Raw genomic sequence first — 72,089 nt, 5'->3', positions numbered from 1 at the left:
CCCAATATTAAATTCTCTTTTGATAATCCTTCTATCATGCCATTTTTTAACTTTTTCTTTAAAGAGTTTAGCATTTTCATAAGCTTCACTTCTCCATTCATCTAGAGAACTTAATTGCAACAACCTCTTATCACCGGCAAGTTTAGGATCTTTATTTAATTCTCTAACTGCCCAATAAGCTTTGTGCTCTAGTTCTAAAGGTAAATAACAAGCTTTCCCATAAACCATTTTATAAGGTGACATTCCCATGGGATTTTTATAAGCAGTTCTATAAGCCCATAGTGCATCCTTCAATTTACTAGCCCAATTCTTTCTAGTTTTATTAACAGTCTTTTGCAAGATAGATTTAATCTCTCTATTTGATAATTCTACTCGCCCACTAGTTTGAGGATGATAAGCGGAAGCAATTCTATGATTAATACCATACCTAGCAAGAGTTTTTCTAAAACCTCCATGAATAAAATGAGAACCTCCATCAGTCATAATATATCTAGGCACTCCAAATCTAGGAAAAATAATGTCTAAAAGCATTCTTAAAAAGGTCTCACCATCAACACTTTTTGTAGGTATTGCTTCCACCCATTTAGTAACATAATCAACAGCAACAAGTATATGAGTGTTACCTTCTGAAGAGGGAAAAGGTCCCATGAAGTCAAATCCCCAACAATCAAACGGTTCAATAACAAGAGTATAATTCATAGGCATTTCATTACGTCTAGAGATATTACCAACCCTTTGGCATTCATCACAAGATAAAATAAACTTTCTCGCATCCTTGAAGAGAGTTGGCCAATAAAAACCTGATTGTAGAACCTTTTGCGCGGTTCTTTCTCCGGCGTGATGTCTGATACGTCTCCGACGTATCGATAATTTCTTGTGTTCCATGCCACATTATTGATGTTATCTACATGTTTTATGCACACTTTATGTCATATTCGTGCATTTTCTGGAACTAACCTATTAACAAGATGCCGAAGTGCCGATTCTTTGTCATTCTGCTGTTTTTGGTTTCAGAAATCCTAGTAAAGAAATATTCTCGGAATTGGACGAAATCAACGCCCAGGGTCCTATTTTGCCACGAAGCTTCCAGAAGACCGAAGAGGAGACGAAGTGGGGCCACGAGGCGGCCAGACTACAGGGCGGCGCGGCCTAGGTCTTGGTCGCGCGGCCCTGTCATCTGGGCCCCTCGTGTGGCCCCCTGACCTGCCCTTCCGCCTACTTAAAGCCTCCGTCGCGAAACCCCCAGTACCGAGAGCCACGATACGGAAAACCTTGCGAGACGCCGCCGCCGCCAATCCCATCTCGGGGGATTCAGGAGATCGCCTCCGGCACCCTGCCGGAGAGGGGAATCATCTCCCGGAGGACTCTACGCCGCCATGGTCGCCTCCGGAGTGATGTGTGAGTAGTCTACCCCTGGACTATGGGTCCATAGCAGTAGCTAGATGGTTGTCTTCTCCCCATTGTGCTTAATTGTTGGATCTTGTGAGCTGCCTAACATGATCAAGATCATCTATCTGTAATTCTATATGTTGCGTTTGTTGGGATCCGATGAATAGAGAATACTTGTTATGTTGATTATCAAAGTTATGTCTATGTGTTGTTTATGATCTTGCATGCTCTCCGTTACTAGTAGATGCTCTGGCCAAGTAGATGCTTGTAACTCCAAGAGGGAGTATTTATGCTCGATAGTGGGTTCATGTCTCCGTGAATGCGGGAAGTGACAGAAATCTCTAAGATTATGGATGTGCTGTTGCCACTAGGGATAAAACATTGGTGCTATGTTCGAGGACGTAGTTACTGATTACATTACGCGCAATACTTAATGCAATTGTCTGTTGTTAGCAACTTAATACTGGAGGGGGTTCGGATGATAACCTGAAGGTGGACTTTTTAGGCATAGATGCATGCTGGATAGCGGTCTATGTACTTTGTCGTAATGCCCAATTAAATCTCACTATACTCATCATAATATGTATGTGCATGGTCATGCCCTCTTTATTTGTCAATTGCCCAACTGTAATTTGTTCACCCAACATGCTGTTTATCTTATGGGAGAGACACCTCTAGTGAACTGTGGACCCCGGTCCAATTCTCTATACTGAAATACAATCTCATTGCACATCGTTTCTACTGTTTTTCTGCAAACAATCATCATCCACACTATACATCTAATCCTTTATTACAGCAAGCCGGTGAGATTGACAACCTCGCTGTTTCGTTGGGGCAAAGTACTTTGGTTGTGTTGTGCAGGTTCCACGTTGGCACCGGAATCTCTGGTGTTGCGCCGCACTACATCCCGCCGCCATCAACCTTCAACGTGCTTCTTGGCTCCTACTGGTTCGATAAACCTTGGTTTCATACTGAGGAAAAACTTGCCGCTGTACGCATCACACCTTCCTCTTGGGGTTCCCAACGGACGCGTGTTGTACGCGTATCAATGTCCTCCATAAGCACTACCATGGCATTTACTCAATATCTCCTGTTGTTCATATTTGGGAACACATCTTCGCATAATACCATCCACTCCTTCTTTATATAAGTGTGGGTCATCCCAGAAATAATGCCTCAAGTCATAAAAGAATTTCCTCCTTTGCTGAGCTGAAAAGGTTGGAGGCAAGTACTTGGAAACAATAAAGTTAGCATAATCAGCATACCAAGGACTGTCTCGCGAGCTCACCTTTATTACAGCCAATTGTTCATTTGGAAAACTATCATTAACAGGAACAGGATCATAAGCAATATTTTCCAATCTAGACAAATTATCAGTGACAGGATTATCAGCACCTTTCCTATCTACAATATGTAAATCAAATTCTTGCAAAAGAAGTACCCATCTAATAAGCCTCGGCTTAGCATCTTTCTTTGTCATAAGGTATCTAATTGCAGCATGATCAGTATGAATCGTAACTTTTGAATCAACAATATAAGATCTAAATTTATCACAAGCAAAGACTACAGCTAATAATTCTTTTTCAGTTGTAGCATAATTTCTTTGAGCAGCATCAAGAGTTTTACTAGCATAATGAATAACATTCAGTTTTTTATTTACCCGCTGTCCAAGAACAGCGCCTACAGCAAAATCACTAGCATCACACATAATTTCAAATGGTAAGTTCCAATCAGGAGGTTCAACTACAGGAGCAGTTGTTAAGGCTTTCTTTAGAGTTTCAAAAGCTTCCTTACAATCATCATCAAAAACAAAAGGTACGTCTTTTTGAAGAAGATTAGTAAGAGGCTTTGAAATCTTGGAGAAATCTTTAATAAATCTCCTATAAAACCCAGCATGACCAAGAACACTACGAATACCTTTAACATCCCTCGGATAGGGCATCTTCTCAATTGCTTCAACTTTAGCTCTATCAACTTCAATACCTTTCTCAGAAATTTTATGTCCCAATACAATTCCTTCATTAACCATAAAGTGGCATTTCTCCCAATTAAGAACAAGGTTAGTTTGTTCACATCTCTGCAAAACTTTATCAAGGTTTCGCAAGCAACTATCAAAAGAATTCCCATAGACGGAAAAATCATCCATGAATACTTCCACAATACTCTCGCAAAAGCCATGAAAAATAGCAGACATGCATCTTTGAAAAGTAGCAGGAGCATTACATAAACCAAAAGGCATACGCCTATAAGCATAAGTTCCATAGGGACAAGTAAAGGTGGTTTTCTCTTGATCTTTAGTTTTAACAGCAATTTGTGAAAACCCAGAATAATCATCAAGAAAGCAAAAATGAGTATTTTTAGACAATCTTTCTAGCATTTGATCAATAAATGGTAAAGGGTAATGATCTTTCTTAGTAACTTTATTAACTTTTCGAAAATCAATGCACATTCTATACCCTACAACTACTCTTTGAGGGATGAGCTCATCATTATCATTAGGCACAACAGTCATTCCTCCTTTCTTGGGAACGCAATGCACAGGACTAACCCATCTACTATCAGCAATAGGATATATAATACCAGCTTCAAGAAGTTTTAATACCTCATTCCTTACCACCTCCTTCATCTTGGAATTAGACGACGTTGATGTTCAACAACAGGCTTTGCATCATCTTCCATATTAATAGCATGTTGGCAAATAGAAGGAGAAATCCCCTTCAAATCATCAAGAGTGTAGCCAATAGCGCCTCGGTGTTTCTTCAATATTTCCAATAGCCTTTCTTCTTCAAACTCTGTAAGCTTAGAACTAATAATAACAGGATATATTTTCTTATCATCAATATGAGCATATTTAAGATTATCAGGCAATGGTTTTAAATCAAAGACAGGATCTTCCTTTGGTGGCGGTGTTGTACCCAGATCTTCCACCGGTAAATCATGCTTAAGAATAGGTTGGCGAAGAAAAATTTCCTCAAGCTCATCTCTTTCTTTCCTAAAAACTTCACTCTCGCTATCCTCCAAATGTTGCTGCAAAGGATTATTAGGAACAAGAACAATAGATGCACACTGTTCCATTTTAAAATCATTATTAGTCAAATTAGCTTTATAAGGAGCTTTGGTAAATTTAGAGAAGTTAAACTCATATGATTCACCAGCAAATTTAGTCAAAATTTTCTCTTTCTTGCAATCTATAATAGCTCCACAAGTATTTAGAAAAGGTCTACCAAAAATAATAGGACAATAATCACTAGCAGCAGAACCAAGTACCAAAAAGTCAGCAGGATATTTAATCTTACCACATAGAACTTCCACATCTCGAACAATACCAATTGGAGAAATAGTTTCTCTATTAGCCAGCTGAATAACCACATCAATATCTTCAAGTTCACAAGAACCAATTTCGTGCATAATCTCCGTATAAAGCTCATAAGGAATAGCACTAACACTTGCACCAATATCACATAAACCATAATAGCAATGATCACCAATTCTAACAGATAGCATAGGAACACTAACTTGTTTGGGTTTATTAGGATGTGAAACAATATTAGAAGCATCTTCACAGAAAATAATATGACCATCCTCCACATTTTCAGTCACAAGATCTTTAACTATTGCAACAGCAGGTTCAACTTTTATTTGTTCTTCAGGTTCTACAGGTTTCTTCTCACTTTTATGAACCGCACTATTTATAACAGAGTACTCCTTCATTTTAGCAGGGAAAGGAGTTTTTTCAATATAAGCTTCAGGAATAACATGATCAGCAGTTTCAACTACAACGCATTTATTAATAGATGAATCAATTTTATCTTTATACGGTTCATGATACTTATCAAAATTCTTCTTAGGCAATTCATAATGAGAGGCAAAAGCTTTATAAAGATTTGCAAAAGAACTTGAGAATCAAGACCATATGTAGCACTCATATTACGAAATTTATCAGTATCCATAAAAGCTTCAATGCATTTATAATCATAAATTATACCTGATTCTCTATCCTTGTCGTTCTCCCAACCTTCAGTATTTTCTTGGATCCGATCAAGAAGGTCCCTTTTAAACTCTTCTTTGTTGCGTGTAAATGATCCAGAACAAGAAGTATCCAGCAAGGTCTTGTCTTGAAAAGAAAGTCTTGCATAGAAATTATCAATAATAACATTACCAGGAAGCTCATGAATGGGGCATTTGAGCATTAAAGACTTCAATCTCCCCCAAGCTTGGGCAATACTTTCTCCATCATGAGGCCAGAAATTATATATGCGGTTACGATCTTTGTGAATTTCACTTGGAGGATAGAATTTAGAATAAAATAAAGGCACAATGTCCTCCCAATCAAGAGAATCACCATTCTTCAGCAATTTATACCAATGCGCCGCTTTACCAGACAGCGATATAGAGAATAGTTTCTTTCTAACTTCATCCATGGCAATACCTGCACATTTGAATAACCCGCATAATTCATGCAAAAACAGTAAATGATCACCGGGATGGACAGTTCCATCCCCTTCATAGCGGTTATCCATAACACGTTCAATAATTTTCATAGGTATTTTATATGGTATCACTTCCTCACCTGGCGCCTCATCCACTACCGTTGCAGTAGTAGTAGATTTCCCAAATAGAAATTGAAGAGAAGATCTCTCCATAATGACTTATAGAAGAAGGCAGAAATAAAATCAGCACAAACAGTAAAGGTTTTCCTTACCAATTCCACTTACCAATAGCGCTTCACTCCCGGCAACGGCGCCTTTAAAATAGTCTTGATGACCCACAAGTATAGGGGGTGTATCGTAGTATTTTCGATAAGTAAGAATGTCGATCCCAACGAGGAGCAGAAGGTGTTGACAAGCAGTTTCGATGAAGGATTCCCTGTAAATGCTCACAGACAAGTATTCAGGGGGTTTTGATGTAACAGTTGAATAAAGTACGAGTAAGTAAAGTGCGAGAGTAACAATTGCAGCGAGTGGCCCAATCCTTTTTAGCACAAAGGACAAGCCGGGTTGTTTACTTATAATGACCAAACGTTCTCGAGGACACACGGGATTTTAGTCTAGTGCTTTCGCTACATACGGCTAAATAATCTTCATTGTTTTGATAAGTGTTGTGTGGGTGAACCTATGCTAATGTACCGCCCTTCCTAGGACTAATACATACTTGTGATTATACCCCTTGCAAGCATCCGCAACTACAAGAAAGTAATTAAGAATAAATCTAACCACAGCCTTAAACTCTGAGATCCTGCTATCCCTCCTGCATCGATATACCAACGGGGGTTTAGGTTTCTGTCACTCCGGCAACCCCGCAATCGGCAAACGAGTACAAGATGCATTCCCCTAGGCCCATAAAGGTGAAGTGTCGTGTAGTCGACGTTCACACGACACCACTAGAAGAATGACACCACAACTTAAATATCATAACATTGAATATTACTCAACCATAATTCACTACTAACATTTAGACTTCACCCATGTCCTCAAGAACTAAACGAACTACTCACGAGACATCATATGGAACATGATCAGAGGTGATATGATGATGAATAACAATCTGAACATAAACCTTGGTTCAATGGTTTCACTCAATAGCATCAACAACAAGTAGAAATCGATACCGGGAGAGTTTCCCCTATCAAACAATCAAGATCAAATCCAAATTGCTACGGCGGTGACGGTGTCCAGCGGTGGAGACGGCGGTGATGATGGTGGAGATGATGATGATGGTGATGGAGATGATGTCCAGCTCGATGACGGTGACGATGGCGTCGATTTCCCCCTCCGGGAGGGAATTTCCCCGGCGGATTCCTGCCCGCCGGAGAGCTCTTTTCTCTCTGGTGCTCTCCGCCCCGCAGAGGCGGCTGTAACTCTTCGCGAGGTATCCTCTGTGGCTTAGGTCTTCGGGACGAAGGGTTTCGCGAAGAAAAGGAGGCGAAAGGGGCTGTGGGGCCCCCACACCACAAGGTGGTGCGGCCAGGCCATGGGCCGCGCCGGCCTGTGGTCTGGCCCCACCTTGGGCCTTCTCAGCTCCCCCTTCTGGCTTCCTTCGTCATCTGGAAAAATAGGATTTTTGGTATAATTTCCTTCCACAGTTGATCTTCCGAAATATTGCGTTCTGACGGTGCTTTTTCCAGCAGAATCCTGGCTCCGGTGCTTGATCCTCCAATAATGATGAAACATGCAAAATAGATGAAATAACATAAGTATTGTATCCAAATATGAAATATATCAATGAATAACAGCAAATTATGATACAAAATAGTGATGCAAATTGGACGTATCATTCTACAACTCACATTTCTTGGAGTATCGTAGTGATGATGTAGTATCCGAGAGATGTATCCAAACCTTGTTGGATTAATGATGAGATAAAATGACGCCATTATATTTTGTGGATTATGCTTTAGAGACTATCGCTTTTACACTGAATAGAGCAGCATGATGATCCGTTGAAATGACACCATACGAGTTATGGCATGGGTATAAACCCTAATAGTCCTTTCTTTAAATTTTGGTCTAAGAGTTTACAACCAAAATCGGATGAATGTCTTTGTTGTTTATCCCAAAGAATTGATTGGGAATTCTTTCCACTATGAAGTAAAAGACAAAAGTGTTTGTTAATGTTACTTGCTTATTTCCAAGAAATTGTTTTCTAGCGAAGTATTTGAGTGGGAGGACAATAGAACTTGATAAGGTTTATGAATCTGAGCATAATGATCAGAGTAGCGCATCATCGGAATTGGTTCCGGAAGCGACCACGACGATCATGGCTCCCATGACTACAAAATGTTTTAGCCATGGAGATCGAAGTACCTATTGAACCTTGTAGGTACGGTTTACTTTGTGATCAAATAAATGATTTGTGGACAAAGGATTGATTTTGAACAAAGATAAACCAACTACAAACAAAGAAGTTATGATGGGCCCTGACTCCGTTAAAATGGCTATGCGCTATGAAATCCAAGATAGATGAATACTTTTTGAAAGTAAATGGATCTATAAAATTGATGGACTTGGATGGAATATCCTTGAAGAAGCTCGGCTTGTCGAAAAGTTGTTTACGACAAAGTTCAAAGAGTTGACTACGATAAGATTAGATCTTCCGTAGCGATGCTTGTAGTCTATGTGGATTATTCTAGTAATCACTACATATTTCTTTTATGAGATATGATAGTAGGATGGCAGAAATACATTCCTTACTAGAAGTGTGTATGAAGGATGTATACTAGATACAAACTAAAGAATTTTGCTAGTCCGTGGAATACTAGATAAGTATACAAACAATTGTATGAAGTGAGTATCGCGGAGTTGGAATCTTCACCGGATGAAATAGTCAAATAGTTTTTGATTTCATCAGAAATGATGAAGATGCTTGCATTTGCAAGAAATTAAGTGGGAGCGCTGAGACATATTTATAATACTTTATGTGGGATGACATATAGTTGGTTATAAATGATGTAATTATATACTTTATTATAAAAGGTTTCATTGAGAATTAACTTCAATGAAAGGATATGGACTGAAACATATTTAGTGTCAAGATCTATGAAAATAGATTGAAACACATAATAAGTTTAAGTCAAAGTACATAGAATGGATATTGAAGTAGTTCAATATAGAAATATTAAGAAGGTGTTCTTTTCATGTGAAGGTTTAGCAAGACTTGAGTGTATCTGACACTCAATGAGTAAAAACACATGAATGATTATAGATCACGAATAATATATACACAATCAGATGTCATGTGCTCTAAAGTGTTATGAGCATGTACCAGAATGATTCATGTGATGATCATTGGACGACAGTAAGAATATCCTTGAGTACTTTAGAAGAACCAAGGATATATATATAGTTTTGTATGGAGAAATGACAAACAAATCGCTGTAAGATGTTGCACCGATATTGGTTTTGTCACATATAAAAATAAAAATTTCAATCTCAAATTAGGCTAAGTGTTGTTTAAAAGGTAGCACAATAAGCTAGAAGTTGTCTATGCTAGATTTAGATGAGTTATAAATATTGTGATGGATTCTACAAACGAAGGCAGAGTATGTCATTGTTTTGACAATGACTGAGGATGTTTAAGTCGAAGAGTTCTTTGAGAACTTGGTGTAGTTCCGATAGTGTCAGAACTTTGAAGCTATATTGTGTATGACAATATTAGTGACATATTTCATACCGCGGAATTAAGGTTCCACCAGAAGACTGAACATATATGAATAATGCCGACTCATTTCAAAAATGAGTGATGCGTTGAGACGCAAATGAATTGCAAAATACATACGATTTCTGAGCGTGTCAGGTCCGCTGACTAAAACCTCTCCCGTGAGCAAAACATGATAAAGCACCGGAAGGCCAAGGTGTTATATCTTTACAAATGTAAACTAGATTATTGACTCTAGTGCAAGTGGGAGACTGTTGGAGATATGCCCAAGAGGCAATAATAAAATGGATATTATAATATATCTTTGTGTTTATGATAATGTTTGCATACCATGCTATAATTGTATTAACCGAAACATTGATACATGTGTGTTATGTAAACAACAAGGAGTCCCTAGTAAGCCTCTTGAATAACTAGCTTGTTTATTAATAGATGATCATGGTTTCGTGATCATGAACATTGGATGTTATTAATAACAAGGTTATGTCACTGATGAATGATGTAATGGACACACCCAACTAAGCGTAGCATAAGATCACGTCATTAAGTTCATTTGCTATAAGCTTTCGATACATAGTTACCTAGTCCTTCGACCATGAGATCATGTATATCACTTATGCCGGAAGGGTACTTTGATTACATCAAACGCCACTGCGTAAATGGGTGGTTATAAAGGTGGGATTAAGTATTTGGAAAGTATGAGTTGAGGCATATGGATCAAGAGTGGGATATTGTCCATCCCGATGACGGATAGATATACTCTGGGCCCTCTCGGTGGAATGTCGTCTAATTAGCTTGCAAGCATATGAATGGTTCATAAGAGATGACATACCATGGTACGAGTAAAGAGTACTTGTCGGAGACGAGGTTGAACGAGGTATAGAGATACCGATGATCAAACCTCGGACAAGTAAAATATCGCGAGACAAAGGGAATCAGTATCGTATGTTAATGGTTCAATCGATCGCTAAGTCATCATTGAATATGTGGGAGCCATTATGGATCTCCAGATCCCGCTATTGGTTACTTGTCGGAAAGAAGTCTCAACCATGTCTGCATAGTTCGCGAACCATAGGGTGACACACTTAAGGTTTGATGTCGTTTAAGTAGATATGGAATATGGAACGGAGTTCGAAGTTTTATTCGGAGTCTCGGATGGGATCCAGGACATCACGAGGAGGTCCGGAATAGTCCGGGGAATAAGATTCATATATAGGAAGTCACTTTCCAAGTTTGGAAATGATCCGGTGCATTTATGGAAGGTTCTAGAAGGTTCTAGAAAAGTCCGGAAGAAATCACCATGGAAAGTGGAGTCCTGGAGGGACTCCACCTTGCATGGCCGGCCAACCCTGAAGGGGAGGAGTCCCAGGTGGACTCCACCAAGGTGGCCGGCCACACCCCCCCAAGGAAGGGTGGGAGTCCCACCTTGAGTAGTAGTGCCACCTTGGGTAGGTTTCGTCCCTTTGGCAGGTTTTGGTTTCGGGTCTTATTCGAAGACTTAGATACCAACTCTTGGGGATTTCCACCTATATAATGAGGAGCAAGGGGAGGGGGCTGGCCACACCAAGCCCTAGTTGGCTGCACCCCCTAGTTGGCCGGCGCCCAACACCCCCCTCTCCCCAAACCCTAGCCTCTCCTCCTCCACATAATACCCCCGCAGCGCATAGGCAAAGCCCTGCCGGAGTTCTCCACCACCACCGCCACCACGCCGTCGTGCTGCCGGGATTCCAAGGAGGATCTACTACTTCCGCTGCCCGCTGGATTGGGGAGAAGGATGTCGTCTTCATCAACACCGAACGTGTGACCGAGTACGGAGGTGCTGCCCGACTGTGGCACCGAGATGACCCACAAGTATAGGGGATCACAACAGTCTTTGAGGGAAGTAAAACCCAATTTATTGATTTGACACAAGGGGAGCCAAAGAATATTTGTAAGCCTTAACAGCGGAGTTGTCAATTCAGCTGCACCTGGAAACAGACTTTCTCGCAAGAGTTTATCAGTAGCAACAGTTTTATAGCAGCAGCAGTAGTGAAATATCAGCAGCAGTGTAACAAAGACAGCAGTAGTGATTATAGTAAACAGCAGGATTCAAATACTGTAGGCACATGGATGGATGAACGGGCGCTGCATGGATGAGAGAACTCATGTAACAATCAAGGTAGGGCATTTGCAGATAGTAATAAAACAGTATCCAAGTACTAAACAACCATAGGCATGTGTTCCGTATATAGTCGTACGTGATCGCAATGAGAAACTTGCACAACATCTTTTGTCCTACCAGCCGGTGGCAACCGGGCCTGTAGGGAATCTACTGGTAATTAAGGTACTCCTTTTAATAGAGCACCGAAGCAAAGCATTAACACTCCGTGAACACATGTGATCCTCATATCACCGCCTTCCCCTCCGGTTGTCCCAATTTCTGTCACTTTGGGGCCTCGGGTTCCGGACAGCAATATGTGTATACAACTTGCAGGTAAGATCATAAAGCAATGAATATCATCATGAATTGATAAGATGTTCAGATCTGAGATCATGGCACTCGGGCCCTAGTGACAAGCATTAAGCATAACAAGTTGCAACAATATCATAAAAGTACCAATTACGGATACTAGGCACTATGCCCTAACAATCGTATGCTATTACATGACCAATCTCATCCAATCCCTACCATCCCCTTCAGCCTACAGCGGGGGAATTACTCACACATGGATGGGGGAAGCATGGCTGGTTGATGGAGAGGCGTCGGTGGTGATGATGGCGATGATCTCCTCCAATTCCCCGTCCCGGCGGAGTGCCAGAACAGAGTTTCTGGTTCCGAGACGGAGTTTCGCGATGGCGGCGGAGTTCTGGATGTCTTCTGGCAATTTCGCCGAACCCCCTCGCGTTTTTAGGTCAGAGGGCTTAAGTAGTCGAAAGGGGAGCGGCGGGGGGTGGCCGAGGCGCCGCCACCATAGGCCGGCGCGGCCCAGGGGCCCACCGCGCCGCCTTGTGGTGGGGGAGCCTCGTGGCCCCCCTCCGTCTCATCTTCTGGCTCCGTCAATCTTCTGTGAAAATAGGCCCATTGCGATTATTTCCGGGGATTTTCCTGAAAGTTGAGTTTCTGCACAAAAATATGACACCAGGGCAATTCTGCTGAAAACAACGTTAGTCCGTGTTAGTTGTATCCAAAATACACAAATTAGAGGCAAAACAATAGCAAAAGTGTTCGGGAAAGTAGATACGTTTTGGACGTATCAACTCCCCCCAAGCTTAGCTTATTGCTTGTCCTCAAGCAATTCAGTTAACAACTGAGTGCGATAAAAGAACTTTCACGAACACATTTGTTCATATGATGTAAATATTCTCATGATATGGACAAGTACTTAGGCAATTCATAATAAGATACATGCAAATAATGTCATCTAATAACTATGTCAATCATGGAAAAGGTACCAACAAATTAATAATAAGCATCATGAATCATTTCTATCAGCAAGATTGCAATGTTCATAAAAGGATATGATAAAGTGGTATCTCGCTTGCCCGTATTTGTACATCAAAACATAAATGCCCGGGCACCTTTGAAGTTCATGGAAAGACTGGAAGTAGAGATTATCAAAGATAAAAGCATCAAAGTTATACCACAGTTAATCATATTTTGGGACAACCATATTATACTAAGAATGACAGCTGTGCTCTCAAGAAGGTGCTCAAAGGAAGGATGGTGACTCAACGTAAAAGTAAAAGATTGGCCCTTCACAGAGGGAAGCAGGGATTAACATGCGCTAGAGCTTTTCATTTTTTAAACAGAAGTAAAATTATTTTGAGAGGTGTTTGTTGTTGTCAACGAATGGTAGTGGCCACTCCAACTACCTCGTCAACCAGACTTTCAAGAGCGGCTCCCATGAAGGACGTTATCTCTACCAACAAGGTAAATCATCCCTCTTCTCTTTTATTTACACACGTACTTTAGTTTCATTATGGATGACACTCCCCCAAACCTTTGCTTACACAAGCCATGGCTAACCGAATCCTCGGGTGCCTTCCAACATTCACATACCATGGAGGAGTATCTATTTGCAAATTAAGTTGCTTACTGATAAATCAGAGCAAAACATGTGAAGAGAATTATTGATGAAAGTTAATTAATTGGGGTTGTGAACCCCGTTGATAGCTCTTTTTGCAAAATTATTGGATAAGCGGATGTGCTACTAGTCCATTGATGAAAGTCTGTCAGGAATAAATGACAAGGTTGAAAGATAAAACTCCACATACTTCTTCATGAGCTATAAAGCATCGACATAAATTGAGAAGTATTTTGAAGGATTAAAGGTAGCACATGAGAATTTACTTGGAATGGTTTGAAATGCCATGCGTAGGTATTTATAGTGGACACTTTGGAATAACTTGGTTTTCAGGGGTTTGGAAGCACGAGCAGCATTCCCGCTCAGTACAAGTGAAGGCTAGCAATAGACTGGTAAGCGACAATCAAGAGAGCAGTAACCGTCATAATCATGCTTGCGACAAAATAAATTAACGGAGGCATAAAAGTGATACAAGAACTCTGAGGCAAAGTAAATCATCGAGGCTTAATTGACTTTTGTTCAGTCATATGCATGCGTGAGCATGTGCCAAGTCGATTCAAGTGAATTATTCAGAGGAGGATACCACAATGTCATACCTATCTATGAATAAAATAATGCAAGCAAATATTTATGACATGCTACTCATATTAATAGATTGGAGCTAAACATGAGAGATCATGAACTACTAGACTTTCTTAAATGACATATACCTCACATGAACCAACTAAGCATGCTCACATGGATGAGTATATGTAAAAAAATGAAAACAAATAGAGTTCATACCAGCCTCTCACCACAGTCGAGTTGTCGTAGATCGTCATTATTGCCTTTCACTTGTGTAGCTTGAATAATATGGAATGAGAACCAAGCTCCAGCCACCGGAGACCGCTGAACTCCATAATAAACTTTACAAAACCAAAGAAGAACAACAGATATTTTTGGTGTTTTCGAATTGGAAACAAGAACAAAAGGAAACAGACAAACAAAGCAAAATCTTTTTGGATTTTCTCATAGCAAACTAGCAATAGTAAATAAAGCAAAATATGAACAAGAAACCAAAATAAACAAATGGTAAAAAGAAACAACAGAAATATTTTTGGTCTTTTTGTGTTTTAGGAAAGAAACAAAGCAAAACCAAAAGAATGAAAACTAAAAGAGTCACAATAACACAAAGTAGCAGAAATCCGTCAAACTTGACAGCAGTACAGTAATCAATTTTTACGAAAATCTTCCACTGCTCAACTCGAAAAGTGCTCAACTAATGAAAGTTAGATAATAACCTGGGGAACATGCACAAAAATTGGCTTCGCAAAATAACATTCTGGCTGTTTTTAGGAATTTTTTTTAGTGTCAGTCCAGAATCTGTTTTTAGACAGCACTTCGCCAAATATCATCTCCCTCTTATTAGAAGCCATTTTAAGAAGCGAAACAAGTATGAACAAGTATCCGGCAATTGTAATATGCAATGAATGAGTGATGCCGGCATACCTCCCCCCAAGCTTAGGCTTTTGGCCTAAGTGGAGATCAACCCCAGCGAGGGTCAGGGTTCCACGCCGGTGGATCATACATGGCGTGGTCATAATAAGGTCCCTGTGCAGAAGAAAAGGGTGAAGGCTCCACATGCCCAAAATGTTGATGTGAAGAACTCGCTGCATCGGATGACAAGTTGAGGGGTTCCTCGGCCTCCTCCGTGCCATCCCCTACATGATGGCCACCCCTCTCTATGTATGCATCAAGTTCATCTTCTGTGACCGACCAATTTTTCCTGGAATCAAGGTTAAACAAAGCAGGTGCAGGCAATCCTACTAGCCTTTCAGTTTTTTTAGTTGTTCTCCACTTTTTCTTGTAAAGGTTATCTCATAAGACAGGTTACTCAAATTAGACCAATCAGAAACAAAGTCATGTTTTATCATGGAAACAATATCAAGTTTCTCTATGGAGAGCTGAACATCAAGAGGGTGAGGTTCTACACCATGCATAGCTAGCAAACGAGAGGCGATGAGACCTCCACAAATTCCTCCTTTATCGCGGTTAGTAGCAAGTCTAAAGGCTATCAAAGCACCCAAATTATAAGTCCTATCACGTTGCAATGCAGCAGCTAGGAAAACCAAATCCTGGATAGATAACTTATTTGCATTCTTTCTAGCAAGTACGCACTTAGTGATAAAGTAAGCAAAATAGCGAATAGCTGGGAGTTGAATACTACGAATTTTACCACTCTCATCTGAGAAGCTTCTCCCTTGACAGATCATCTTGTATAGACTCAAGAGCTCCTACGGCAGTCCCCTAACCTTCTCACATAATCCCCATTGTGGCACTCTAATAGCTGCACAAAAATCATCAAAGGGCAAGTTGATAGTATTATTATAGATTTTGTATCGAACCATGGGGTTAGGTTGGGACCAATGGAATTCAAAATCCCGCACCACTAACATGGTTAGTTTTGCATATTGGTAAGGTTCACAAACAACAGAACCTTCCAACCCTGCATTGGAAATCATATTTTGAACATCTTGCAAGATTCCTGCACTCCTCATGAAATAGGTGCATGGGTAGTAGGAGGGGTATACTCCCTCTTCGCGGTGAACTCTCATAACTTCATGCACCTCCAATTCATGTTGGTTGAGTTGGTGCCTATTCCACTCCATTTTCTGAAATTTTTCAACAAACATTATAAAAGTTGATTTTGAGACATATAAATGAGGGAAACTACTATAGGAACTTGGTAGAGTACTAATCATGCATCAAAACTAATTTTTACAACTTAGAACAAGCATGCAAGCTCACTTAACATGTTACCTACATCAACAAAATACTCAAGATATACTCAACCAAACAAAATTCTGTTTGGATAATCGGAGGAGTCACATACCCGAGAGCAAATGTGCCAAATTTCAGACAGAAATCTGGGCTGAGCAAAGAGATCGAAAATTCTTGAGCTCTTGAGCAAAAACGCGAGTGAGAGAAAGTTGGTACGAGTTTTTTCGGGAGAGAGAGTAGAATGGGAGGAAGGGATGACTAAGTGGGGCAAGGAGGGGCTCACACCACAGGGTGGCGCGCACCCTCCTTGGCCGCGCTGGCACATGGGGGCAGCCCTGGGGTGCCCCACTGGTCAGCCCCAGGCACTCCCAGGTTGCTTTTCGAAAAATAAGACCAACGGTATAATTTTGTAAATTTTTGAAAACTTTGAAAAATGCACATTTCTGGGTGTTAAAATTATTATTACAGGGCAGAAAAAGATTTTCAAACCTCTAAACAACTAAAGCTCCTTGCAAAACAATTGGTACTACAGCAAGTAAAGCAAATGGAGGAAGAAAGAAATGTTGTTTAGCTCTTCTATGCATATAAAATGTACTTGTTAACAAGGTTGATCAAGTCTTGCCACCAAATAAATTTTACATGACATAAGAAGAAATAAACCTCAAATCAATCATGTTACCTTGTATTGTATTGATATGGATCCAATCATAATATTTTGATATCCTTGTTTAGGCTCATATATAGGACAATCAATAACTCCCACTTTGATAGTTCTCAAATTAGAAATTGTATTAACTCCACATACTTTATCAATCCTCTTGGGAAAATAAACAGTATGCTCCTTGTCATCAACATTGAAAGTAACTTTTTCTTTATTGCAATCAATAACAGCCCCTGCAGTGTTAAGAAAAGGTCTTCCAAGAATAATAGACATATTATCATCTTCAGGCATTTCCAACACAACAAAATCAGTTAATATTAAGCAATTATTAGTAACTTGAACACGAACATCCTCACATATACCAACAGGAATAGCAGTAGATTTATCAGCCATTTGCAAAGATATATCAGTTGGTATCAACTTATATAAATAAAGTCTCTTGAAAAGAGAAAAAGGCATAACACTAACACCTGCTCCCAAATCACATAGAGCAGTTCTAACATAATTATTCTTGATGGAACAAGGAATAGTCGGTATACCTGGGTCGCCCAGCTTCTTTGGAACTTTGCCATTGAAAGAGTAATTAGCAAGCATAGTGGAAATCTCCTCATTAGGAATTTTCCTTTTGTTAGAGACAATATCTTTCATATACTTTGAATAAGGAGGCAATTTAATAGCATCAGTCAAAGGGATTTGCAGGAACAAAGGTTTCATCCAATCACAAAATTTATTATAGTGTTCTTCTTCTTTTGATTTTAGTTTCTTAGCAGGAAAAGGCATTTGCTTTTGAACCCAAGGTTCTCTTTCATTACCATGTTTCTTAGCAAAAAAATATTGTTTAGTATACTTTTTATTTTTAGCATGCTTTTCAGGTTCATCTTCAACCTCTTCTTTATTAGAAGCATCATTCTTATCATTATCTTTATCATGTTCATTACCACTTTTCAGTTTCAGCATCAGAAATAGAAATACTATTAGGATCATTAACAGGCTCAGAGGATTCTACAACAATTTTATGTTTCTTCTTCTTTTTCTTAGAAGGAGCACTAGTTTCAGTTCGTTGAGAATCTTGTTCAACTCTTTTGGGATTCCCCTCAGGATATAGAGAATCCTGAGTAGAAACACCGCCTCTAGTTGTTACTTCATAAGCATGTTTTTCTTTAGAACTATTTTTTAATAAGTCATTTTGCACTTTAGTGAGTTGATCAATTTGAGTTTGAACCATATGAAAATGTTTAACAAGCATCTTAACATCATTGGAGGTTCTCTCCACAATATCATGAAATTTGCTAATAGCTTGAGAATTTTCCATTAAATGATTCTCTACTCTCATATTAAAATTATCTTGCTTAACAATATAATTATCAAACTCATCTAAACATTGATCAGGAGGTTTTGAATAATGAATATCTTCCCTACTAAAGCGTTGAAGAGAATGTACCTCAATCATGGATGAAGGGGGAGTTATCTTACATAAATCTTGCATGGGAGGTAAATTCTTCACATCTTCAGATTTAATACCTTTCTCCTTAAGAGATTTCTTGGCTTCCCTCATATCTTCATAATTTAATTTAATCATACCCCTCTTCTTCAATATTGGTGTTGGGGTTGGTTCAGGTGTATTCCAATCATCATGATTTCGGCCTATTCTAGCCAATAATTCTTTAGCTTCGTCTGGAGTTCTTTTCCTGAAAACACAACCAGCACAACTATCCAGGTATGCCCTAGACTCAATGGTTAGTCCACTATAAAATATATCAAGTAAGTCATGCTTTTCCAGATCATGTCCAGGTCAAGCTCTGATAAGAGAGCAAAACCTTTCCCAAGCTTCAGGCAATTTCTCTCCATCTTCCTGGTCAAAAACTATAAATTTTCTGCAAAGCAATATATTGAGCACTAGCAGGAAAGTATTTTCGAAAGAAAACATCAAGCAAACCACTTGGACTATCAATAGAATCATGAGGCAAACTATTATACCAAGTTTTAGCATCATCCTTTATTGAGAAAGGAAAAAATTTAGCAACAAAATAAGTACGCTTCTTGATATCATCAGAAAACAAGATACTCAAAGTAGAAAGCTCATTCATGTGTTCTACAGCACTTTGTTTTTCAGTACCACAAAAAGGTGTTTTCTCAACAATAGATATATGAGATAAATCAAGAGAAAAATCATAATCCTTATCCTTAATGATTATAGGAGATGTAGCAAATTTAGGATCAGGAGACAGTTTATATCTAACAGTATGTTGTGCAAGAAGCTTTTTAATATTACTTGTACCGGTAGTAGCATTGCATTTATCAATAAAATCATCATCAAGTTCCACATAATCTTCATCAAGATCATCACTAGAGTATTCAACAGACTCAGGTGAATTAACAGGTGTAATAGTATTTTCATTAGGAATTTCAGTATTTTCAATTTGTCTAGACCTAGCAATTGTAGCATCTAGAAAAGGACCTAATGAACCATTATCATCAAGCGCAGTAGAAGCATCATCAAAATTATAAGAGGAATTTTCAGATTCAGCAGAAGTACCAGCATGTGAAGCTTGTGGTGGTGAAACAAGTTGACTTATCACAGATGGTGAATCAAGAGCAGCAGAGGTACTCAGAGTTGTACCTTTTCTTGTAGTGGATGGTAATATGGCGACTTTAGTATCGCGAGGTTTACCCATGATGGAGAATTTGCAGCGACCAATATCAATCCAAGTGAACTTGCAAATAAAGCTATGCTCCCCGGCAACGGCGCCAGAAAATAGTCTTGATGACCCACAAGTATAGGGGATCGCAACAGTCTTCGAGAGAAGTAAAACCCAATTTATTGATTCGACACAAGGGGAGCCAAAGAATATTTGTAAGCCTTAACAGCGGAGTTGTCAATTCAGCTGCACCTGGAAACAGACTTGCTCGCAAGAGTTTATCAGTAGCAACAGTTTTATAGCAGTAGCAGTAGTGAAATATCAGCAGCGGTGTAACAAAGACAACAGTAGTGATTATAGTAAACAACAGGATTAAAATACTGTAGGCACAGGGATGGATGAACGGGCGCTGCATGGATGAGAGAACTCATGTAACAATCAAGGTAGGGCATTTGCAGATAGTAATAAAACAGTATCCAAGTACTAAACAACCATAGGCATGTGTTCCGTATATAGTCGTACGTGCTCGCAATGAGAAACTTGCACAACATCTTTTGTCCTACCAGCCGGTGGCAGCCGGGCCTATAGGGAATCTACTGGTAATTAAGGTACTCCTTTTAATAGAGCACCGAAGCAAAGCATTAACACTCCGTGAACACATGTGATCCTCATATCACCGCCTTCCCCTCCGGTTGTCCCAATTTCTGTCACTTTGGGGCCTCGGGTTCCGGACAGCAATATGTGTATACAACTTGCAGGTAAGATCATAAAGCAATGAATATCATCATGAATTGATAAGATGTTCAGATCTGAGATCATGGCACTCGGGCCCTAGTGACAAGCATTAAGCATAACAAGTTGCAACAATATCATAAAAGTACCAATTACGGATACTAGGCACTATGCCCTAACAATCGTATGCTATTACATGACCAATCTCATCCAATCCCTACCATCCCCTTCAGCCTACAGCGGGGGAATTACTCACACATGGATGGGGGAAGCATGGCTGGTTGATGGAGAGGCGTCGGTGGTGATGATGGCGATGATCTCCTCCAATTCCCCGTCCCGGCGGAGTGCCAGAACGGAGTTTCTGGTCCCGAGACGGAGTTTCGCGATGGCGGCGGAGTTTTGGATGTATTCTGGCAATTTCGTCGAACCCCCTCGCGTTTTTAGGTCAGAGGGCTTAAGTAGTCGAAAGGGGAGCGTCGGGGGGTGGCCGAGGTGCCGCCACCATAGGCCGGCGCGGCCCAGGGGCCCACCGCGCCGCCTTGTGGTGGGGGAGCCTCGTGGCCCCCCTCCGTCTCATCTTCTGGCACCGTCAATCTTCTGTAAAAATAGGCCCATTGCGATTATTTCCGGGGATTTTCCTGAAAGTTGAGTTTCTGCACAAAAATAGGACACCAGGGCAATTCTGCTGAAAACAGCGTTAGTCCGTGTTAGTTGTATCCAAAATACACAAATTAGAGGCAAAACAATAGCAAAAGTGTTCGGGAAAGTAGATACGTTTTGGACGTATCACACCGTCAAGATCTTCTACGCGCTTTTGAAAGCGGCAAGTGATCATCTTCTGCAACAACGAGATCTAATATCGTAGGCTTTGGAAATCTTAAAGGGTTAGTCTCGTGATCCCCTCGTTGCTACCATCTTCTAGATTGCATCTTGGCTTGGTTTTCGTTCTTGCGGTAGGAAATTTTTTGTTTTCTTTGCTACGAATCCCATCAGCGTAGAACGCCGCTACATCCGTCGCGTGCGCCGCCTCACACTGCTGGCGAGCCTGCTGCTCGAGTGCCTCCCGCTGCTCCTGACGATGTGCACGCCAATTCTCCATCCCTCGCCGCCGCCACTCTTCCCGGGCGGCGACGTCGATGCCAAACTGCGAATCCGGTGGTGGAGGTGGTGCTTGAGGAGACGACGGTGAAGGGAACTGGCCATCGCCGGTGCGGTTCATCATTGCGCACTGGTGGTGGAGGAGACGGCGGTGGAGCGACGAGGGCTATGCTTGTGGCGGAGAAAGGGGTGCCGGCGGCTGTGGTGGCTGCCATTGAGCCGAGAGGGCCTTTTACAGACGCCGGCGTCGGGAAGAAAGCGCGGGAAGAGGCGGAAAGAAAGTGTGGGAACACGCGGTGGCGTGCGAACGCCGGCGCCGCGTGGAGGCTGCGCAGCACCGACGAGACGTCTCGCCGCCCCTCCGTCGCCATTAAGGCAAAGATGCAGTCGTGTGTCACTGAGCGTGAATAACTTCATTCACGAGGTAGGCGACGGTTAGGTTAAAATTCAATGTGCCGCTGACGGGTCGGACCCGTGTCGCTTCGCCTCGCTTTTCGTTGTGTCCGGCGTGCCCGGAGCGTCCCCTGTGGGGCGGGGATGGGCTCGGGCGCCAGACAAAAAGCGGCTTTAGGGAACACGGCTAGGAATGTTTTTTTGTCCGACGTGCTCCAAATCACTTTGGGGGACACGACTGGAGATGCTCTGAGACATTCTCACCGCACCAGGCAGCAGGCATACGTATTGGAACCACAAGGGTACGTGACTCTTAGAATCGTCTAACGAAACACCAACAACAGAGAACCAATGCAACAATGTGGATCATCATGCACTTACACCATCTTTGAGAATCAAACCGAAGAACTACTCACAAAAGATACGCCAAAGCATGTCCAATACATCTCGCTTGGAAGGATGCTCTTATGATAAAGATATGATGATAAACTAATACTGCTAATAGCTAAGCAACTTGCTTGTCGATTGTTTCGGTTGCATAAACTTTCAGGTTTCTTCACTGTTATTTCTGCCGCTTCAATTCAGGTGTTACATTTCACATCCCCCTAGGCCCTAGCATGCACATATAGAGTTTTTTTTTTCCGATGGCTTCGTTTTCACCATAATTTTGCCACCACCCAAGCTGCTAAGCAAGGAAGCGCAGCTCGGCTCACTAGTTGATCGAGGCCTTCCTGATCTTCACTTGCCACCACTGTCCCAGCCAAAATACAATTAATGGTCAGGTTGGAAGATAATTAAGCATTGGACGATCTAGAGAACCAAATATAAACATCTACTTTTACATCAAAATTCAAAGGATGGAAGTCAAAATGCTACAGCCGTTACAGTCTACCCAGTAGAGCATACAAACTGGTCACAAGAAAGTAAAACTGTTGGAGCCTAGGTATCGTGTTGTTAGCTAGATTGGGTTATACTTACACATTTGTTTTAAGGGGAAAATCTTCATTGTGGTACATCTGAGTTAGACAACTTTCATAACCACAAACATCATAACCATATCAGTATGAGAGGGCATGCTTCAGCAAACAGACATGGACAATTGATTTCTTTATACAGCAGCATTCTGGTAACTCGTAAGTATTAGCAAACCAAGACATAATAGGTTGAGATCAAAGTTTAAAGGCTAAACCCCAATTTATCTTATCTATCCCCAAATTCCCCATTCTCCTTCTAGGCTTGCCGACCATGCACCCATGCACAGCGGGCACCCTCATTCACCCGTGCAACATCGATATTATAAATGTTTCCTGCTCTACGCTTATGGTAAGACAAAAAAAAACTAAAGTAATATTGCTCAAAGGCCAAAAGACAAACCTTGAAGGATCATCCTTGAGCGCAGGGAATGTAGGAGGCCAGATCATCATAAAAGGATGGATACGACGCAAACATGTATCATTTCGTGTGATCTCATGCACTTTACGCAGCGTCCTGCACTTAATATCCCAGTGAAATGTGCACAGAGGTGTCTCCAGTAACACAAACTCGGCATTGGGCCCCACCATGGTTATCTCCACAAAACCTTCATTCCCATTCTCAAGCCTGCAGTCTGAGATTCTCAAATCAGCGCACATCTCAAGCAAACAGATGGTAGCCACCAGCAACCAGTTGCCCCCCTCGTGGAGCCAGATGACAAGCTGAAGCTCATTGACATGGATAAGATATACCCCCGAACCATCATCAGCTCGCAACAGCCTTGTTCTTCCACCACACTTGAGCCCCAGGGGTTTAATTGTGAAGAAATGTTGGCCACACACCACCCCTTGTGGGAGCTGAACTGTGGAGAAACCTAAGGTTCTTGAATCGAAGACAAGCATGCCACAGTGGGAGGCAAGCATATATATTTTACTGTTGACGAGCAGCGGTTTTAATTTGAGTTGTTGACAATGAAGCTCTGTCGTGGCCGAGGAGATCATGCACCAGACACCATCTTTGAACATATACACGTACACAGTAGATTCCGTTGGCCCGTCGGTAGGCTCTATAAACACATAGAAGAAGGACAAACTGTCAGCTCCTTCGATGAGGAGATGAGCAACTGCCATGTCATTTCCTTCCGAGAGTTGGTGCCGTGGTGGTGTAGGGACGACGGCCATGACTCTGTCGGGGAAGAGTGGGTTGCGCACTACCCTATCGGGCCCTCTCGCACCACCATTGTGGCGTTTCAAGTAGATTAAGACGTTGTTCTTCCAGCAGTCGGCGACGTAGGTCCATCCGTTCTCGTAGGCGTCCAAGCTGAAGCTTGCGTGGCGGAAGACAGAGTCGAGCTCTGGAGGCCGGGGCAGGATCGGCAAGAAGCGTGAGGAGTACAAATGCTCCCCGGTGGCGGTGTTGACATAGAATCCGAGGAGTCGGGGAGGGTGGAGCTTGCGGAAGCGGCGGAGGACGGCGGGGTCAGAAGCGAGGCTGTACCAGCGCTTACAGACCAGCGCCGCATGGACGAGGCTGGTGGGGAAGCCGAGGCGGACAATGATCTCGATGAGGAGGTTGTCGTCATCGAGGACCTTGGATTCCGGGTCGGCTGTCGCTGCTGCAGAACACGGCAGCATGTTGTCATCCAGGTCGACCCTGGAAAGGCACCAGCGTAGACAGACAGAAGCCATCAATATTTTAGCAATTTCGTCAACATGATGCAGTCTCGCAGGAACATTCCAGCACGGAACAAAATACAAACAGTATACATGCATCCAGCTGCCGCAGCACACAACAAAGTAGATTCGCAGCCTAGCTGCGCAAAATGAAAAAGAATTGGAGCTTACCCTTCGGAGGTGTCGTCAGGGCCCATCATCTACGCTCCGCCTCTCTCAGCTGTCGCAGCAAGGGGAATGTTGGTTAGGGTTCATGAGGGGGAATCGGGCTAGGGTTTCTCGCGAGAAAATAAGAGGAAAGGAGAGAAATTGGTGCAAGATTGTGAAGGAGATGAAGGGGAAGGGCTCGCCTGACCTCGAATCGCCGGTGGCTGACGGCGGGCTTGGGGCGGTGCTGCTTCCGCCCATTCGCTCGGGTGGAGACCAGACCGGACTGCCACTGGAGTGAGAAGCGGAGAGCTGAGACCGAGGAGAGTCCCTGAACTGTTTGAGTGGAAATTTAGCGTGGGCTCAGCCCATATGAACAATGGACGAGGAAGCCCATCAACCGTGTTACCGTAGTTCCAGATTTTCAGCCCACGCGGCCTATTATTTTGTGAATGGTGTGTTCCCTTCAATTGATCGATAGCATCCGCTCAAAAAAAGAAAATGATCGATAGCATTTTGATGAAATCCACGATTATATTGAGAAAAAGATCCTAAAATCACTCACAAGCATCTAGTCCCATTTCCTGGACATCAGTATTGTACAGGACTACTCTAGAAAGGAGCCGAACCTTCTCTGTTCTTCTCCTCTTTGTTCCCTTTAATATTTACATGTAATTTTACATTTCCATCCTCTAACTAATTTTACATTTACACTCAAGGACTCCTTACAACACTTCCCCTCAAGATGGGGTAAATGCATCATGAAGCCCCATCTTGCCACATAGACTAGAAAAAACTTTTTCTGACAAGCCCTTAGTTAATATATCAGCAAGTTGATCAGAAGAACTCACATGTGGCATGCAGATGATTCCGAGGTCCAGCTTTTCCTTGATAAAATGTCTATCAATCTCTATATGTTTTGTTCGTCCATGCTGCACGGGATTATGGGCAATATTAATGGCAGCTTTATTATCACAGTACAACAACATTGGCTTTTCTTTAAATAAACCCAACTCCATTAATAAGATTTTTAACCAAAGCAATTCACATACCCCGTGTGCCATAGCTCGGAACTCTGCTTCAGCTGTAGATCTAGCGACCACATTCTGCTTTTTGCTACGCCAGGTCACAAGATTGCCTCCAACAAAAGTGCAGTAGCCAGAAGTTGATCTCCTATCATCTAATGAACCGGCCCAATCTGCATCAGTGTAGCATTCAACTTGTAAATTACCATGTGATGTATATAGTAAGCCTCTACCAGGAGACCCTTTAAGATATCGAATTATCCTCATCACAGCATCCATATGGTGACTTCTAGGCTCATGCATAAACTGACTTACAACGCTTACTGCAAATGCTATATCAGGGCGTGTGTGAGATAAATAGATTAACCGCCCAACTAGTCTCTGGTACTGGTCTCTATCTATAGGATCTCCCCCTTCCTTTGTAAGGCGATGGTTGGTTTCAATTGGAGTGGAAGTTGGACGACACCCAATCATTCCAGTTTCAGACAACAAATCTAGGATATACTTTCTCTGAGAGAGATATATACCTTTTGCACTTCGAGACACTTCAATTCCGAGGAAATATCTCAATAATCCTAGATCTTTAACTTCAAATTCTTTTGCCAGATGTTGTTTTAACTTCTCTATTTCCTTATAATTATTTCCTGTAATGATAATGTCAAAGTATGATCAGCATTACTTTGTTTATAGCCCATTTGATTTATAGCCCTACGGAAACGATCAATCCATGCACGAGGGGATTGTTTTAAACCATACAAGGACCGATGTAATCTTAACACTTTGCCTTCAGTTTCAGCTGTACCGAAGCCGGGTGGTATATGCATGTACACTTCTTCACGAAGATCTCCATGAAGAAAAGCGTTTTTTACATCTAGCTGATGTAAATTCCAGCCCAGGTTAGATGCACATGATATCAAAGTCCTTATAGTATTCATTTTTGCCACAGGTGCAAAAGTTTCTTCATAGTCAATCCCATAAGTTTGCGAGTAATCTTTTGCCACCAAACGAGCTTTATATCGTTCTACTTTCTCTTCAGCATTATGTTTAACTGTGTAAACCCACTTGCATCCTACAGCCTCCTTACCACTTGGTAGCTCTACTAGTTCCCATGTTTTATTTTTCTTTAGGGCATTCATTTCTTCTAGCATGGCTTCCTTCCATTTTGGATCCTTTATAGCATCCTCCCATTTTGCAGGAATAGAAGTGGAGTCTAATGATGCAATAAACCCTTTAAATGATGGACTACACTTCTCGTACGAAATATACTTAGCCACATCATGCTTATAGCCCACACAATCTTTAAGTCGTGCTGGAATTTCAGTACGCCTAACTGGTTTTCTCAGTGCTATTGGATTATTAGATATTACCATTGGATTTATAATACCTTCCTCTTCTGTAGAATCAAGGAAAGACTTCCCTGGTTCATGAGGTCCTTGTGGACTGTTCATATCATCAACATCATCTTCAGCTACATTATCATGCATCCGATCACAAGGTGTATTAGTTGTCTCTGGTTCTATTATATGTTCAGATATTGGAGTATCACATACCTCATTAGTGGTTATGCTTCTGCCTTCTTCATTCATACTTGCATTATTCTCCTCTTCCGTGTCATCATCGGGTTGTGATATATCCACCATAGGAACCAATACCGAGCCACTGGAACCACATTCCTTGTTAGAAATCTCCCCCTGGCTATTAGTACCATAAGTGGGGTTAACATGTGAAAAATAGAAAGGTTCCTTCTCATTAAACGTCACATCCATGCTAACAAAAAATCTTTTCTCACTCGGACTCCAACACCGGTATCCCTTCTGGGTTGGAGAATAACCCACAAAGATACACTTAATCGCCCGTGGATCAAGCTTTCCAGTTGCATTCCTGTAATCATGAACAAAACAAGTACATCCAAATATCTTTGGAGGCACTATAAAAGAATTAACACCACTCAAGCACTCGACCGGAGTTCTATAATTGAGAATCCGTGATGGCATACGATTAATTAAATAAGCTGCTGTTTTCACAGCTTCACCCCACAGAAACTTTGGTACGTTCATCTTAAACATGAGAGCTCGGGCGACTTCAAGTAGATGTCTATTTTTCCGCTCTGCTACTCCATTTTGTTCTGCTGTATTGACACATGTGGTTTGATGTACAATGCCATGGGAGGACAAGAAGTCATTGAAATCTCGATTGACATATTCAGTGCCATTATCGGTCCTGAATATTTTTACACATGCACTGTCCTGGTTGCTCACCAAGGTATAGAAATTTTTAAAAGCAGGGAAAACTTCAGATTTCTGCTTAAGGAGATACAACCATGTGCATCTACTAAAACCATCAATAAATGTCACATACCATCGCTCTCCTAATAGAGAGGTTACCTTTGATGGTCCCCAAACATCAGAATGCACTACTTCAAAAGGCATTTTACATCTTTCACCACTACTAGGATAATTAGCTCTAGTGTGTTTAGCCAGCTCACACACCTCACAAACAAGGTTCTCTTTGCAACATGATTCAAAATAAGAAGGAAACATACGACCTAGAGACTGGAAAGATAGGTGCCCTAGCCTACAATGGAGTAAAAGTAGCTCATCTGTAGACACGACACTTCTTGTGCTGAGTGCAACTGGAATTGGTGTGTTGTCAAGGTAATACAAGCCATCGCGTTCAGTTCCAGTCCCAAGTATCCTTCTTGATTCCATATCCTGAAATACACAGAACGTTGGCTCAAACCAAGCTCCACAATTCAAAGACTTTGTAATGGAACTAACTGATAATAAATTCTCATGAAAGTGAGGAACATGTAAGTCGGGACTCAAAGGTAAAGATGATGCACAATTGACTGTGCCACAACCCATTATGGGGGCTGAAGATCCGTCGGCAATACGAACTCGATCTTTCCCTGACCAGGGCGTGTATGATGAGAAATACCTTGGTGAGCCTGTCATATGGTTTGTAGCACCAGAATCAATTATCCATGGAGTAATTAAATGATTCTTACCTTCTTTAACACTCGAGCTAGACGCTTCATGTGGTACTTCTGCGGTTGCTGACATGAGTTTGGCCTTGAATTCTTCAAGAGCTTGTAATGCTTTTGGTGATAACCCTTGTGTAGAAGATGTGAAGTGAGCCCTGTCTTGCTTCTTATCATGATTATTGGCCATGTAGTACTTATTAATCTGTCTTTGCTGCCAACCAGGAGGATAACCGACTAACTCAAAACAATCTTTCTTAGCATGGCCCGGTTTCTTGCAATGATCACACAACACTTTGCTTCTCCTTTTGTATGTATATGTATATCACTTTTCTTCTTTTGTGTATCTTTCTCACCGAGCTTGCTTCGGAGCTTCGCTCAACACAACGCACACACACCCTCTCACGGTCGTGACACTTGTGCAATGCTTCGCAACGCTCGGAAAGCCACTCTCAATGGGATAGGTACACAAAGAAAGAAACGGGGCTACAAGGGGTAAGGGGGCAAGTTATACCTAGTGAAAAGGTTAGGCGGTGTCAAGCACACGAACTTGCGATGGTGTCAACGATGGCGGTGTCGAAGTTGCGTCGGAATCCGGGGTGCCGAAGGTGTCGCCGCGGTGTTGATGTAGACGCGGACGCTTGGTAGACAATCCTTGCACTCCAAAACGGAAACCGAGCAAATTAAGTCAATGCCCGAAAAGTTGGGTCAAAACGAGCCGTCAAAAGTTGGGTTCCAAAAATCATCAAAAATTGAGGGTAGACTATGTGGAGTATTTGGGGGATGCTGTTAAAATTTGGAGTCAAACGGGCTCCGGAAAGTTGTCAAAATTTGGGGCAAAAAGAGGAGTCAAAATGGTGCGAAAGTTAGGTCAAAACTGTGAAATCCGGTCGTGGGGCCGGTTGGACCGGATCCTGGGCCGGACCGTCCGGTGTGCCGCCCGGTTTGGGTCCGGTCCGGTTGCCGCCCGGTCTAGGATCCGGTTTCGAGGAATTTTTCCGGTTTGCCTCCGGTTGGGTGTGTTGCTGCGTGTGAGGAGCAAGGTGAGGAGCGAATCGAGCGGCCAGGGGAGCCAAGGCGAATTTCTTGCGGCGGCGTGCGGTAGCAGGGTGCTGGGCAAGGCGCGCGGCGTGCCGGGTCTGGGCGGGCGGCAGGAGCTGGTGGGCAGGGCGTGCAGGGTGCCGGACGTGGATGGTGCGCGCGATGCGGGTGGCCTGAGTAGGTGCGCGCGGCGGGAACAAGAGGCCAGGGGCGCTCGATCGGATTGTGCCGCGCGTGGGAATTGGAGCTGCAGTGCGGGGCCTGCGGAAGATCATGGCGCTGGAGGCTGTCGTGCTGCTGCGGGAGCGCAAGCGAGGCAAGCGAGCGACGGGGGTGCGGCGAGGCCCTGGCGGCGAGCAGCAGCAGGCAGGTGGGCTGGTAGTTGAGCGAGGGCGGGAGCTGTGGTGCTGCTATGCAGGCGCGACGATCGATTGGGTGGGCGGCGCGGCAAGGTAGCGAGCGGGAGGCGCAGGAGGGTGCTGGTGGATGTGTAGCAGCAGCTGGGCGGATGCCGCTGTAGGGATGGTGGAGCTCGGGGTCGAGCAAGGCCCTGGCGGGCAGAGCGGAGGCTTGGCGCGGCTGGGGCCGATGCTGGGCGAGTGCAGCGTGCGCGCGGGATGCAGGGAATCGTGCGGCAGGGAGGAGGTGCTGCGCGCAGGCTGTTCGTCCTCGCGAAGAGCGGAAATAGCCTCGGAAATTTGTCGATTCACACTGAAATATGAGGAATTAGGGCTAGAAATTTTAAGGGAGTGTAGATCAACACCAAAGACAACAGATCTATGGATCAAAACCACAAAAAACGCAATAAATTCGGAGATCAATTTTCGAGCTATTTTTTGTGGCAATTTTTGGGGAAATTTTTTTTTTGGCGAAAATTGCAGAGATTTGTGGTCAAATTCGTGGCAACCTTTGCTCTGATACCATATGATGCGGCCTAAGGCCACGTGGGTTGCCCGATCTCACGAATTGACCGAGGGAAAGGCGGGGGAGAGGAAGAACACGAAGAACACGGCGATGAACACGATGAACACACGCAAACACACACCAACCCGATACAATTCCGGTTTACTCCCGATAGCCCGAACCACTATCCCGATAGAATCTCTCAAGGGAGAGACACGCGGTAGAATCCCCGAGAGGAAGATCGGTATACGATCGGTGGAATCACACGAGTGAGAGACCGTGGTAGAATCACAAGTGTGGGAGACTAATCATATAAGGAGTGCCTTGTACAATAGATTTTGGTAATCTAAGGAGGGGGTTACCCTAATCCCAAAGGGATGGTGGAGGCATGAGCCAAATTCTAGTTCATCAAATCTTACCTAATGAAGGGGGAGGTGGGAGCCTATATATAGGGAGCCACTAAGGAGGGGTAGTTTAGGGAAACAAAGGGGTACATGGGCCTTGGCCCGACTTGACTTGTGGCAGACGTCTTCTCTCCTACACTACAAGAAAAGTTGCCATGGCCGACGAAGTTGAAGTCGCGCCGTGGTTGCTGGTGTACCATGGCCGACGATTTTGGGTCCCTCCGTGGTGCATGTCAAAACTTTTTTTTCTCGTTTTTGAGGCCACCTAGCCCGACGAAAGCGGCCAAAACGTCGCGTATGGTGGCCCGGGACGTGGTGCATCTCGAAATCTCGGGTTCGCCGGCCGAGTCAACGCAAATCCGCACCGCCGAGGGATGTAGGGCCCAGATGGCAGCCTCTCTGGCATTGTTTTTTTTCTCGATCGCGCCATCTCGTTCAACGTTCTCCGATCGAGCCGTTTACGATGCAGGATCATGGGTCCCGCATGTCATCCTCTATGAACCAAAATTCTTTCTATTCTTGGATTTTTTTTGACCCCCTGATTTCTGGCTACTTCCTTTTTCTTTTGATCCCTTGCCGCCTTGGAAACGTTGAGACCGCTGCTGCTAAATGGGACCCGCATGTCATCCTCTATGTGCAATCAACTTTCTTTTCTTGAGTTTTTTTTGGCACCTCATATTTGGTCACTTGCCTTTTTTTTTCGATCCCCTGCCGCCTCTCAAACGGTCATACCGCTGCTGCTAAATGGGACCCACATGTCATCCTCTATGTACTATAAAACTTTCTTTTCTTGGATTTTTTTGGCAACTCATATTTGGTCACTTGCCTTTTTCTTTCGATCCCCTGCCGCCTCTCAAACGGTGATACCGCTGCTGCTAAATGGGACCCGCATGTCATCCTCTATGTACAATAAAACTTTCTTTTCTTGGATTTTTTTTTGGCACCTCATATTTGGTCACTTGCCTTTTTCTTTCGATCCCCTGCCGCCTCTCAAACGGTGATACCGCTGCTGCTAAATGGGACCCGCATGTCATCCTCTATGGACTATAAAACTTTCTTTTCTTGAATTATTTTTGGCTCCTGATATTTGGTCACTTGCCTTTTTCTTTCGATCCCCTGCCGCCTCTCAAACGGTGATACCGCTGCTGCTAACTGGGACCCGCATGTCATCCTCTATGAGCAATCAACTTTCTTTTCTTGGAGTTTTTTTTGGCACCTCATATTTGGGCACTTGCCTTTTTCTTTCGATCTCATGCCACGTTTGAAACGTTGAGGAACCTGCAGGCTCATGGGACCCGGATGTCATCCTCTATGTACTATAAAAGTTCATTTTCTTGGTTTTTTTCACCCTCTGATTTTTGGCAATTTCTTTTTTCTTTTGAACCCCTGCCGCCTCTCAAACGGTGATACCGCTGCTGCTAAATGGGACCCGCATGTCATCCTCTATGTACTATAAAACTTTCTTTTCTTGAATTATTTTTGGCTCCTCATATTTGGTCACTTGCCTTTTTCTTTCGATCTCATGCCACGTTTGAAACGTTGAGGAACCTGTCGGCTCATGGGACCCGCATGTCATCCTCTATGTGCTATAAAAGTTTATTTTCTTTATTTTTTTCACCCTCGATTTTTGGCTATTTCCTTTTTCTTTTGATCCCCCGCCGCCTTGGAAACGTTGGGTAAGTCACGACTCATGGGACCCGCATGTCATCCTCTATGTACAATCAACTTTCTTTTTCTTTCGATCCCAAGCCGCATCTGAAACGTTGATACCGCTGCTGCTAAATGGGACCCGCATGCCATCCTCTACGTACAATAAAGTTTCTTTTCTTGGATTATCTTTGGCTCCTGATATTTTGTCGCTTGCCTTTTTCTTTCGATCTCATGCCGCCTTTGAAACGTTGAGTAAGCTGCTGGCTCATGGGTCCCGCATGTCATCCTCTACGAACAATAAAAGTTTCCTTTCTTGGAGTTATTTTTTACCCCTAATTTCTGGCTATTTGCCTTTTTCTTTTGATCTCCTGCCCCCTCTCGAAACGATGAGGACGCTGTTGGTGTCAGTCCCACATGTCATCCTCTATGAACAATAAAAGTTTCCTTTGGTGGATTTATTTTTGACCCCTAATAAATTTCTCGCTATTTCCTTTTTTTCTTTTGATCCTGCCGCCTTGGAATTGTTGAGAATGCTGCTGCCTCATTTTTCTTTTGGTCCCGTGCCGCCTTGGAAACGTTGAGACCGGCGCTACAAAATGGGACCCGCATGTCATCCTCTATGTACAATAAAGTTTCTTTTCTTGGATTATTTTTGGCTCGATATTATGTCACTTGGCTTTTTCTTTCGATCTCATGCCGACTTTGAAACGTTGAGGATGCTGCTGCCTCATGGGTCCCGCATGTCATCCTCTCTGAACCATAAATGTTTTCTTTTCTTGTATTTTTTTACCAACTGATTTTTGGCTTTTTTTATTTTCGGTCCCCTCGCCGCCTTTGAAACGTTGGACGACGCCGCTGGCTCATGGGTCCCCGATGTCAGCCTCCCGTACAAGAAACATGTGATATTTTATTTTGCAGACAATAAACGTTGTATTTCGCTCTGAGCTATTGCAAACGGATAAATTAAATCTTTATATCTACATAAACAAACTTATATGTTGAATCTCCTTGTTTTTTGTTTTTGCGAAGCATAGGACTTTCCTGTTTTTTTTTTTTTGAGAAAAATCCGACCTTTCCTGTTTTGGAGTGGGCTGAAATTGTACGAGTCAAAAGGCCCAGCAGGATAGTTCGAAGGCCCAGATGTCCAGATACAGCCCAATTGAAATCTTTCTTTTCTTGGATTTTTTTTCACACCCTGATTTCTGGCTACTTCATTTTTCTTTCGGTCCTGTGCCGCCTTGGAAGCGTTGAGACCGCTTCTACAAAATGGGACCCGCATGTCATCCTCTATGTACAATAAAGTTTCTTTTCTTGGATTATTTTTGGCTCCTGATATTATGTCACTTGCCTTTTTCTTTCAATCTCATGCCGACTTTGAAACGTTGAGGAAGCTGCTGGCTCATGGGTCCCGCATGTCATCCTCTATGAACAATAAAAGTTTCCTTTGATGGATTTATTTTTGACCCTAATTAATTTCTGGCTATTTCCTTTTTTCTTTTGATCCCCTGCCGCCTTGAAATAGTTGAGGATGCTGCTGCCTCATGGGTCCCGCATGTCATCCTCTCAGAAAGGTAAATGTTTCTTTTCTTGAATTTGTTTACCAACTGATTTTTGGCTTATTTTTTCTTTCGATCTCCTGCCACCTTTAAAACGTTGACGACGCTGCTGGCTCATGGGTCCCCAATGTCAGCCTCCCCATACTGCAAATCCTCTTTCTGCAAAGGTTGTATTTCTAGATAGATAAGGTGGATTCGAATCTGCCATGGTTCAGGGAGCTCAGGTAAGCCTTCTTGCACTGATTAATGGAAGTAGTGTATAGCAAGGTCAAGACATGTGGCTCGGTGTAATGAATCTATTTGAATCATGTTGTGGGTTCAATCTGATAGTTCTCTAACAGGTCAGCCAAAATAGAAATTAAGTTTTTTTCTAAAACGGAAATGCAAATTAAGATGAACACAAACATTAGTTATCATAATAGCTGATCATACATACATAATTAGCAGTTCAGATAAGATAACCTTATATAAGTATAACTACAAATGCATTTGCTAAGGGCTCATGGGGCAACAGAACTAGACAACCGCGAACTTTATGACCAGCATGTCACAGTGGCATCGAAAGATCTTGACCTTCAACTTTGATCCAATGCGAAGTTTGGCACCATCAATGAACTTTTTCCACCTGGAAGTAACAGCCAAGCGGCCATCTGTGGGACTGATGGAGTACCGTCCCTCCACGGTGAGACCTTCACTCTCCATGACGAGGGATATCTTGCCCCTTCGGGCAGCATTGAGATCCTTGGAGATACTTTTAGGCAATTTCTGATTCAAAGCAAGAGATACCACCAAAAATTAGTCAATGGCACCAATGCACTGAACCATGTGAGACTTTGAGCAGAGAAGACATCAAGATAAGAGCAGTTATGCTGTCATATACTCACGAACATAGCCTTCAGATGCGTCCTGGTCACCACACGGGTGGCCACAGCAATGAGCCGAGACCTCGGTGATCCTGGGCCGGGGCAGTGCGGGAGCCCGGGCTGGTACACGAGCTGGTGCTGATGCAGAGACTGCTGGGCAGGTGCAAGAACGGTGCCTCTAGAGGAACCGGTCTTGATGCAGAGACTGGGCGAGTGTGCAAGAACGGTGCAAACGCTAGAGGAACCAAGGTCGATGCGAGAGCCGCCTGGGCGGGTGTAGTATATGGGGCCTCTACAGAACCAATGCTGATGTAGGGGACTCGGGTAGATGCGAACAGAGCTGGTACAGGAACCGGTGCTGATGCAGGAGAGTGGGAAGCCGGTGCCGGTGCTGGTGTGGTTGCCCTTTGTGACATCCGCTCATGTTCCATCAGGGGATCTGCAGCTTTGATCATGTTAAACCCAGCAAGCTAGAACAGAGGGAATGGTTTAGAACAACTGCTCAGAACAGTTATCAAAAGATATGAGTAGAAAAAAGTTACATATTATATATTTGGAAGTGTCTCCAACTACGTAAGCGATTACGTATATCCGCCCGTTTGAGTTTCGATCCTCACTGCCGCCCTTCTTCGCACCGTAGTCAAAAGCAAACTTTCTCCAATCATGTCCATACAAATATGTGATGGCCTGCGTCTTGTAGACATACACCTCATAGACCGTGTAGGTGTTCATCAATTTGCCATTGCCATGCATAGTGAAAGACCCTTCATGCGGACACATCTGGTTAATCATTGGACGAAGTTCACAAGGTACAAGCCTGCATGTGAAAATTGATACAAATGTAAGAAGCAGGAAGACTAAAAACAAGACTTTACTATATGCCAATTCATGCTAAACCACTGAGAATACATACCTGTAACTCTGTGAAGGAGCTACTAGAAAGGTAGATAGAGCCATAGGAGGTGTTATATGCGGGGTATGTACATGGGCCCGCCATATTCCCGCAAGCTCGGCATCGGGATGGTGAAGGAAACATGGGAGGTACTACTGGTGCGTAGCGCTGAATGTAAGTGGAAGAATTAGGTTGTGTAAAGTGCATAGTTCAGAGCAATGCAAATGTTGACAAGCGAGTGCATAACACTATGTTACAACCTCGAACAAAGTGAAAAATTAGTGTATGATGAATATAAGCATGCTAATTTGGTGTTACCGAATGCCAACAAGCATTAGTCAGAGCCGGTGAGAATATCATACATAAATCATGGCATGTATATGTGTCTTAAGAAAATATACCCTAACCCTTGGATGGTTTCGGCCCGGCTGGTCCTTGGACTTGAGCTTATATAAGCATCCGTAAGGTGGGGCCGACAAGAACTTGGTGGCAGCCTCTGCAGATGCCTCATCAAGAGCAGCTTGCAATCCTTTTGATCAATGAAGGGTTAGCAGTTTCGATCTGCATATGAAAATTGAAGAGCAACAGACATCACGAGTGATATATAAAATGAATCTATGAGACACCGATGCATATAGTGCTGGATGTAAGTGTAAGAATAGGTGTGTGTGTGTTTCGAACTATTGGTAAGCATTAGACAAAGCCGGCAATAAACAGACAAAAATCAAATCATGTATGAGGATTAAGAAAATATACCTTCTTGAAAAGGGTACCACCCACTGGCCCGTGGCCTTGTGCTTGAGGAGGTTTTCGTAAGATGGTGGCGGCACCATCGTCTTCACAAAGCAGCCTCATCAGGATCATTTTTTATCCATTTGAGTAGAGGCACAGAAGTTTCATCCTGCATATGAATAGCAACAGAACTCATCATTGATATTTAATAAATCTATGAGATAGACTGATGCAAATAGTGCGGGTGTAAGTGGAAGAATAGGGTTGTGCATAGAGAACAGTCGACAACAATGCAAATGATTACAAAACAAGCCAATGGAAATCAACAGTTTTTATACTGGATGAGACAAACTGAAAAGTGAAAAATTAGTGTATGATGATTGTAAGCAAACGCAGTGTTTCTGAACTTTTGGTAAGCATTAGACAAAGCCAACAGTAATTAAACAGATAATAATGAAATCATGTATGTGGATTAAGAAAATATACCAGATTCATTAAAAGGTCACCACCCAGCTGGCCCATGGCCTCGTGCTTGTAGAGGTTTTCGGAAGATGGTGCCGACACCATCGTCCTCACAGCAGCCTCATTAGCCTCATTTTGCATCCACTTGAGTAAAGACGCAGCAGTTTCAGCCTGCATAAGAATGGGAACAGATCTCAGCAGTGATATTGAATGACTCTGAGACAGACTGATGCATATAGTGCTGGATGTAAGAGGAAGGGTATGCCCGTGTATGGCCACCCGTTCACAACAATGCAAGGGTGTGTTCGGTTCTGAAACAGCGTGGAATGGAATGGAATGGTTCCATTTCGCAGGAATGGAATGGTTAAATTTTTGTTCGGTTGGGATAAATGGAGAGCAGAAGAGATCGAGGTTAAACTAACCATTTGTCTCAAAATTGTAATTAACAATTGCAAATGACATTTTAATCTCAAAGTCGTAATTAACAGCACCTAATGGTGCTCTTTTAATCTAAAAATCGTAATTAACATAATTTTTTGTTGGGTTAGGAGAACTGGAGTAGATGAACATTACTGTATGATGATTGTAAGCAAACGAATTTGGTGTTTCTAAATTTTTGGCTTCGAGATCTTATGGGTTTCAACTCTAGCCTACCCCAACTTATTTGGGACTGAAAGGCTTGGTTGTTGTTGTTGTTGTTGTAAACTTTTGGCAAGCATAGAAAAAACCGACAATAAACAGAGAAAAATCAAGGCATGTTTTGTGGATTAAGAAAATATACCATATTCATTAAAAGATCACCACCCAGCTGGCGCGTGGCCTTGTGCTTGTAGAGGCATTTAGAAGATGGGGGCGGCATCAACATACTGGCAGCCCGATCACCAGCTTTGATCTTCCTTTTGAGTAAAGGCCCTAAAGTTTCAATGCATATGAATAGCAAAACAAAAGGCAGACCTCAGCAGTGATATTGAATTACTGTATGAGATAGACTGATGCATATAGTGGATGCTCTTAGCCTTTTGCAGCTTGAACACTAGCTATGGACAGACAAAAAACTAGTTAACTCAGCTTTGTCTAGATATGAATGTACTACCACCATCTAAAAGCTTAAGCCTTATTTATTTTTGAGAAATCAAAACAAGCAAAGTTTGACCAAAATTTTAGAACATTCTATCAACAAATATAATACTGTGTAGATACCGTAGGAAAATATATTTTATTATCTATTTAATGATATTAATTTTGTATTTTGCATGTTACTGATTTTTGGTAAAAGCTTAGTCAAACATGGTATAGTTTGACTTTCTAAAAATAATATAAGCCCAAAGCTTTGGGATGGAGGCGATAGTATCTAGAGCTAAAACACATCTAGATACATCCGTATCTACGTATAGTTGAGTCAATTAATTTGGATCTCGAGGGAGTATCGATTCAGACTACATCATGGTAAGTTGGTTAAAAAATTACCCCTGGGCGGTCCCTGCCCAGCTCGGTAGTGGCATTTCGCTTCTTGTGCTGCAGATCGGGCCATGCTCCTGCAGCAGGTGGGGCGCTATTCTCGTTCCCCATAGCCTCAGCACAGAACCTGGAGGTACCAACCTGATACAGAGAATATAGAGCATGGTGTCACAGAGGCTTTACGCACAAACACCTGAAGACATGTGCTACTTTAAGCATATTCCGTAACGAGGAACAGATTGAGGATGCAGAGAGACACTTAAAAGGTAAAGAGTGGATAAGCAAACGGAGTACACCTTCGCGGGGTGGGACGCAGCTCGAGCTCAGCCAACCGCCCACATGCGTGGTGGCCTTACGATCCATTGCCCCCACCGCCGAGGTCTTACCTTTCCTGTACAAGCTGACAAAAGATACAGTGAGGATCAGCAGAAACTACAAAGGTTGCAAATGTCGACAAATAAAGGAAGAACACCCCAATCCAAGCAAAGGTAGCCCCCGTCCCCCACCCCCATCAATCACTCCCAGCTCGAGGGTGACCAGAAAGACACCCCTTCGCCCAGAATAGGAAAGAGATGCGCAAGATATCGAGGAGAGGAAAAAAGAACCGATCTCGAGAAAGGAAAGAACATTACTAGTCCTACCTAATCCGCTTGGTCTAGATGCAGCTTGCCCCTCCAAGCTGGATGCCTGGACGGTGGAGGCGAAAGGAGGGGATCGAGCTAGCGGCTTGCATCCGTCGGCAATCGGCACTCGATCGGGAGAGAAGGGGTGCTACATAAAGGGGAGGGGTAACATATTTTATTACACAAGTGAACTTACCGATGTGACTATAGTCATTACATGTCTCACTCGAAACTAGGGCCCATAGCGTGGCACCCCAAATTCACTTGAAGCTGCCGGCGGGACGCATTGGCGCGTCAAGAAACCCCGGATTGTAGCGGGGAAATGAAACATTTCACAAAAATTCGAAATTCAAGCACACCGCCACGCGCCAAGCACGCGGCTGTTCCTTCCTCTTCCTCGGTTCCTCCTCCCCTATCCGAAAAAACCCCAAATCCCAAGCTCAAACAAAAAAAAAACAAATCCCCTGGCCGCCATGCATGTCCTCGTTAACCCGCTGGAGATCGTTCCCGGACGATGCGGACCCCCCGCCCTGAGATCCGTAATTCCGTCCACCTCGAGGCACGCTGCGTCTTTGTCTCGCAGCGACGGCTTGAGGGCGCCGAAGAGGAAGTTCCGCCGGAAAGTGCTCATGGCAACCGTGCAAGCTCACCGGCGTGCTGCATCCCGAGAGGAACTGGTCAAAGCTTTGCTATTCGCCACACACAAAAAATTGCGGGCCAAGATCTGGTCAAAGCTTCGTCGATGGCTTGCCGCGAGAGGCTTGGAGTCCGTAGTCAATAAACTAGCCGCTCGAGGATCAAGGCGGTTTACACGGATTCATATTAACCGACTCAAGTTTGTTAGTCTAGTTAACAAATGCATCTAGATACATCCATATCTAGATAGAATTGAGTCAATTAATATGAATCGTAGGGAGTACCTGAAAGTGTTTCATGCTACCAACTAATGCGTCGGCAGGAATCGCTGTAGAAGTAATTGTGCTACTACTCATACGATGAACTGATTGTGTGGGTGTCGAATTTTGCAACGCGATGATCCACTGAATGCTTAATCTAGCGCCAAAGGCGTACAAATCATAACATACTACAGCACCAGAACATAAGAGTACGAATCATAAAGTAGCTCAACATTTTGCATCGTGGCTGGGTGGTCCCGAGACTACCGGGACGCCCCGATGATCTCCGGTGTGCATCCTCTTCAACGCAAAGCTGTGTACTCGGTCCACGGCCTCCTTCGTAGGCTGGATAATCTCGTGTGCAGGACCTTCGTCTATGAGAGGCTCGTCATCAGTACCATCCACAGTGCATCAGGGCTGGGTGGTCTTGAGACTACCCGGACGCCCCGATGATCTCCGGCGTGCATCCACTTCAACGCAAAGCTGTGTACTCGGTCCACGGCCTCCTTCGTAGGCTGGATAATCTCGGGTGCAGGACCTTCGTCTATGAAAGGCTCGTCATTAGTACCATCCACAGTGCATCAAACTGAGATTCATCTTCAAATCTCCCATCAAACCGAGAGACCTCTTCAACTCTATGCTTCGCAATTAGTACATCAACCGATTAGACAAACATCTAAGGGATGCAACCTGAACAAATGCCGTTTTACATATTTACCTTCTCATCCGGCACAAAGACATGTCCCGTAGCTGAAACCTGTTTCTGAAGCAAGCGCTTTTTCTCTCCTTCCCGTCCATCCATCTGCAACAAGTTAAATTTGAGTACGTAACCTTGCACAGCAATGCAAACTATTGATTGAAGCTTGATGGCAGATCAATATAAATAATTAACTACATATGCCAGCACACATACAGTGTGAGCAAGATCTGCTTCTCCTGCTAAAGGATCATTATATGGTTCACCATGCTAAACCCGCCTAACATATGTGCGGTCCATCCCAAAAATGTGTAAATGATCTGCCACTACAGGGTGAGACCTCTTCTCACCATTCATACATGTGCAGCGCGGGCAATACACGTCCAGGTTGTGACCTTCATGAGCTCTAATAAACCCCATAAAGGGTTGAACACCATTTATATATGAAGGGGGACATAAGTGTCCATGCAGTATCCAAGTTCTGTCCATCTGTTTAATTATGAGATACAGTGGTTGGTGATTAATTTAAGGCGAAGTAGGAAATGTATATCCATCGAGTACAAAACTATACTACATGATTATGCATTTCAGCAATCATGTCGAGTACAAAACAAAAAATTCCCATCGACATTTTAGCAAACAGATCGTGTACAAAACTCTGCCATGGCATTTCAACAAATTAACGGATCGAGTGCAGAACTGACTCTATATGCCCACGCAAATGAACAAATTGATCGATGACAAATCGATCGGAAAACTATAAAGTGCCAATTAGTTCGAGCATACTGACGAATTTTTTTAGCAGCATCAAGAAAATATAAATCGTTAGGCCGTCTTGCCCGATACATGATTGAGCTAGAGATAGCAGCCCTACCGTGGATCAACTTGACCGCCGGTGCGTCTCGAGAAGAACGACGGGGAGGGGAAGCTTCTTCTTCGCACGAACGGGACGGGGAGGGGAAGCTCTTCGCACGGACGGGGATAAGTTGTGTAGGGGTGGGTGGGGGGTCATGTGGCCGGGCCGCCGGGGTGATAATTAAGGTCGGTAGGTGGCGTTTAATGGAGTTGCGTGTGTAATTTGCCGTGCACAAGGTTGAGGAATAGGCGGTTCCCTTTGCCGCGCGCATAATTCAAACTATCCCACCCATGTAGTTTAAATTCGCCATATTTTCGTTAAATCGACATAAAGTCATGTGAGTGGGGGAAAATTAGCAAAGTTGCTTGAAAAATAGTAAAACTCTGGAATTATCCTTTAAATATGCTCTACTTCGTGTGGAAATCGGGGTGTGGAAGCATGTTGAGCTGTTTTATTTGTACTTTCTTCATTAAAACTCCCATTTTATGCACTTTGGATGGAAAGAAATCATTTGTACATAAATTTTGACAACGCCATTTGCAAACACTAATTGTTTTACATGCCAAGATGCACCCATCCACCAAATATATATGGGGCAAAAGTTTATCACAATCTAGCAGATATGCACAATTAGTGAGGGACCCCTTTTGATTTTGTGCAATTTCCACTAATTAGGTAGAGAGAAGGGGTTAATTAATTAGGCCATGTTAGGGGTTATGTGTTTTAGATTAGGTTGTGTGGATTCAAATACAACTTCTTTATTTGTGTGCTATGATTAATCAAAACTAGATTGATCGACTACGCACACATTATTAGAGGCGCATGCCTTTGCGCACAAAGTGCATGTGTGTGTTGTTGGCCACCAATTAACGAGAGAGAGAGAGAGAGAGAGAGAGAGAGAGAGAGACAGAGTGAGAGAGAGGTAGAGAGAGATCTACATACGAGAGAGCGATTGAAATCCCCAAATTAAACACATATATATATGCATGGCACATTTAATTTAATTAGAGGACCGCGAGCTAAGGCACCCCTGGCCTGCTTGATGCACAATTAAGTGTCATTGGCCTATATATAGGGTTTAATTAGGGTTTAGGGTTTAGGGTTAGGAGGTTAGGGTCTAGGGTTTAATGTTTATGGTGTTTAGGGGTTTAGGGATTAGGGATTAGGGTTTATTTAATTAGGGTTTAAGGTTTATGGATCATCGATCGAGTGCGCACACACACATTATTAGAGGCACACGCGCCTTTGCGCATAAAGTGCATGTGTATATGTGTGTGTTTTTTTTGCCAACAACGATATATAGATGATCGAGAGAGAGAGAGATTGAAATCCCCAAGAATATGTTCGATCAAATATATATTAAAATATATGCACGAATGCATGCATGGTAGGCCATGCATGCACACTAATTATATATATATATATTATGAGGAAACTTAATCAAATGTGTTTTCATTCGAGAGAACTTGTCAAAATTCAAGTTAATTAATTTATCATCGATAATTATATAATTAATTAATGAATCTCAGGGAGATGTTATACAACATATGACCGATATAGGCCATGTCGTATATATTAATTGGTGTTAATCTACCGTTTAATTTGCTAGCTAGCTGCTATATATAGATCGAGCATGTTTTTATTAGATCGGGTTATAGCTAGCTAGTATAGTTTAGGGTTATGTGTTTTAATGAACTAGGGTTTGATTAGCTAGGGGTTAGTTATATATATGGTTTAGGGTTAATGCATGGCACATTTAATTTAACTAGAGGACCGCGAGCTAGGCACCCCTGGCCTCGCTTTGATGCACAATTAAGTGTCGTTGGCCTATATATAGGGTTTAATTAGGGTTTAGGGTTAGCTAGGGTTTAGGGTTTAGGGTTTAGTGTTTAGGGTGTTTAGCTAGGGTCTAGGGTTTAGTTTAGGGTGTTTAGGGTCTAGGGTTTAGGGTTTAATTAGTGTTTAGGGTGTTTAGGGTTTAGTGTTTACGGTGTTTAGGGTCTAGGGTTTAGGGTTTAGTGTTTAGGGTGTTTAGGGTCTAGGGTTTAGTGTTTAGGGTGTTTAGGGTTTAGGGGAGTTTTAGGGTTGTTTAAGGTTTAGGGATCATCGATCGAGTGCGCACACTAATTATATATATATTATGAGGAAACTTAATCAAATGTGTTTTCATTCGAGAGAACTTGTCAAAATTCAAGTTAATTAATTTATCATCGATAATTATATAATTAATTAATGAATCTCAGGGAGATGTTATACAACATATGATCGATATAGGCCATGTCGTATATATTAATTGGTGTTAATCTACCGTTTAATTTGCTAGCTAGCTACTATATATAGATCGAGCATGTTTTTATTAGATCGGGTTATATATAGCTAGCTAGTACAGTTTAGGGTTATGTGTTTTAATTAAGTAGGGTTGATTAGCTAGGGTTAGTTATTACATATATATGGTTTAGGGTTAATGCATGACACATTTAATTTAATTAGAGGACCGCGAGGCACCCCCTGGCCTGCTCGATGCACAATTAAGTGTCGTTGGCCTATACACAGGGTTTAATTAGGGTTTAGGGTTAGCTAGGGTTTAGGGTTAGGGTTAGGGTTAGGTTAGGGTTTAGGGTCTAGGGTGGTTTAGGGTCTAGGGTTTAGGGTTTAGGGTTAGCTAGGGTTTAGGGTTAGGGTTAGGGTTAGGGTTAGGGTTAGGGTTTAGGGTCTAGGGTTTAGGGTTTAGTGTTTAGGGTGTTTAGGGTTTAGGGATTAGGGATTATTAGGGATTAGGGATTTAAGGTTTTAGGGGTTGTTAAGTTTAAGGTTTAGGGATCATCGATCGAGTGCGCACACACATTATTAGAGCTAGGCACCCGCGCCTTTACGCATAAAGTGCATGCGTATATATGTGTGTTTTTTGGGCCACCAACGATATATAGATGATCGAGAGAGAGAGAGAGAAATCGAGACTGAAATCCCCAAGAATATATATGTTCAAATATACATTAAAATATATGCACGAATGCATTGTAGGCCATGCATGCACACTAATTATATATATATATATTATGAGGCAACTTAATCAAATGTGTTTTCATTCGAGAGAACTTGTCAAAATTCAAGTTAATTAATTTATCACGATAATTATATAATTAATTAATGAATCTCAGGGATATGTTATACAACATGATCGATATAGGCCATGTATATTTTAATTGGTGTTAATCTACGGTTTGCTAGCTAGCTGGTACATATAGAGCATGTTTTTATTAGATCGGGTTATAGCTAGCTAGTATAGTTTAGGGTTATGTGTTTTAATTAAGTAGGGTTGATTAGCTAGCTAGGGTTAGTTACATATATATGGTTTAGGGTTAATGCATGGCACATTTAATTTAATTAGAGGACCGCGAGGCACCCCCTGGCCTGCTTGATGCACGTACAATTAAGTGTCGTTGGCCTATACATAGGGTTTAATTAGGGTTTTAGGGGTAAGCTAGGGTTTAGGGTTAATTAGGGTTAGGGTTTAGGGTCTAGGGTTTAGGGTCTAGGGTTTAGGGTTTAGGGTTAGCTAGGGTTTAGGGTTAGGGTTAGGGTTAGGGTTTAGGGTTTAGGGTTTAGTGTTTAGGGTGTTTAGGGTTTAGGGATTAGCTAGGGATTATTAGGGATTAGGGATTTAAGGTTTTAGGGGTTGTTTAAGGTTTAGGGATCATCGATCGAGTGCGCACACACATTATTAGAGGCACCCGCGCGCGCCTTTACGCATAAAGTGCATGCGTATATATGTGTGTTTTTGGGCCACCAACGATATATAGATGATCGAGAGAGAGAGATCGAGATTGAAATCCCCAAGAATATATATGTTCAAATATACATTAAAATATATGCACGAATGCATTGTAGGCCATGCGTGCACACTAATTATATATATATATATTATGAGGCAACTTAATCAAATGTGTTTTCATTCGAGAGAACTTGTCAAAATTCAAGTTAATTAATTTATCACGATAATTATATAATTAATTAATGAATGTCAGGGATATGTTATACAACATGATCGATATAGGCCATGTATATTTTAATTGGTGTTAATCTACGGTTTGCTAGCTAGCTAGCTGCTATATATAGAGCATGTTTTTATTAGATCGGGTTATATCTAGTATAGTTTAGGGTTATGTGTTTTAATTAAGTAGGGTTGATTAGCTAGGGTTAGTTACATATATATGGTTTAGGGTTAATGCATGGCGCATTTAATTAATTTAATTAATTAAGTGTGGATTGGCCTATACATAGGGTTTAATTAGGGTTTAGGGTTAGCTAGAAATGGCGGATGGTTAGGGTTAGGGTTAGGGTTAGGGTTTAGGGTCTAGGGTCTAGGTTTTAGTGTTTAGGGTGTTTAGGGTTTAGGGATTAGGGATTAGGGATTTAGGGTTTTAGGGTTGTTTAAGGTTTAGGGATCATCGATCGAGTGCGCACACACATTATTAGATCGAGGCACCCGCGCCTTTACGCATAAAGTGCATGCGTATATATGTGTGTTTTTTGGGCCACCAACGATATATAGATGATCGAGAGAGAGATTGAAATCCCCAAGAATATGTTCAAATATACATTAAAATATATGCACGAATGCATTGTAGGCCATGCATGCACACTAATTATATATATATATTATGAGGCAACTTAATCAAATGTGTTTTCATTCGAGAGAACTTGTCAAAATTCAAGTTAATTAATTTATCACGATAATTATATAATTAATTAATGAATCTCAGGGATATGTTATACAACATGATCGATATAGGCCATGTATATTTTAATTGGTGTTAATCTACGGTTTGCTAGCTAGCTGCTACATATAGAGCATGTTTTTATTAGATCGGGTTATAGCTAGCTAGTATAGTTTAGGGTTATGTGTTTTAATTAAGTAGGGTTGATTAGCTAGCTAGGGTTAGTTACATATATATGGTTTAGGGTTAATGCATGGCACATTTAATTTAATTAGAGGACCGCGAGGCACCCCCTGGCCTGCTCGATGCACGTACAATTAAGTGTCGTTGGCCTATACATAGGGTTTAATTAGGGTTTTAGGGTTAGCTAGGGTTTAGGGTTAGGGTTAGGGTTTAGGGTCTAGGGTTTAGGGTCTAGGGTTTAGGGTTAGGGTTAGGGTTAGGGTTAGGGTTAGGGTTAGGGTTAGGGTTTAGGGTTTAGTGTTTAGGGTGTTTAGGGTTTAGGGATTAGGGATTATTAGGGATTAGGGATTTAAGGTTTTAGGGGTTGTTTAAGGTTTAGGGATCATCGATCGAGTGCGCACACACATTATTAGAGGCACCACACACGCCTTTACGCATAAAGTGCATGCGTATATATGTGTGTTTTTTGGGCCACCAAAGATATATAGATGATCGAGAGAGAGAGATCGAGATTGAAATCCCCAAGAATATATATGTTCAAATATACATTAAAATATATGCACGAATGCATTGTAGGCCATGCATGCACACTAATTATATATATATATTATGAGTCAACTTAATCAAATGTGTTTTCATTCGAGAGAACTTGTCAAAATTCAAGTTAATTAATTTATCACGATAATTATATAATTAATTAATGAATCTCAGGGATATGTTATACAACATGATCGATATAGGCCATGTATATTTTAATTGGCGTCAATCTACGGTTTGCTAGCTAGCTGCTATATATAGAGCATGTTTTTATTAGATCGGGTTATATCTAGTATAGTTTAGGGTTATGTGTTTTAATTAAGTAGGGTTGATTAGCTAGGGTTATTTACATATATATGGTTTAGGGTTAATGCATGGCGCATTTAATTAATTTAATTAGAGGACCGCGAGGCACCCCTGGGCTGCTCGATGCACAATTAAGTGTCGTTGGCTTATACATAGGGTTTAATTAGGGTTTAGGGTTAGCTAGGGCAGATGGTTAGGGTTAGGGTTAGGGTTTAGGGTCTAGGGTCTAGGGTTTAGTGTTTAGGGTGTTAAGGGTTTAGGGATTAGGGATTAGGGATTTAGGGTTTTAGGGTTGTTTAAGGTTTAGGGATCATCGATCGAGTGCGCACACACATTATTAGATCGAAGCACCCGCGCCTTTACGCATAAAGTGCATGCGTATATATGTGTGTTTTTTGGGCCACCAACGATATATAGATGATCGAGAGAGAGAGATTGAAATCCCCAAGAATATGTTCAAATATACATTAAAATATATGCACGAATGCATTGTAGGCTATGCATGCACACTAATTATATATATATTATGAGGCAACTTAATCAAATGTGTTTTCATTCGAGAGAGCTTGTCAAAATTCAAGTTAATTAATTTATCACGATAATTATATAATTAATTAATGAATCTCAGGGATATGTTATACAACATGATCGATATAGGCCATGTATATTTTAATTGGTGTTAATCTACGGTTTGCTAGCTAGCTGCTACATATAGAGCATGTTTTTATTAGATCGGGTTATAGCTAGCTAGTATAGTTTAGGGTTATGTGTTTTAATTAAGTAGGGTTGATTAGCTAGCTAGGGTTAGTTACATATATATGGTTTAGGGTTAATGCATGGCACATTTAATTTAATTAGAGGACCGCGAGGCACCCCCTGGCCTGCTCGATGCACGTACAATTAAGTGTCGTTGGCCTATACATAGGGTTTAATTAGGGTTTTAGGGGTTAAGCTAGGGTTTAGGGTTAGGGTTAGGGTTAGGGTTAGGGTTTAGGGTTTAGGGTTTAGTGTTTAGGGTGTTTAGGTTTAGGGATTAGGGATTAGAGATTTAAGGTTTTAGGGTTGTTTAAGGTTTAGGGATCATCGATCGAGTGCGCACACACATTATTAGAGGCACCCGCGCCTTTACGCATAAATTGCATGCATATATATGTGTGTTTTTTTTGCCACCAACGATATATAGATGATCGAGAGAGAGAGATTGAAATCCCCAAGAATATGTTCAAATATACATTAAAATATATGCACGAATGCATGGTAGGCCATGCATGCACACTAATTATATATATATTATGAGGCAACTTAATCAAATGTGTTTTCATTCGAGAGAACTTGTCAAAATTAGAGTTAATTAATTTATCACGATAATTATATAATTAATTAATGAATCTCAGGGATATGTTATACAACATGATCGATATAGGCCATGTATATATTAATTGGTGTTAATCTAAGGTTTGCTAGCTAGCTGCTATATATAGAGCATGTTTTTATTAGATCGGGTTATAGCTAGTATACTTTAGGGTTATGTGTTTTCATTAAGTAGGGTTGATTAGCTATGGTTAGTTACATATATAAGGTTTAGGGTTAATGCATGGCACATTTAATTTAATTAGAGGACCGCGAGGCACCCCTGGCCTGCTTGATGCACAATTAAGTGTCGTTGGCCTATATATAGGGTTTAATTAGGGTTTAGGGTTAGGGTTAGGGTTTAGGGTATAGGGTTTAGTGTTTAGGGTGTTTAGGGTTTAGGGATTAGGGATTAGGGTTTCAGGGTTGTATAAGGTTTAGGAATCATCGATCAAGTGCGCACACACATTATTAGAGGCACCCGCGCCTATGCGCATAAAGTGCATGCGTATAGTTTAGGGTTATTTGTTTTAATTAAGTTGGGTTTGATCAGCTAGGGTTAGTTACATATATATGGTTTAGGGTTAATGCATGGCACATTACATATAGTTTAAATCTCAAGAATGTTTATACATGATAGGCCATATGTGCAAAGGATTTTTTTTCCCTATGAACTTGTCAAAATTCAAGTTTATCAGTGCCAATGGAAACTAGTCCAAAAAATTACATAGAGGACCAAAAGTACTAGACAATAACTAATAGAACCTGCAACTTTACAAAAAGGACCCCAAAACATATAGAAGAAAATCAATCGAGTCCTTCTCGACCGCACATCAGATCTCTGCTCCGCATCCTTTCCAGCAACTCCGTCGCCGGGGACGCACCACTTGGGACGGTGTCGCCGGTAGTCACCAGGACGAAGGAGAAGAAGGGCCTCAGCAACGGCATATTGGCTCTGAGAAGGGCCGCTGAAAGGCCAAGATGTGCACGGGCAAGACGGATGACGCCGTCGTATGCCCCGAGCTTGTGAACTTTAGCAGCTTGACTTCCCCATTGACCAGATCTGAAGCACTGACCAAAGCAAGCCTCACCGTTAGCGCCATCACATTGATGGCACCCGTATCGGGGTTTGGCCGGCAAGATCCGCTAGATTCACCATAGGCCAGATCTGAAGCCGATGACGAGATCCCCGACTCCATTGCGCCATTCTGCTCATGGGAAACACTGGATCTAAGCTTACAACAACACTAACTCCCTCAGATCCAAATTAGCTGACTCAACTTTGCTTATCTAAATATGGATGTATCCACACATGTTTTTACTCTAGATACATACACGTCTAAGGAAAGTTGAATCAATTAATTTAGTTCGGAGGGTGTACAATATACAGAGAGAAGTCGGCCTCGTCTCCGGCCGGCGAGGCCGCCGGAGAGAAGGGGGAGAGGAGCCGGGAGAGTGGGAGAGACTCGAGAGAGAAAGAGAAGAGGAAGAAATGAGAGCTCCCTGGGGAAGAACATTATTTTTGTCGTTCTGCTCGTAGCTTGAAACTGAAAATTTTGGCCGCGCGCCAAATCATCCCGCCGCATCCATTCGAAAATCCCGTGACAAGTTTTACCCTTTTAACCCTGGTCCGGAAGCTACAACCCACCGACCATGGAGGGCTCATTCGGTAACAATGAAATATCTTGCCTAGATCCCGAACCCTCCCCACAGGCCCACACCCACCCACCAACCATTCGCCCCATTAGCTCAAAAATACTCTCACACGCCAAAGCTCTGACTCTCTACAAGATTAGATCTGCGTCGCCGCCGGCATACTCCTCCACGGCGTAGCCTTGATCGTGTTGGCTGTCCACCCACCTGATCCGCTCCCCCGCCGCCCTCGTCACCGACGGATCTGCTTCACCGCCGACCTCGCCACCGACGGATCTGCTTCACCGCCGACCTCGCCACCGATGGATCTGCTTCACCGCCGACCTCGCCACCGACTACCTCGGCACAGCGGCTGTATCAACTTCACCGAATCCCTTGCCAGCCAACCAGATCTGCTTCACTAACGCCCGCTTCTACTGAAACAGGGTCGATTCATCGTCTCCCACGTTCACCGCCGCTGGAATGCAAGTTGCCGCCCCCGTCCACCCCGCCGCAGCTTGGTTAGTACGCTGGCCCGTTAGATCGCGGTGTTTCTTTAGCCATGTTTTGTGTAGTTATTTGCAGATCTCATATGCCGTTAACTTTCTTGATGTGTTGCTTCGCATGAAGTTTGTTTAAATATTGTACAAGATAAAAGCATTATCCGGTCGCTACCATCCTGTTCATTCTATCGACACTGTGTGCATCCACATATTTATAGCCTTATACCCATTCATTTGCTGCCATCGTTTTTGTATCGCATGCTATTATCGCATCGCTTTTATAGTCATGCTATGGGCATTTCCAATCTGCTTGTTCTTATACCACGTCATTAGCTCACCGCTAGCTGCTAGCTGTTTTCTCGTGTCTGCTATTCTCACACTGCTTTTATAATCATGCTATGTGCATTTCCAATCTGCTTGCTCTTATACCTCGTCTTTAGCTTATATAGTTATTGTTGTGTGCATGTCTGGTCTTTGTATTATCGTAGACTGACTTGTCAATGTTATTTTTTCTAGGGATTGATCATGCGAACCACTTATTAGAACATCCAACATTAACAGTGGGGACGCTAGGGAAGGTTGGAATCTGAGTTCTTGGTTGGTAATTTTGGCGCTTACTCGTTATTATCTATAACCTATATGCATTGTTCCTTATGCAAGAGATTAACACTTGGAACCCTGCCATAGCAATGCCATTCATGCTTTACTATGTTTCTGCCTATTTGATATGCTTGTCTTCGAGAAACTGCGAAGGTGATTTGAACCTGACATTTGGTCATTCTTAATGCCAGTTTACTTTATATGGAAAACCTTGGCATTACCCTACTCTAAATCTGAATGTCTGAAATTCGTATCTCATGCAAAGCAACATCTAGTTGGTTTTAATCTGATATCTGGTAAATATTGGCTTATTCATTTGGCAGCTCAAGTTTTTTGTTATTTAAAACCAGCTGACTTGGTCTTAAATGTGATATCTAAACACAGATTAAGGACAATGGAGCAGGAGGATTAGCATTTCACTTGATGGCTGAACCTAAAATGACAGGCATGTTGACCACGACTAGTGCACGCAAGAGAAGGACTGCAATGAGCGAAGATGTGCTTAGTACATGCATCTTATCTTATCTTGTGCTTATTTACGCTACATGTCGTTATCTGATCTCTACATTGCGTAATACATGTTTGAATAGTTAATTGTTGTAACTATGTTTGCAATGTTACCAGAATGCGCTTTTAATGAAGCAGTCATCATTAGAAGATAGTCGCCAAAAAAGGATCTCGTAGCGACCTGTGCAACATTATGATGTAAGTTTGTGCTTAGTACAAGTTCCATACATTGTCTTATTTATGCAACTTGTTATTATCTTATATCTACATTGCATAATAAATGTTTGCATAGTTCATCGTTTAACTCTTTTTGCATTATTATCGTAATGCAATTGTGATGAAGCAATCTTCATTAGAAGTGAGGCCCACAAAAAGTTCGATATTTCTTCGATGCATCTTCTCATAGCCGTCAACCTAGACCATTGCTTTCATCAAACAAGAAATATCTCAAGGCTGTACTTTATAAAAGACATGGTATTGCCGCTTTAAGATCTCAGAGTGATATGTTGACAAAGAGTACACAAGATTCAATCAAGGCGATTGCCAAATGTCAATGTGTTATTGATGATGCTAATAGAAGTCCTCAATGATTCTATGTAATTTTTTTGTTTGGGCACATTAATTGCCTTGTAATTTTCCTACCTGTTTTATTTGTGTATGTAATTGTGTGTATCATTGATATCAGATTTTAGGCTCATGAAATGTAATGCAAGTTGACTAGTCAAACAAGTAGGGCACTACAACAGATTGGGCCGGCCCACTTACGATGAGTGTGGGACCCACTTTCATTTTGGGCCACCCACTTCTTTAGTAGGCCGGCCGGTTACACGATAGTGGGATCCACATGCTTATTGGGCCGGCCCACTATCTTGTTGGGCCACCTATTTGCTATATGGTGGTCCCACATGGTAAATGGGCCGGCCCTTTAACAGGAAGGTGGGACCCACCTGTGTTTTTGGCCCGGCCCACTATCTTGTTGGGCCGGCCCACTTGCTATATGGTGGACCCCACATACTAAATGGGCCGGCCTTTTAACTGGAAAGTGGGACCCATCTGTGTTTTTGGCCCGGCCCACTATCTTGTTGAGCCGGCCCACTTGCTATATGGTGGACCCCACATACTAAATGGGCCGGCCTTTTAACAGGAAGGTGGGACCCACCTGTGCTTTTGGCCCGGCCCACTATCTTGTTGGGCCGGCCCACTTGCTATATGGTGGACCCCACACACCAAATGGGCCGGCCCTTTAACAGAAAGTGGGACCCACTGTGTTTTTGGCCCGGCCCACTATCTTGTTGGGCCGCCCACTTGCTATATGGTGGACCCCACGTACTAAATGGGTCGACCCTTTAACCGGAAAGTGGGACCCACTGTGTTTTTGGCCCGCCCACTTGCTATATGGTGGACCCCACACACTAAATGGGCCGGCCCTTTAACAGAAAGTGGGACCCACCGTGTTTTGGCCTGGCCCACTTGCTTCTTGGGCCGGCCCGATTCTTGTAAGGTGGTGCCGACATGGTAAATGGGCCGGCCCTTTTAAGTTTTGTCGCGACAACCTTCGCGGTTTGGCCCGGCCCACGTAACTAATGGACCAGCCCAGCTATATAGTTGACCGGTCAAACTATGTCACGGCCGGCCCGCTTAAGACGTTGCAGGCCTCGTGTGGGCCTACCATCTACCACGGGGTTTCAGCCGGTAACGCCGTTAACTGCCAGTTAACGGCGTCTGCCACGTGTCAGTTTGCATGACGTCAGCAGTCAACGGGCTCCCGGAAACACTTGGGCAACGGTCCGATTTTCCGTGGCGGAAGGGCGCCCAAGCGCGACGGACCGAAAAAATCATCGTAGGACTTTGCCTGACGCAGTTTCCACAACAGAACCCATATCGTCGGGTTAGGCCCATAGGCGACGAAAAATACCCCTTAGCGGACGATTTTGAGACGTTGTCTATCAGAACTTTTCTTGTAGTGCTAGGCGATCTCGGACGCTCTTCTTCCTTCTTCTCTTCCATGCCTCCGTGACCTCGGCCTTGAGTGTGGTTCTTGACGTTGACGCACATGATGAAGCGAAGACCGTAGGTCGGGCTGCATCATCTCCCCCCACTTGAAAAAGAGTCGCCCTCGACGATGAGTCTTCGTGAATGTGTAGAGGAGGTAGATGACACCAACGTTTCAATGTCCCTTCACTTGTCACGAGCCCTATCAATAGCACAAGAAAAGCAAAGGAGCAATCAAAGCGTAGCCAAAGTTCAATGGATTTAGGAAGAGGGCGCAAGTAGAAGGAGTTCACCTTATCAAAGTGTCGGTGTGCTCTCATTGAGAGGTCTTGTGTAGTGGAAGTGTGCGGGCAAAACCTCTCATTGGAGCTCACTTGTATCATGCTCTCAAGAGCTCTTTTTTTCAACTCGTGCTCAATCGAGGTTGACATTGGATTTTGGGTACCTACACACACCATAGGCAAAACAAAGAACGTGTGTGCATGGTATATGAACACATCATCCATCATGATGTTCCATTTCTTTTGCACATCACCATTAGCGTTAAGCCAAGCATCATAATAGATATGGTGAATATGCGGAGTAAACATGGGAACATGATCAACATGGATATATGCAAAGTCTCCAAAATTTGAGAGAGCTATGGGGGCAATCTCATTTACAAGCATATTAACACTATTGCAAGCCAAGCATTGGAAAGAGAAATTGTTCATCATTTTGGTTGCATTAATGGGAGAATATTGCAAGCATGTAGCACAAAACATGTTCAAGATTTGATCATTGTTGTCGACAAACCTAGGGAAAGAGCAATTGTTCGGCAAGGTTGTCACAACACAAGCATCATTATCAACATTGCAAGCAATACATGGGAAAGAGAAATTGTTCGACATATTGCAAGCAATAGGATAGAAATCGAAACACTCATAGCATGGCATGGTCATGTTATCACAAGCAATCAAGTCCACATGATCAACAATGTTGGTATCAAGCAAAGCATCACATGGGAAAATGAAAGAAGCATATGACATAGCATTTGTATCATCAAGATCATGCATGCACTCATCAATCTTCATGTCCACTAGTGGGATCATGGCATCATCAACACCCATATATGTACCTTTGTAGTTCCGCTCATATGAGGTAGGTGTTGTGGAAGAGGTAGGCTTGATGTGGCCTCCATGTTCATCTTCAATCAAGCATGGTGAGATAGCATCATCTTCATGCACCATGTACATCTTCTCCATGATCGTCGTCTCGTCATCCATGGGACCTAATAAGACACAAGGAAACACACTAGAGGTAGAGGGTAAGTTGTTAGAATTCGAAATGGCCTCACATGACCTATCAACTACCACTCTCATCTCATTCGGTGTATCACTCATGCCCTCCAAGTGGTGGCTCTCAATCTCACATATAGTGGATGCACTCATCTCACATATAGTGGAGTCGCTCATCTCACATATAGTGGAGTCCCTCATCTCCATGGCAATGGCGTCGTCGATGTCCGAGCAACCTAGCAAAGAGGAAGACAACACAAGCGGAGTAGAGGTTAAGTTGTTAGAAATCGAAACATCGTCACTCGACTCATGGTGTGTATCACTCTTGCTCTCAAGGTGTTTGAAGTAGGATTTGCACTCGGCTTTGTCTTGGAGGGTCATTTTGGCCTCTCGAGCATCTAGCTCGGCGAAGTATGCTCTCATCTCGGCTTGCTCTTGTGGGGTCATCTTGTATATCTCTCACTAGGTAAGGTGTATGTGTATGTGGTGGAAGGAAATCTACACAAGTATCCCACCTTTCAAGAAAGTATCGGAAAAATGGTTCAAGTCAAGAGCAAAGCCAAAATGTATCGGGGTTACTCACACACACACACTCAAAGCACACGCAAAAGGCTAAGAAACACTATATGTGGTGGGTAAGGGGTGGATAGCAAACGAAAAAGATCAACGGAAAAGTCTATTGTCAAATGTGGGTAAGATCCAAAGTCAAATGTCAAGAGTGGTGATCTATGTCAAGGAAACACGGAAACGCACACAACGAAGAACAATGGAGTTAGCGCGACCAAGGAAGTGAGCAAGTGACAAAGATAGTCATAACGAAGACTATATACTCGGTGTCACGCCAACACAAGAGAGACGGTAGCTCGGTTGCATAAGAGGGAAGCAACAAGATTTGCACAAATGCCACTCTTCTCTTTTCTCTCTTAGTGCTCACAAGCTTTGCACTTCTCGGTATCGGTGGACACACACTCTTTTCTATTTTTTTCTCTTTTTTTTCTATGCTTAGAAGCTTTTTTTTCTATGTATATGTATATCACTTTTCTTCTTTTGTGTATCTTTCTCACCGAGCTTGCTTCGGAGCTTCGCTCAACACAACGCACACACACCCTCTCACGGTCGTGACACTCGTGCAATGCTTCGCAACGCTCGGAAAGCCACTCTCAATGGGATATGTACACAAAGAAAGAAACGGGGCTACAAGGGGTAAGGGGCAAGTTATACCTAGTGAAAAGGTTAGACGGTGTCAAGCACACGAACTTGCGATGGTGTCGACGATGGCGGTGTCGAAGTTGCGCCGGAATCCGGGGTGCCGAAGGTGTCGCCGCGGTGTTGATGTAGACGCGGACGCTTGGTAGACAATCCTTGCACTCCAAAACGGAAACCGAGCAAATTAAGTCAATGCCCGAAAAGTTGGGTCAAAACGAGCCGTCAAAAGTTGGGTTCCAAAAATCATCAAAAATTGAGGGTAGACTATGTGGAGTATTTGGGGGATGCTGTTAAAATTTGGAGTCAAACGGGCTCCGGAAAGTTGTCAAAATTTGGAGCAAAAAGAGGAGTCAAAATGGTGCGAAAGTTAGATCAAAACTGTGAAATCCGATCGTGGGGCCGGTTGGACCGGATCCTGGACCGGACCGTCCGGTGTGCCGCCCGGTTTGGGTCCGGTCCGGTTGCCGCCCGATCTGGGATCCGGTTTCGAGAAATTTTTCCGGTTTGCCTCCGGTTGGGTGTGTTGCTGCGTGTGAGGAGCAAGGTGAGGAGCGAATCGAGCGGCCAGGGGAGCCAAGGCGAATTTCTTGCGGCGGCGTGCGGTAGCAGGGTGCTGGGCAAGGCGCGCGGCGTGCCGGGTCTGGGCGGGTGACTGGAGCTGGTGGGCAGGGCGTGCAGGGTGCCGGACGTGGATGGTGCGCACGATGCGGGTGGCCTGAGTAGGTGCGCGCGGCGGGAACAAGAGGCCAGGGGCGCTCGATCGGATTGTGCCGCGCGTGGGAATTGGAGCTGCAGTGCGGGGCCTGCGGAAGATCGTGGCGCTGGAGGCTGTCGTGCTGTTGCGGGGGCGCAAGCGAGGCAAGCGAGCGACGGGGGTGCGGCGAGGCCCTGGCGGCGAGCAGCAGCAGGCAGGTGGCCTGGTAGTTGAGCGAGGGCGGGAGCTGTGGTGCTGCTATGCGGGCGCGGCGGTCGATTGGGTGGGCGGCGCGGCAAGGTAGCGAGCGGGAGGCGCAGGAGGGTGCTGGTGGATGTGTAGCAGCAGCTGGGCGGATGCCGCTGCAGGGATGGTGGAGCTCGGGGTCGAGCAAGGCCCTGGCGGGCAGAGCGGAGGCTTGGCGCGGCTGGGGCCGATGCTGGGCGAGTGCAGCGTGCGCGCGGGATGCAGGGAATCGTGCGGCAGGGAGGAGGTGCTGCGCGCAGGCTGTTCGTCCTCGCGAAGAGCGGAAATAGCCTCGGAAATTTGTCGATTCACACTGAAATATGAGGAATTGGGGCTAGAAATTTTAAGGGAGTGTAGATCAACACCAAAGACAACAGATCTGTGGATCAAAACCACAAAAAAGGCAACAAATTCGGAGATCAATTTTTGAGCTATTTTTTGGGGCAATTTTTGGGGAAATTTTTTTTTGGCAAAAATTGCAGAGATTTGTGGTCAAATTCGTGGCATCATTTGCTCTGATACCATATGATGCGGCCTAAGGCCACGTGGGTTGCCCGATCTCACGAATTGACCGAGGGAAAGGCGGGGGAGAGGAAGAACACGAAGAACACGGCGATGAACACGATGAACACACGCAAACACACACCAACCCGATACAATTCCGGTTTACTCCCGATAGCCCGAACCACTATCCCGATAGAATCTCTCAAGGGAGAGATACGCGGTAGAATCCCCGAGAGGAAGATCGGTATACGATCGGTGGAATCACACGAGTGAGAGACCGTGGTAGAATCACAAGTGTGAGAGACTAATCATATAAGGAGTGTCTTGTACAATAGATTTTGGTAATCTAAGGAGGGGGTTACCCTAATCCCAAAGGGATGGTGGAGGCATGAGCCAAATTCTAGTTCATCAACTCTTACCTAATGAAGGGGGAGGTGGGAGCCTATATATAGGGAGCCACTAAGGAGGGGTAGTTTAGGGAAACAAAGGGGTACATGGGCCTTGGCCCGACTTGACTTGTGGCAGACGTCTTCTCTCCTAGGCGATCTCGGACGCTCTTCTTCCTTCTTCTCTTCCATGCCTCCGTGACCTCGGCCTTTAGTGTGGTTCTTGACGTTGACGCACATGATGAAGCGAAGACTGTAGGTCGGGCTACATCACATTCTCTGCATACTTTCACAGAGTTTCTCCACACTAGAATCTTTGTTGGGTTCTCCCATAATTCGGCTGAACAAACTACAGTAGCTTCACACAATATTCAGCAACCAAAGTAGTCCCGGTTCCTCTCCCAATTCACAACAGACCAAAAAGGACTCAATCAACCGCAACACTTTCAGACTTAGGCAGATTCGTACCTAGGATTGAGAATCTCCCACTTCCTCTGTTCTGCTCCATGACCGTGAAGCGGGGGAACAGCTTCAGACCTGCACGGCGGCGATGATGGCGCAGCACAAAGGTGGACGGGGTCGACGGCGACGACGGCGCAGCACAAAGGCAGCGCTACTTGGCGATGCACAGTACGATGCGGACCAAAATTCGCACAGAAAGTCACTCCAGATCGGCCTGCTCTGATACCATGATGAAATCCACGATTATATTGAGAAAAAGATCCTAAAATCACTCACAAGCATCTAGTTCCATTTCCTGGACATCAGTATTGTACAGGACTACTCTAGAAAGGAGCCAAACCATCTCTGTTCTTCTCCTCTTTGTTCCCTTTAATATTTACATATAATTTTACATTTCCATCCTCTAACTAATTTTACATTTACACTCAAGGACTCCTTACAACACATTTCTTCCTCAACATTTTTGTTTCATGGATTGGCCTGCCGCCTTGGCGCCTCCCGTGGACCGTGGCGTGGAGACGTCGGGCGCCTGCAGGCTGCAGTGAGCCAGAGACGGCGTCAGAGGGCGCCATGACTGGCAGATGAATGAGACGCTCGTGGAGCCTTTCACAATTTTGCAACTGCAGCTAGGTGGTGAGTGGTCACCGTCGCCCGACGGCAGCTTCAGCAACAACCGGGAATATACTGCAGTTGGCTTGCTAGTAGTAGTAATAAAACCGGTGTGATGTCGATACCAAACTGAATTTGCTGGATTAGTTACGAGACGAACGGCACAATAATTGGATGTACTCTTTACCTGTCGCTGTAGGCTGTAGCCGTCTTCCCATGGCATGGCGGCGGCCAGCCAGCCGGCGACCACAAGCGGACAAGTGTACCGATCGACTCCTTCCCTAGCTGTAATTGGTCTTCACGGCGAGCTTGGGAAAAAAAATGGAGAATGCAAGAGTACTCCCTACCCTACTGGCGGATTTAGTATACTGCAGCATTGATGCCCCAACCAATCCCCATCAAATCTCCTACAATGAAGCGGCACACCAATATTCTGCGCACTGCTCTGCTGCACATGGTGATGCCTGATGGGGCACCCACGCTGCCTGCTCTCTTCCCCGCTGCCTGCCTCCCACCGTCCCACAGCCTCTGCACCTAGCCACCATACATCTCCCTGATACATACTTCTTCCCCTCCATTTCTGCGTGCGCCACCATACATCTTCCTGCCCATCTTGGAGTGGTCGCGCGTTCGACTGCCGGTGCCGGGGATATACAATGACGGAGGAGCACGGCGTGCCGGTGGCGAGCTGGGTGGCGTCCGGGGTGGCCTTCTGGTCCACGGCGTTCCTGCTGCTGCGGGCGCTGCTCCCCAAGCGCTCCTACGACTTCTGCAACCGGGCCGTCTCCACAATGCACGCCGTCGCCGGCGTCGGCCTCGGCTGCCTCTCCGTGCACGACTGGGCCTCGCCCGTCTCCCCGGTCGCATCCCCATCCTCGCCCAGCCAGGTACGCACCCCAACCCAACCCACGCACGAGCGAGCCTTCCTACTGGCTGATTGTTACTTAACTTGAATTGACTGAATCCAACCCACGCAAGATCGAGCGAGCGTTCGTGGTATGATTAAGTCAATGTTCGTCTGGCAGACAGTGTATGTATGTTGTATATTAAGTTAATACGGCCATGTTCTGCTAGTCTAAATTCAGAGGAAATAAACTTCCATGTTTCAAGCAACAGCACGAACCATTGACGTACGGCATAGAGACTTTCTATATATATCCGGACTATAGATAAGTTACTTGCTTATCAATGGCGACAGAGAAACAAAACTAACTTAAGTTGCAGTCCTTACCGTCGGAAGTGTCTTTTCATTTTAATCGGCCTTCCAGCTTGAAACACTGTCTCCTTCGGAAATGGTACTCCCTTGCACAAGATAGTGGTGTGTGCATTTACGTCTCGGAAAGAGTTATGCTATCATCATCTCTATTTCAGATCTAGCAGGAGTGCAGGACTAGTACATCCTTTGAACCCTACCCACTACCAGGCATCAAAAAAAAGTTGATTTCACTTTTACCTCCAAGTTGTGCATTTGTGTCGGTGACAACGTTTCTACACTCTCAGGACATATGCCTTTTGGATTGAACAGTAAAGTCATTTTAAACTTTTTTTAAATGTGTTTGTCATATCATAGATGTTCGTGTACTAAAAATGTTGGTTGAAAGAAATATTCACTGCTCTACAAAAATGATTATTGTAGCACTAAATTTGATTTTTTACACCATAAAAAATGTGAATTTTCCGGAAAGTTTGAGTGTGCATATAGTATACGGACACGTACGTGTGTAAAACTTTCCAAAGTTTTGGACACTTTTAACAATTTCTGATACAAATTACCATATTAGTTCCGCGAGCTTATCACACACGAATTATCCATTTCTGATACAGATTACCTCATTTAACAATTACTGTCACTTTTTTATCCTAAGTTGCTACAAAATGGAAACTATTACCATATTAGTACTAGTAATTATATCCATTCCACCAACATGGGCCCAATTGTCAGGTCGACATGGACTAGCATGTTAGAAGTAGAAGCTTATACCCTCAAAAAAAAAAAAAGTAGAAACTTACGACAATGGGGCTTTTTGTCCTGCTTAGTCCGATCCTAAACCTTGGTGGTTTACTGCTCGGTGTGATGTGGTGCCGCAGTCGTTGGTAATTTATCCCCTGCATGCTGGTTTGTAGCCATCGCAAAAATTCGCAATCCCAAATTTTCAGTTCAGGTAGACCTGATGGGTGGGCTCATCTTGCAGAACTGGGAAAGTATTACTAAATGCTGTTAAATTTCTCACATTTTGTAGCAACTTAGGGATAAAAAGTTCTAAAAATACATGGGGCCGCACCCTCTCTCTTTGACATGCTCTAAGAGAAACAGTTCAGTACTAGTTTTAAAAACGTCTGAATGAATATGCAAAAACGTAGAGTAGGGAGCAACAGTTACAAACTTGCAATCCAGATACTGACTCTCTTGATGCCACCTCTGGATTCACATTTAAACATGTATTCCTACTAAGTCTTTTTTTTTTTTTTTTTGAAACGAGTGTATTCCTACTAAGTCTTACACAAAGAAAATACAGAGCAAGTAACACAATTGTGATATGTCAGATGAGGGCGCTGGCGGTGACGCTGTCGTACATGATCTACGACGCTGCGTGCTGCCACCTGAGCGGCGACGCGCGGCTGGACAACGCCCTGCACCATCTCATCAGCATCGTCGGCCTCGGCGCCGGCCTCGCCTACCAGAGGGTACCTTCTATATTTTACTTCTTTTTTTTTTGAACAAACTTCTATATTTTACTTGTCTTCTTCTCTTAGCAAAGCTTACCTGACTTGCCAATGGATGAATCGTGTGCAGAGTGGGACGGAGCTGGTGGCGTGCCTGATCGTCACGGAGATCACCGCGCCGCTGCTCCACCTCAGGGAGATGCTCAAGGAGCTCGGCATCAAGGACACCGACCTCAACCTCCTCGTCGATGTACGTTCCGGTCGCGACGCTGCCGGTTAATTATGTCTCTTTCTGTCATGGAGTATATCTGAATTTCTCCATGCCATGTGTACTTAGATTCTGTTCGCGGCGACCTTCTCGGTGGCACGAATGGTCTGTGGGACGTACGTCACCTACCGCACCGTGACGGCCGACAACCCCATCCTCATCAAGGTAACTTCAAGGACTGCTAAACCTCCAGTTAGACCCCAACCTACCATACGTACGTTTCTGCATCTTCTAATTCCCGCTTCTTCTCCAACTTGAAAGGCGATGGCCACGAGCTTGCTGCTGGTGAGCGCCTACTGGTTCTTGCGGATCGTCAGGATGGTCCGGCACAAGCTCGGGAAGAAGAGGCCATCGGCCAAAATCGCCGCCGAGTGACGTCGCAACGAATCAGGAAGGCGACGCAGCGAGAATTAACGGAAAATTTCTCACTTCTGTGGAGATCATGATGTAGTAGCATTTTTTTTTCAAGGCAAGACTTGTTCAAACAATAGATGCATGTAACGTAGCAACTTGATTTTATGGGCGTGCAGAATCAGCTCCACTAATTGCCTTCTGAGTTCTGATTGTCGTGGAGAATTCCTAGCCGTATACAAAGTATAATATCAGCTCTTGTGCTTCCAAACGCATGGACTCCATTTTCGTTATAAGTAAGCTCGTAAAAAAAATCAGAGAGTTGTCTTTCCTGCCACAGTACCATTTACATGTAGATTTTCATGGTGCTGACCCTATATACTACTGCTACCAGGTAAGCCAACAGAAAGGAAAGAGAAACCAACAACAGCTACGCATAGCAACAGATAAGAGTAGCACAGGGAGCAGTGATCTACAGTTGACCCCCAGTTCGGGTTCAGCCTTGCTAGAATCTCGATCTAATACATGCTACCGCAAGATATATGTGCCACTGGATACAGCTATGGAGAAGCTCAAGAACGAGAATGCTGCTGTGATCTCCGTAGAACTTCCTTCAACACCTTGGCGATACGGTCAGCCATATGATACTCCATGAACCTCTCCTTGACCCTGGCATAGCCCCTGTTCCCCATGGAGACCCTCTGCTCAACATTGCTTGCAAGCCTCACGATGTTCTTCGCGAGAGGCATGACACCCTCCTTCCCGGCAGGGTGCAGAAGGCCAGTTGAGCCATCCAAAACTATTTCGGTAGTCCCTCCGGCAGCCGTGCCCTGAATGTATTGCAGCGTCATTAAACCGAGTCAATGAATTGGGATATGAAAGCATCAAAGCATGCTACAGAAAATGCAGGCTGAGAAACAGTGGATGGAGGGGACCCTAGGTGCATGAACTTAATTTTCTGCAGTAACCCCGGCCTCATGATTGTCAACAATAACTCCAGATTCAGAAGGAATACTGACCCATGTCCATCAACAATTGCAGTAGGGTTGACTGACTTATAGATCGACCGATGGCTTATCTAACATGTGCAAACGTACACAAAAAGATAAAGAGGAGAATATTACCAATACTGGCAACTTGAACGCCATTGCTTCAATTGTTATCCTTCCAAAGCATTCTCCACGTGCCTAAGTAGGGAAAGAAAATATTACTAGGAATGTTTAACATAAACATGTCTTATGAATAACCATTTTCTAGATGTATAGATCAGTACCTACAGATAATCATGTACAGAATAACCAAAATGGGCTAACAATTCCAGACATCTGTAGGTACATCATGCATTTAACTGATAGGTTCGACTCGTAAAGCTGATGGATGGTAAGCTATGCCTACAGGCAAGGCTATGACAGAAGAAACTTACAGAAACAAATTAAGAGAACGTTCATCTAAATGATATTGTTACATAAGGAAACCAATATTATTGCTTCACATTCTGTGTCTGGACCCAGGATAGTGAAGATTCTCCATGTAAAAAACACAACTTATCTTGTGAAGTAACTTAAGCATGCTGTGAGAATAAAGATAGGTTGCATAGTCCTGTCGCAAATTGAAGGAATATGATCCACACAAATAATGTCGACAGACTAGATTAAAGAACCTCTCAGTTATCCCCTGTCCCTCACAAAAAGTAGCATGCACGACTCGGTTTTGGACAAATGGAGGCCAAGCTACATATAGCCCTTTATTTAAAAAAATCAAAAATCACATATCTAAGTTTTTTAAAATAAGTTTGGCTGTAGTCAATGATGTATCCTACAATTGAAATTCTTTATATTCTAGGCTACGCAAAAATGACAAAATCTGACAAATTTTATAATTTTGAAATGCACACTATTCAGTAAACTCATATCCACACTTTTGTTATTTTTGTGTAGCCTACAATACAAAGCAGTTCATATTTATATTTTGCACGTTTGTAGTATACATCATTGCCTACATCTAGGATTGTTTCAATTTTTGTTGAATCCTTGATATATGAATTTTGAATTTTTTTAAAATAATGGGCTACATGTAGGTCGGACACCATTTTTAGTTTCCGGCATGGACTCGACCTATAAGAGTACTGTTGTTCCCACATAAAAAGCAAATACTGATAAGAAGTGTTTTAGACTTTTAGTGCTCTGCCCAAGTGGAAAATGCAAATAACGATGTGAATATACATGAACCATACAGTTCCACTGTAACATATCAGTGAAACGGGAAAACAAGAAAAGATTATAAGTAAATGGCACAATGACTCACCTGAGAGTTCTGGACAAGCACATCAATTGCGGACAAATAAGGTGCCACTGCCAGGGTCTTGTTTACAAAGTGAACACGGTCTTGGATCCCATTCTTCGCCACAAATTCACGTAATTGTGACTCAAACTTCGTCTGAGCATTCATATCACTTCCCACGACTACAGCGTGCATTCTGGGCACTTTTAACTTCTGATGTTGGATGAGTTGCAGACTCTGATAAAATGCTTGAAGAAATAAGTCTTGTCCTTTTCCTCGTGAGACACCTGGATTACAGGATATATAGTAAGGAGAGCAAAAATATAAGAACATAAAGAACTGACAGAGATCGAACAAAATGGTTGGCCCAACAAATATAGAGTTTGGAAGTATAACTTTGGCAAATAAAACATACTATTTATTATTGCAAATAGGAGATCTTCACTCCTAACTCCAAGGGACTCGCGTATATGTTCACGTAAGACTCTTCTTGCGACATTATCTTCGGCAACTTCTGTTAACTCTTGACTGTTCCCGAGGTGAACAACATAAGTTTGTGGCATCTGTATACTTTATACAGAAGATCGTTAGAAGTATATAATAGTGAAGTAGGGATTAGGAAGTCAAAACCATGCAACAAGCATACTGATTATGGTCAACAAATGTTCCATTTGTGAAGAGCACATACATAAGCATACAGCAAGAGAAAAACATATAGCTAATAATTGGGGACTAAGGGGCCAGAGAGATAAATATCCACTAGACTGGTAAATAACGCAAGCAAGTCAGTCACAAATGAGAGCATTCCATTCACAATGCATATACACATAGAAGCAAGCATTGAACGACATAAATATTACTCCCTCTCATCCATAAGACTTGTTGTGAGTATTATGGATCGGAGGGAGTATTAGTTTTGCACATACTTTAGACGGTCATGAGTCCTGTTCTTCCAATATTCAGCTGTTGTATGAGAGTCGATCATGGCTCCAGCAACCAATGGAAGATGTTTCACATATTCAAGCTTAAAGTAATGTCCTCGCATTTCATGGATCCACCACAAAATCTTCGGAAGAACTTGAGGAACGTGATCTTTTAGGACAGCATCAAGCCACTTGCCAGCAACAGCAGTGTTCAAGATAACCATGTCAGCCTTCAGAGCAGTGTCAATTGCCTCCTGTCCTCTAGCAGGTAAAATCTGTGGAGCAACCAGACGAACTAGTCAATGTGATTTCCTCTAAAAGTACAAATTAGACCCATAGCACAAGGAAACTGTTACAAATTATAGTGCATCAAGTTCTAATATTGGACATGATTTATTCAACAGTGTCGTTAACTATGACTTATTCCATGACTCTTCAAAAGAGCAATTTAGTGTAATCACACCGAATAAGATGAAACATGAACTTCATCAGATCTTATTTTGGACATGCTCTATTCAACAATGTCAGCGATGGTGCTTGAACAAGAAATAATTCCAGGGCAAATTGACATAGAAATTTACTACTATCATGCCAAACAAGATGGAATATGAACTTGTGACAGTGGAACGGGCACATGCGAACTTTTTCATATTTGGGCAGTGATATGATATCAAACTTTTATTGGTCCTATAGAATATAATGCACGTAAATTTCTACAAAACAATTACATGTAAATTTGCCGCAATAAGTATGTTCACATGTTAACCATTTATATATATACAAATACATTGTGATAATGCTCCCTGGATATTGTTAATAGGTACTACAAAACATCCGGAATTTGTGACAGGAAGAAGAATTTTCAAAAAACTAAAGGTGTGGGAGGAGGACCATACCTGCACTCCATGGTTCAACATCTTATGCTCCAAGCTATATGAAGCATCATTTGTCCCTTCAGGTCGCTGGTTTGTTACCCACACGACTTGGGAGCCAACCTGCCGCAGAAGAAATGCCAACTCCATCAGTAATAACGGCCCACCTGCATAAAACAGAAGTATCTCCAATAACATTGGTATACACAAAATGGTGGCAATAACACAACAATATAGATATACATCTGTGCTGATGAGAAATGTGATACATCTAAGACTCAAAATCTGTCTTCCAACTTATGAGCAGCTAGACCAAAGTGAACCATTCAGCAACAATCGCTTATAGTCTGTGATGACTGGTTAACTGTTGTTTTCCATGGATCTTGAGTTAGCTTTGAACCATCCAAGTAGAAATTTCAGTATCCTATCGCTCATTTTCTGTGTTCGTTAGATGGAAATATACAAAATTCCCAGTATCCCCAGGCACTCAAGCACCGCAGCGGACGCAAATCCATGTACCAATCTCGGGATGGTATCATGGCACAGCATTTGCTCAAACAAACACAGAAGGGAAAACTGAAGCACACCGCGATTACTTACCGGAGAGGGAGAGTTCGTGGGAGACAAGCAGCACGAGCTTGGACTTCATGAACCCGAGGGGGCTCCCGGCGGCCCCGGCAGCGTGGGCGGCGGCGATGGCGACAGGATCCCCTTGGGCACCGCATGGGGAGAGCGGGGCGCCGCGGAGGAGGTAACCCGCGGTGGAGGCGGAGGCAGCCACAGCGACGAGGAGCAGCAGGAGGAAGCGGGTCCGTTGGTGGGCTTGGCCGCGGCCGCCGGCGGCCGACACCGCCGCGGACGGCGGGGGTTTCGCCATCGTCGGCAGGACCGGAACAGGGTGCGGTGAGATTACAATCTTACATTAGACGAACGGTCTGGATCTGGCAGTCGCTTTTTAAGCGTTTGGGGAAATTCCAATCCTAATTTTCAGCTTAGCTGATTTTGTTATTTGCCATAAGTCAGATCTTTGGCCGTTCTTTCTCTTCTGTGCGCGAATCTTGGCGCAAGCCCGCTCCTCCCTTCCCTATACTTTTTCCAGCTGGGTTGATTCGGTTTTTCCCTTGGTTCAGCCCTGGTTTTCTTCTGGGTTTTAGTTTCGGTTTTTTCTTGGTTTGAATTTCGGGGTGCGTGCCTTTTTGTCACTAGCCAGCATCTCCTTTTCCGCTCTATCCCCTTTCCCCATTCTATCAATCGCAGAGAGAAGCTTGGAGAAGAGGAGGGATTCAGGTTGGGGGAGGGGGTGGTGTGCGGGGGCGCGGCGGAGAGCCTGTTCTTGGGCGACGGAGGTTGAGGTGGTGGGAGTTATCGGAGGGATTCGGGTTGGGGGAGGGGGTGGTGTGCGGGGGTTGGTGCTGGCTACTCGTGCGGCGGAGAGCCTCTTCTCCGACGGTGGAGGTTGTCGGAGGGAGTCGGGGGTTGGTGTTAGCCACACGCACGGCGGAGAGCGTCTTCTCTAGCGCGTGGTTGATTTGGTGTAGGTTGCCGGAGGGAGGTGTCGGGAGGTCGTCTTCTTCAGTGCGAAGCATGGTCGTGCGTGGAGGTGGAGGTGTCGTGTTTCCGCATGGCGAAGGTTCCAGGGATATGAGTCTGCGTCGCCGGCGTCATTGGTACGTTTCTTCATTAGTGATCCCCTTCTCCAGTGTCCCACTACTTGCTTACTTTCGCGCCTCACCCGCATATGGGTTGTTTTTGCGCGGATCTATTGTTGTTTTGTTTCTTAGTTCATATGGGCGAGGTTAACATGAATACATGGAGATGTTTTTTGGTGTGTATTTTTGAGGTGATTATGCTCTGCGTTGTGCCTAGGTCTGTTTGGAAGGGAAATATTAGTGCCCACCACTTTAATCGGACTACATGATTACACTTTTTTGTTATATCTCTCTGTTCATTTTGATGCCACAATTGTATTAGCATGTAGAAGTTATATAGTCAGCTAACTTTCCCTGGATATTGTTTGTTCATTTACATGTCCCTAGCTCTTATTAGCATAAGAAGCTAGGGGAAGAACCCCACTGTAGAGGCTTTGCTTAGCAAATAACATGGATGCCTTGTTCATTTACCTGTCCCTCTTATTAATATGGATGCCCCTTTCAGTCATCATTTGTTCAGTATGTTGTTGTTCATGTAGATGCCCCTGTTTGATTTCCAATTCATGCTTTGTATGTCGATGTCCATTTTGTTAGCCATCTTTTTGATGTCCAATTAATGCCTTGGGAGTAGCTCTCTTACTCTTTGATGGTGTATTTGTTGTTCCTGCATGCTACATGCCCAACCATCGTGTTCAACTTTGTACTTAATTACATATTAGATGAAACAGATATAGAAAACTTTATCCGGATTTTTGTATCATTGGACAAGGATGCTTAGATAATTTGTAAGGCTGCGTTAGTCACTCCAGTGTTTGTTTGTTCATAGTTTTGGGGCTCTCTCTTCTATTATTCTGTATAGTGTTTTGTTAATAGTCTACATTCCTTTTCGCTTAATTTCATCCAGATTTTGGTATAGCTTTGAATGAATTCAGCGCTCCTTTTTTTGTTGTGTATAGTGATATATATGTGTAGTGGTTGGTTGATATTCTAGATACAACCGGACATTTTTTTGGAGTGAGTAGATTATTAGCATTAGCAAGTTAATAACTGCAAGGCTATCTTAGTTATAATTAGCACTAGCAAGTTGGATGTATTCAGTTAGTAGATTATTACCATGAAGTGCTATTTTGTATTTTAATTTTTACCCTAGTGCATGATAATTTTCAAATTTCTCATGGTGCTATTGATGGCGTGTAACTCACACGTTCGTTGGGAACCCCAAGAGGAAGGTATGATGCGCACAGCAGCAAGTTTTCCCTCAGAAAGAAACCAAGGTTTATCGAACCAGGAGGAGCCAAGAAGCACGTTGAAGGTTGATGGCGGCGGGATGTAGTGCGGCGCAACACCAGGGATTCCGGCGCCAACGTGGAACCTGCACAACACAACCAAAGTACTTTGTCCCAACGAAACAGTGAGGTTGTCAATCTCACCGGCTTGCTGTAACAAAGGATTAACCATATTGTGTGGAAGATGATTGTTTGCAGAAAACAAGAAACAAAGATTGCGGAGATTGTATTTCAGTAAAGAGAATTAGACCGGGGTCCACAGTTCACTAGAGGTGTCTCTCCCATAAGACAAACAGCATGTTGGGTGACCAAATTACAGTTGGGCAATTGATAAATAAAGAGGGCATGACCATGCACATACATATCATGATGAGTATAGTGAGATTTAATTGGGCATTACGACAAAGTACATAGACCGCCATCCAACTGCATCTATGCCTAAAAAGTCCACCTTCAAAGTTATCATCCTAACCCCTCCGTATTAAGTTGCAAAGCAACAGACAATTGCATTAAGTATGGTGCGTAATGTAATCAACAACTACATCCTTAGACATAGCATCAATGTTTTATCCCTAGTGGCAACAAGACAACACAACCTTAGAACTTTCTCACATCGTCCTGTGTCAATGCAGGCATGAACCCACTATCGAGCATAGATACTCCCTCTTGGAGTCACAAGCATCTACTTGGCCAGAGCATGTACTAGTAACGGAGAGCATGCAAGATCATAAACAACACATAGATATAACTTTGATAATCAACATAACAAGTATTCTCTATTCATCGGATCCCAACAAACGCAACATATAGAATTACAGATAGATGATCTTGATCATGTTAGGCAGCTCACAAGATCCGACAATGAAGCACAATGGGGAGAAGACAACCATCTAGCTACTGCTATGGACCCATAGTCCAGGGGTAGACTACTCACACATCACACCGGAGGCGACCATGGCGGCGTAGAGTCCTCCGGGAGATGATTCCCCTCTCCGGCAGGGTGCCGGAGGCGATCTCCTGGATCCCCCGAGATGGGATCGGCGTTGGCGGCGTCTCTGGAAGGTTTTCCGTATCGTGGCTCTCGGTACTAGGGGTTTCGTCACGGAGGCTTTAAGTAGGCGGAAGGGCAAGTCAGGAGGGGGCACGGGGGCCCCACACCATAGGCCGGCGCGGCCAGGGGGGGGGGGGCCGCGCCGCCCTAGGGTTTGGGCACCCTGTGGCCCCACTTCGTTTCGTCTTCGGACTTCTGGAAGCTTCGTGGCAAAATAGGCCCCTGGGCGTTGATTTCGTCCAATTCCGAGAATATTTCCTTACTAGGATTTCTGAAACCAAAAACAGCAGAAACAAAGAATCGGCACTTCGGCATCTTGTTAATAGGTTAGTTCCGTAAAATGCACGAATATGACATAAAGTGTGCATAAAACATGTAGATAACATCAATAATGTGGCATGGAACATAAGAAATTATCGATACGTTGGAGACGTATCAGATCCCTGCTTAGTTCTGCTCGTCCCGAGCAGGTAAAACGATAACACAGATAATTTCTGGAGTGACATGCCATCATAATCTTGATCATACTATTTGTAAAGCATATGTAGTGAATGCAGCGATCAAAACAATGTATATGACATGAGTAAACAAGTGAATCATAAAGCAAAGACTTTTCATGAATAGCACTTCAAGACAAGCATCAATTAAGTCTTGCATAAGAGTTAACTCATAAAGCAATAATTCAAAGTAAAGGCACTGAAGCAACACAAAAGAAGATTAAGTTTCAGCGGTTGCTTTCAACTTGTAACATGTATATCTCATGGATATTGTCAACATAGAGTAATATAATAAGTGCAATAAGCAAGTATGTAGGAATCAATACACAGTTCACACAAGTGTTTGCTTCTTGAGGTGGAGAGAAATAGGTGAACTGACTCAACATTGAAAGTAAAAGAATGGTCCTCCATAGAGGAAAAGCATCGATTGCTATATTTGTGCTAGAGCTTTGATTTTGAAAACATGAAACAATTTTGTCAACGGTAGTAATAAAGCATATGTATCATGTAAATTATATCTTACAAGTTGCAAGCCTCATGCATAGTATACTAATAGTGCCCGCACCTTGTCCTAATTAGCTTGGACTACCGGATCATCACAATGCACATGTTTTGACCAAGTGTCACAAAGGGGTACCTCTATGCCGCCTGTACAAAGGTCTAAGGAGAAAGCTCGCATTTGGATTTCTCGCTATTGATTATTCTTCAACTTAGACATCCATACCGGGACAACATAGACAACAGATAATGGACTCCTCTTTTATGCATAAGCATGTAACAACAATTAATAATTTTATCATTTGAGATTGAGGATAT

At 43.3% G+C, this 72,089-nt stretch overlaps 3 protein-coding genes and 1 long non-coding RNA gene across 4 annotated transcripts; 1 reads left to right on the top strand and 3 right to left on the bottom strand.

Annotated features, from left to right (window-relative positions):
• Positions 1-22,277: 22,277 nt before the first annotated feature.
• Positions 22,278-25,015, bottom strand: LOC127342403 (uncharacterized). Its single transcript, XM_051368351.1, has 4 exons — positions 24,891-25,015; positions 24,707-24,755; positions 23,265-24,515; positions 22,278-22,641 (listed from the first exon to the last, which is right to left on the bottom strand). The coding sequence occupies exons 2-4, from the start codon at positions 24,733-24,735 to the stop codon at positions 22,629-22,631; spliced, it is 1,293 nt and encodes a 430-aa protein (XP_051224311.1). The 5' UTR covers positions 24,736-24,755; positions 24,891-25,015; the 3' UTR covers positions 22,278-22,628.
• A 34,036-nt stretch (positions 25,016-59,051) lies between these two features.
• LOC127342402 (uncharacterized) lies at positions 59,052-59,774 on the bottom strand. The gene is made up of 2 exons (XR_007876605.2): positions 59,620-59,774; positions 59,052-59,521 (listed from the first exon to the last, which is right to left on the bottom strand). It is a non-coding gene; the product is annotated as an uncharacterized lncRNA (long non-coding RNA).
• A 145-nt stretch (positions 59,775-59,919) lies between these two features.
• LOC127342401 (uncharacterized) lies at positions 59,920-62,986 on the top strand. The gene is made up of 5 exons (XM_051368350.2): positions 59,920-60,319; positions 61,977-62,117; positions 62,227-62,346; positions 62,434-62,529; positions 62,626-62,986. The coding sequence occupies exons 1-5, from the start codon at positions 60,089-60,091 to the stop codon at positions 62,737-62,739; spliced, it is 702 nt and encodes a 233-aa protein (XP_051224310.1). The 5' UTR covers positions 59,920-60,088; the 3' UTR covers positions 62,740-62,986.
• Positions 62,987-62,999: 13 nt separating this feature from the next.
• Positions 63,000-67,730, bottom strand: LOC127342400 (uncharacterized). Its single transcript, XM_051368348.2, has 7 exons — positions 67,391-67,730; positions 66,815-66,957; positions 65,922-66,193; positions 65,411-65,565; positions 65,020-65,282; positions 63,840-63,902; positions 63,000-63,545 (listed from the first exon to the last, which is right to left on the bottom strand). Exons 1-7 carry the CDS (start codon positions 67,665-67,667, stop codon positions 63,288-63,290), a joined length of 1,431 nt encoding a protein of 476 aa, XP_051224308.1. The 5' UTR covers positions 67,668-67,730; the 3' UTR covers positions 63,000-63,287.
• Positions 67,731-72,089: the final 4,359 nt, after the last annotated feature.

The sequence above is a fragment of the Lolium perenne genome, chromosome 3, assembly GCF_019359855.2.
Source record: "Lolium perenne isolate Kyuss_39 chromosome 3, Kyuss_2.0, whole genome shotgun sequence".
Lineage (NCBI taxonomy): Eukaryota > Viridiplantae > Streptophyta > Magnoliopsida > Poales > Poaceae > Lolium > Lolium perenne.
This window is presented reverse-complemented; position numbering and strand designations above follow the sequence as displayed.

What these genes read in the sequence shown, in the direction of transcription:
- LOC127342403 (XM_051368351.1), bottom strand. Translation starts at nt 24,735, where the DNA reads ATGATGGGCCCTGACGACACCTCCGAAGG. An exon ending in CCTGACGACACCTCCGAAGG is followed by an intron (nt 24,516 to 24,706) that starts GTAAGCTCCAAT and finishes GTGCCTTTCCAG; the next exon opens with GGTCGACCTGGATGACAACA.
- LOC127342401 (XM_051368350.2), top strand. Translation starts at nt 60,089, where the DNA reads ATGACGGAGGAGCACGGCGTGCCGGTGGCGAGCTGGGTGGCGTCCGGG. An exon ending in CCCCATCCTCGCCCAGCCAG is followed by an intron (nt 60,320 to 61,976) that starts GTACGCACCCCA and finishes GTGATATGTCAG; the next exon opens with ATGAGGGCGCTGGCGGTGAC. An exon ending in ACAACCCCATCCTCATCAAG is followed by an intron (nt 62,530 to 62,625) that starts GTAACTTCAAGG and finishes CCAACTTGAAAG; the next exon opens with GCGATGGCCACGAGCTTGCT.
- LOC127342400 (XM_051368348.2), bottom strand. Translation starts at nt 67,667, where the DNA reads ATGGCGAAACCCCCGCCGTCCGCGGCGGTGTCGGCCGCCGGCGGCCGC. An exon ending in CCACGAACTCTCCCTCTCCG is followed by an intron (nt 66,958 to 67,390) that starts GTAAGTAATCGC and finishes TGTTTTATGCAG; the next exon opens with GTGGGCCGTTATTACTGATG. An exon ending in TGCTTGTCCAGAACTCTCAG is followed by an intron (nt 63,903 to 65,019) that starts GTGAGTCATTGT and finishes TTCCCTACTTAG; the next exon opens with GCACGTGGAGAATGCTTTGG.